Source organism: Struthio camelus, chromosome 2, assembly GCF_040807025.1.
Source record: "Struthio camelus isolate bStrCam1 chromosome 2, bStrCam1.hap1, whole genome shotgun sequence".
In the NCBI taxonomy this organism is placed as follows: domain Eukaryota; kingdom Metazoa; phylum Chordata; class Aves; order Struthioniformes; family Struthionidae; genus Struthio; species Struthio camelus.
In genome coordinates, this window is record NC_090943.1 from 137,510,403 (window position 1) to 137,582,491 (window position 72,089).

General features: G+C 41.8%; 3 protein-coding genes across 3 annotated transcripts; all 3 read right to left on the bottom strand.

Moving 5' to 3' along the window:
* Window positions 1-30,303: 30,303 nt before the first annotated feature.
* Window positions 30,304-32,318, bottom strand: SOX17 (SRY-box transcription factor 17). Its single transcript, XM_068932705.1, has 2 exons — window positions 32,021-32,318; window positions 30,304-31,884 (listed from the first exon to the last, which is right to left on the bottom strand). Exons 1-2 carry the CDS (start codon window positions 32,316-32,318, stop codon window positions 30,950-30,952), a joined length of 1,233 nt encoding a protein of 410 aa, XP_068788806.1. The 3' UTR covers window positions 30,304-30,949.
* Window positions 32,319-38,955: 6,637 nt separating this feature from the next.
* LOC138066212 (transcription factor SOX-17-like) lies at window positions 38,956-42,403 on the bottom strand. Its single transcript, XM_068933837.1, has 2 exons — window positions 42,070-42,403; window positions 38,956-41,933 (listed from the first exon to the last, which is right to left on the bottom strand). The coding sequence occupies exons 1-2, from the start codon at window positions 42,365-42,367 to the stop codon at window positions 40,999-41,001; spliced, it is 1,233 nt and encodes a 410-aa protein (XP_068789938.1). The 5' UTR covers window positions 42,368-42,403; the 3' UTR covers window positions 38,956-40,998.
* A 6,595-nt stretch (window positions 42,404-48,998) lies between these two features.
* LOC138066213 (transcription factor SOX-17-like) lies at window positions 48,999-52,441 on the bottom strand. The gene is made up of 2 exons (XM_068933838.1): window positions 52,112-52,441; window positions 48,999-51,975 (listed from the first exon to the last, which is right to left on the bottom strand). The coding sequence occupies exons 1-2, from the start codon at window positions 52,407-52,409 to the stop codon at window positions 51,041-51,043; spliced, it is 1,233 nt and encodes a 410-aa protein (XP_068789939.1). The 5' UTR covers window positions 52,410-52,441; the 3' UTR covers window positions 48,999-51,040.
* Window positions 52,442-72,089: the final 19,648 nt, after the last annotated feature.

Sequence of the window (72,089 nt, forward strand, 5' to 3'; positions counted from 1 at the left end):
TGACCAGAACTAGCTGTAATGATTCTTTATTGCATGCTTCCAGTGAAGCATTCAAGTTCTTCCTGTGCTGATATGAAAAGCAGTCAAGCCTCCTATAAATAACTGGCCAATGCCTGTCTGCTGTACTCAGGGTGTGGATTTTCTTGTGTACTAAAAGCAAGGAAACACTGAAATAAATTCCACAGGAAAGGTCTCCCTTGCTGGAGGCTTTAAAGAGCAGATCACAGGGTAATTCAGCTTAGAAAGGATCTCAGGATGTCATCTAGTCCAACCTCCTGCTCAAAGCCAGGTCAGGAGACTATGAGATCAGACCAGATTGCTCAGGGCTTTATCTGATCTGACCCTGAAAATCTACAAGCATGGAGACTGCACGGCAAGTCTATGGGCAACCTGTTCCACTGCTTGACTGTTCTCAGGGGGAAAAAGTTTTTTCTTATACCCAGTACGAACCTCTCTTGTTTCAATTTCCATCCACTGCATCTTATCTTCCTGCCACACACCACTGTGAAGAGTGCGGCCCCATCTTCTTGATAACCTCCTTATAGGTACTGGAAGGCTGCTATTAGGTGCCCCACGAAGCCTCTTTTCTCCTGTTCCCTCAGCCTCCCCCCACAGGTCCTCTAAGCCCCTGTCCACCATAATGGCCCTCCACTGAACTCACAGTCATTTATTGATGTTTTTCTTGTGTTGGGGTCCCAAAACTAGGCACACTATTCTAGATACAGATTAGATAAACTATGCTAGCAATAATCCTGCATTGGTGTGAGTAAACTACAGAATCCCCTGAGGTCTTTTTCCATCTTCTGACACCAAATAATGCAGAGTATCATGTACGTACTCTTACGAAAGTGTAGTTTGGAGATGTCTACCCCTGTGTAGGTCTCCGTTCCCAAAGAGCAGTCTATGTTCAGCACCTGTAACAGGGCAATCGCACTGCCTTCTGTCCCCCCACCCCTCCCTCGAAGCTTGCTTCCAGCATGGGATCAAAGAGGCAGTAGTCATTGCAATGCAACTTGTGTAATATAGCACAGTGTGATGGGATGGTTTACTTCTGGAAGTATCTTTTGTGGCCTCCCTAGACGGGCATATGCTTATTACATAATGGACACATCTTAAATCTGTCTTTAGAAAAAGGGATAGTCATAATAAGTGAATAAAACAGAAGTAAAATAGAAATAAGCAAGAGAAAAAAAGGTAGAAAATGTGCTATGCTGCCAGAAATCCAATGACCCCACCCCATTATCTTCACTATAAGATGCAATAAAGTAAAAGTTGACATAACATAATGAAAAAAAGCATGCAGGTAAAACAGTGATTCAATCAAATAAGTAAAATTGGGTGTTAGGGTAAAAGACAAGTTATTTAGATAAATTTACTGATGCACCAGGGCAATTTACTATGCCAAGGAAGAATTCCTATTTAGCCAAACAGGAACTGAGAGGAGCTGTGCAGTACCCATTTCACTTCAAAGAGTGTACAGAAGTGAGGGCAGCGCATGTACAAACCCTGAGTACTAACACGTCAAAAAAAAAATTAGGCTTAAAATCTGTAAAGGAAAAATGCACAGTATATAAATATTCCATTGGACCTTTTTCTTCAAACTTCTAAACCTATGCCTTGCAAAAAGGATGATTAAGACATTAATAGCTGATGCCTCAGATCACAGTCAACTGATATCAGAAACACATTTACTGTTATTCTATTTATTATTTGCAAGTAAAGAAAAGATTTTCAAGCATGGTTACACCCGTTTCAGCTTGTCAAAAACTCTGAGATGTACTGAAATAGGAGTAGACATAGATTCCCAATTCTCTACCAAGCTTCAACCTTCAAACACTTGCCATTTAGCAACTGAAATAGTAAGTCATCCCATCGATTACTCTGCAGTCTAGTAAGTACTACAAACAGCAGTACCTGTTTGCTGGAGTAAATTTTAAAATGATGGAGGATTAAAAAAGTTGGTGGCATTTTTTACACCTTTCAAATATCTTGCAATTAGGCCCAATAAAGCCATGACTTTCCTCCAGAAGAAAGTTGTGTTTTATCAGTATATTACCAAAAACGTAATGAATTATTGATGAACGCTATGTTCTTCCAAATTCCAAAACTGCCAGATGGTTTTGGAGATGATTTCTAAACCTAATTCTTCCCAAGCCCTTTGTAGCATCGTCTACCCTGAAAACTATGACAGTATGAGATTTTAAAAATATGAAGAATGAGGTATGGTTAAGCTATTCCTTGCCAGGGCCTGGAGGCCCTACCAGGCCTTCCTGGCCCTGCCCAGTCTCCTCCAGGACTTCCCTCCAACCCCCAGCCCCAGCCCCATCTCAGCGGGGTGCCGGCTCCAGCCTGGCCACGGGCACCCCAACCCCAGGCCCGGCCCCCCGGCGGTGCCCGACGCCCCCCACCCAGGGCTGGGGCTGCCCCGGCTGCCCCCAGGGTCCTGCACCCTCAGGCCGGGGCCCTGGCGGCCAGCACCGGCCCTGCCCTGCGGGCAGCCCCTGCGGCCCCCCACCCCCAGGAAGCTCCCAGCCCATGTGGTGCCCTGACATTCATAAGCAAGCAAGCAGACAATCTTTTCAAACTTCAAAGCTATCTAGAGTAGTATGTATCCACTTAAAATCAATGAATGGCCTAATTTTCTGAATTGCGACTTCTGCAGTTCCCGTAAAAGTCAACACTTAAGTACATAAATATGTAGATATGTCTCAAATCTCTGTCACTGAGAATATTTCAAATGTAAAATAAGGGCACAGTGACATGCGAAGGAAGGCTATTTATGATATAAAGACATTTAATCTTGTACATATATTCTGTTAAACTGTACAGTTGTTTTTTGTTTATTTAAAAAAGTTTTTTGGCTCACTTTGCAGTGTAGGCAGCTATATAAGACAGACTGCTTCTACAATCCTGTAAAAGTAGATCACCAAAAATAAATGTGTTAATTATGTTCTGAAGGTTCTACTACATCACAATGAAAGTATAAAGAAAAGAAAAATTAAGACAAACCCATGAGGTACAGACTTTTAGAACTGTGTGAGAAATCTACTTCTGAAAGAGGATTACACCTGAATCAAAAATATTTAAATTCATGATTTTAAGTTACATAAAACTAGGCAAGCTGTGCATGGATTTTGAACATCTCTCCTTTGTCACTACAAAATTATGGTAGATTTATAAAAACTTCTAAATTAAGATTAGCATCACCACCATATTATGATGAGTTTCTATGCTCTGAGCAAAAAAGACCACCACCTTTACATATCACCACTTTTTGACTCAGTAGTGACATCAATAACGTGCCATATGAAACCTGCAGTTCTAAGTACACGGCCAATGGCAAAATCAGCGTAAGCAGCACATATTAAAACAATTCATCCCATTTCTCTTCTAAAAAGGCAAACTATTCCTTTTCTCTCTTTTGTTGATGAGTAAAATATGAGCAGCAGAGCGTACTCGAGTTTTTGAAGAACAGCTAAGACCGAAGGGAAGAGAGAGAATTGAAACAAATTTGCCTCCAGGCGCTTTGCTATTCCCAAAATAGGTCAAATAGTCTGGGAAGACAGTAAGCTCCGTAACGTACTTGACTCAGCACCACAGTGGAACTTGCTGCCTCAGGTCAACACAAAATTCCTCATGGATCTGTGAATGCCTCTCCTCAAACTAACCAATGGCTGGAGCACAGAGCAAGCATAGAGAAAGCACCTGCCGTAATTACCAGAGGAGTCACACACTACCACCTTACCACTGTTTTAAGGGGGCTCCTCTCTATTGTCAGAAGAAGTGTTTCCCCTTCATAAATCACTCTTTGCTTCTGAAGAAATATGTACATGGACAAAAATGCCAATCTGAATGCTTTTTTCTTTCTCTTTAGCTGAAATCTATATCATAGATACCAGTCATACATCCTTAGAGCTTAACACCGAGACAAGCAAGGGAAAATATGTTCCCATTCTAGAATCCCATTAATTGATTCTCATGAGTCTGGCATGAGACTAGGCTTATTCATCTAAGATACGGCGGAGCTGGGATCCCAGCTTATGGCCATTGAATAGAAAACTTTCCTCTGAAATATAAAGATCATCTTCCACACATGTACAGTAGTCCACAAAACTTCCACAGCCAAGTACCACAAAGACTTCATTCTTCCCTTGTACAGCATCTTACAGCTCACTGAAGAGTTCAGCTGTGATGAAGTGAAATGAAATAGCAATTAGTTTCTCTGTTATTTTGTTAGTAAAACAAACACATCACTTCTGTACAGTCAGCTGCAAAAGTTGTATACTCCTCCATGTATACAAACATGCTATAAATCATCTGAATCATACTTGAATAGCTTCCATAAGTTATAGCAAGCAGAAAGTGAAAGTTTCTTCTACGAATGCCAGTCCTAACAGGCTGTTTTAATTCTCCTTTTTTGCAACAAAACTAGCAGCAGCAATACTCCTCCCAGTGTGAGTCATTCAGCCTTTTTCTGCGCTCAATCTCACGGTTATGAGATCCTGCTAGCAGTGGGCCTGTTCAAGTGCAACAGCTCGCTCAGCCATAATACAAGGTCAGACTCCAAATAGCAACTAATAAAGAGCAAGTCTTTTAAAGTCAGAGACTATGATTAAAAAATAAACAGTTATTCATGTGAATGAATAACATTATGTATGTACTACAGATCTAATATTTACACTATACATTCTAATAACTGCTAGGAGCTCCTCTTTTGTAATTTACTTGCTTATTTTCCTATTACACACACAGTTTCACCATTTTTTGCTACCCCACAATAGCAAAACCTAAGGATCAAAATCATAATTTTTATGAGGGAGCAAACAGTAGTACAGGAAGCACTGAAAACAGAGATAATAGTTTCAGATATGCAGCAACTGAAAATTGAGACCAGACTTCTGTATAACAAGCTGAAAAGCCATCCTGCTTGCTGCCATGACATTCAGTGGGGCAACATCAACTTCTGAGCTTCCTCAAAAGTAATGTCTGCCAACTTTGATAAAAAAACATTCTAGCTTGGTAAACAAGCATATTTTCTTAAGTTATGACAAAATTTCACACCTTGACCATTCCCAGACCTAGTCCCGTGATTTGATCCAAGCTCATCACTATAATGGAAAAATACACCTTTGCCATTCTCCTTCTCCAAAAGGGCCTTTAAAGACATTCCCATGCAGTTGTAACCCCAAAACCCACTCCTCTGTAATATTTGTTAGCCTACTTGAAATCAACCCTACCATCCTGATCTCCCAGATAACCCTACCTTAAATATGGCATGAGAAAGATGTTGCTATCTGTCATTATTTATAGGTCAAGTACCCAAGTTACTGAGATCTGGAAGAGCACTGGGCTCTGAAACTAGACAAAGATCATAACTTTTAGCATATTTCTGGGACTCCAAAGTATACATATATCACTACTATGTTCATTACCTTAATTATTTCTTGGTTCTCATTATAGTGCCCCGTACAACACTAACAACTTCCCTGGGATGACCAATGGCCCAATGTCTGGCCAAGTGAAAGAAAGTAAGAAAGATTTGCTTTTCAACAGGCAGTGGCATGAAGTGAGCAGTTATTTAGGGTTGTGGAATTTAAAAAAATAAATTAACACTGCTCGGAAATAATAGACGAATGTAAGCAGGAGGACTGAAGTTCTACAATGACAGTGTGAAGGTTGAAAAAATGACTGTGTCATTGTCCTTCAGTACAGAAATTTACTATATTTCATTTTTAGCGTTACCATGCTAAAGCTTAATTTGTCAAATGAACTGTGCATCAAGAGCTTTAACATCACTATATCTATAAAATATTCCTTTGCAATCTTTCACTTTCGCTCATACCAATCACAAAAATATTTGTCAGGTGTGTAGAAAAAAAACACGTCATCCAGAAATGTCAGAAATTAATATTGCATTAATAGAACTTATTTCACCTCTCCATGCACTCCTTCACCTTTACGTGCATGCTATATATTAAAAATGATTTAAAGTTACTCATACATACTTCATACAAATAAATTTCTTCCCACAGCTCAATGATTTATTAATGGCAATTATTAACATCCCTTTCTGCCTACATCCAACACTGCTGTCATCCATCAGTGTTTTCAACATGCAGTTAGAAAGCTGATGCTTAGAGCATTTTTAAGGTGAGCAACATGCCACAACAGATTGTTCAGTAAAAGTCACAGGTTCAGAACTTTTCTGCTCAGTTGCACATTGGTCACAGTAAGTCCTATAACACTCTCTACTTGCCCTGGACGGAGATCTCTCTAATGTTTGCAAAGACGTTTTCTCAGATGAAAAAAGTAAACATTAATATTAACACTACTGTCCAGCTGAACTTAAGTCTTTCTAACTCTCCCAAATGCAGTGCTTTGGGGAAGGGTATGCCTTGAATTCAAGGGGCGCTACTTAGTACAGCTGTAATGATACTATGAATACAGAACAAAACCCAGCAGGGCTAGTATAGCTATTTATAGTGCTGGGATTTACCCTAGTCACATCTCCCAGATTCAGTCACTAAGGTTTTAAATTTTCTAGTGCAGAGGTAGCCTTTCTTCACTTTTACTTCTAATATTATATTTCCTACACTAACAAATTCTTTGCAAACAAAGTATTAATTAAAAACTGACTTTAATAGCATCTGTTTGCCAGGAAAGCTTGGATTCTTCTAAAAATATTTATACATAGACTGGCTGCTGAGCTATACGTACTGCAGCAAGTCTTCCACCTGCTGGACAAAAGGCAGCACTAAGCTTCCTTCACAGGAAACAGATGCAGCAAATATCTGTTATCTACACAATGACTAGAAAAAAAAAGTCAACATCAAGGTTCCCTTGTTCTTGTCTAAGTGAGCTAAGTAAATAAATAAAGGTGAAAATGCAGCCATCTGATTAATAGGATACAAGGAGGTCAAGCATTTGTTACAGAGGAGGATCTGTCCTACTTTCCCAATATTTCCCTTTTAATCAACATATTCCAACAAGGTCTCTTTGTTTGTGTTTTTACAAAGGACTTGCACTATTCAACACTGCAATATTAAGGGTCAGCTCCCTTTTTTTGCTGCTCTGGATTAATAACTGCCTTAACAAGGCAAATAGAAGTACTTCCTTCTTTGCCCTCCTTTTTTAGCGTAGGTGGATAGCTAAGGCAGAATATCATGTATGCTGTGATCCTAAACCAGCTGAGCAATTGCCAAATCCCCATGCCCTCAAGCAGTTTCGGATTGGATGCCAGGCTAAGCATTGCAGCTTTTACTCCCAAAGCTGCCCAGAGGGAGGACTGTCCCACGATCACTCCCAAGAAGATGAGCCATTCAGCTGTAACTGGTGGCAGCGGGACACTGTGTGCATCTGCGCATGCATCTGCATGTGCATCTGCGTCTCAGGAAGACACGGAGAAGCAGTGGATAGCCCTGTACAAAGCTACACGGTGCTATCTGCTGGTTCGAAGAAACAGGAATACGCTCTTCGCTAAAGTTCGCTTAGTTCTTTCTAAGGGGAAATAATGTTCTTATTAAGCAGCTTCCTTTCAGAGTGCCGGCAGCATTCTTTACTGAGGTGCTGCCTAAGCCTTTGGCAAATCAAGAATGCAAACGAAAAGGCTACAGCCCTTCTGCAGTGTTACCCACTCTTCTTAAAAGTCTCCTCGTCCTCAAGGGGGAGGAAGGTTGTGAAATGCAATTGCTCCTGGAGTTGGGAAAAGATGGGTTACGTAATGTGGGAGTGTTCAGAAATCTTAAATGTGATTAGGAGGCATTACCGATGGCAGCTGAGCCATAATATGGGCTTTGTTATTCTTAGATCTTGAAAACAAAAGTTTGAGAATTTTTGGCATAGAAAAGTTATACTCATAACACTGCCTTTAGCAAAACAAATATAAATAGTACTCAATGTTATGACATTTATGCTCAGAAATTATAGACTAAACAAAAGGTACAGATGAAGCTGATCAGAGATTTCAAATTTTATGTTGCCAAAGGCACCATAAAACAGTCACCAAATGCACATAAATATACATACACACACATACATATGCATATAGAGATGCACATATGTCTCTGCTACTTTGAAGGGTCAGTATAATTCAGCAAAGTATAATTCAGTGAAACTAGTTGGAAGAAACTATTTAAACAAAAAGCATAAGAGTGATGAAGGGAGCCAGTTGCTCAAAAAGCCACAGTCTGAGAAAAATACCATTTGAAAAGTTTTTTAAAATTCTTAGAAGGAAACTAATGACAGCCATACAAACTAGCAATAAAAAAAACGTAGAATATTGATGAGAAACGCAAGAATGATTTTAAGTAACCTAAGAATAAAAGTCACGTAATGGTGTTACTATAAATCATCAATAATAACGCAGACACAACAGAAATGTTCAGTGAATATTTCATTGCACTGTTTCATATATGGAAAATCATATGTAGTCATATTGTAAGGTTGCTGAGATTCTATTTTATTTCAGTGGCAACTAAGGAGGCTGCTAAAAAGAGCTTACTAAAGTTGGATACTTGTTGATCAACTGGTTGGAAACAGGAGTGTGAAAACAAGGGGCAGAGGAACTCTGGTGAATGCTTAACAATTTTCATAAGATCAGCGAATCCTGTGAAAGTGTCAGGACACTGGAAGAAAGTCAGTTTGTGCCACTATTAAAAAGTATAAATGAAATCACTTCAATATGATAGAGCCTGTCAACCTAATATAAATTGTGGATAAAAGACTTCCTGCCTACAGCGGGACGTAATCAATAAAAATCTTGAGAGCAGTAGTCATATGCTAATTTCCATGTGTTCGCATACAATACATCATCACAACGAGCTCAATAAATTGTTTGATGGTACTGCGAGTCTGGCTAATAAAAACAGTGTCAATGCAACATACAGATGTCACATTTACATCAACGGATGAAGGCACTTGCATACCCACTTCATCCATACTCCTTGCTGGCCAGCCAAAGGTTAGCTTGGCTGTGTAATTCCAGTCCAAAAGCTGCGACACGTGCTAATAAGCCCCACGCGTGCAGCTTGCCACTCAGCACTGGACTAAGAGTCTCATAGTATACGGACATCAGCTGACAAGAATTCATGTGTTTTTAGTGGGATTTCATAGAATCAGTTCTTATCTCCTCCTACTTAACACTGCTTTAAAAAAACAAAGTCATTGCAGATGATGTGAAGGCTAGGGAAAAGGTAAATAACAGAGAGGGTAGAGTTCACTGATACAGAGCAATCCAGATCACATGGTAGCATGGACACAAGTGATCACAATGTATTTCAAGATAAGTAAACGTAAAGTCATGCACAGGAACAAAGATAATGACCTCTACTCTGGTAACCAGAACCACTGAAAAGGGTAATCAGCTGAACACGGCTTCTTCGAGAATTCTGTGGCCAGAAGGGCTAAGGTGATTCTGGGATGTTTAGAAAGGGCAATACGAAGCAGGATCAGAAAATGGGAGCACAGAAGTTCCATTATCTCTGTGTTTGGCAGTGCTTTTAGAAAAGCATAATGAGTTTTCAAGTTAATATGTTAGGAGAACTTTGATAAACTACAAGGACTTCAGAGATGAGTAAAGGAATGATTAGGGGATTTGGTGGTGCAGGACTCCAGAGATTCGATCTTCTCAGCTTAACAGAGAAAAGCTGAAGCAATGATTTGATCACATTCTTTAAGTACCTAGATGGAGAACACTGGCAGCATAGCATTTTTCAGTCTAGCAGCAGAGTTATAACAACACTCAAGGGCTGGACATCAAAGCCAGAATTTCAGAAAATATATTATATATATGTTAATAATGACAACACTTACCTAACAGTAAAACAGTTAAAATCAATTTTTTTCCAAAACTGAATAGTAAATATCTAAAACTGTAAGGTTATTCAGAACATTAAACATAAATGAAAAAAGGTCCATTTGTATAAAAAGCGCAGCTTGTCCTTGCATCACGTACTATTCAATTATGTATTAATATAACTTTCCTAACAGAATACAATTTTAAATTTCCTGTAGATTAGATTAACAGTATCAGATTGTATTATATCTAACAGTATCAGATTGTATTATATCTAATCATCAATTATATAAAATTGGCCTCTTTTATTAAAATAGACAAATACATTAATAATATTTGTAAAAATAAATAGATTCAAGATGTAAATGCTTAGGTAAGATATCTGTCAAGGTGCAGCTCAATTTTTGACCAAAAAGCGCTAACAGCTAGACAGTTAATATTTTTTTATTTTGTTTGTTCTGCTTGGATTTCCAAAACAGACCATCCTCAGCCAGAGACAGGATCTGGAAAATAATACTTCCAGCAGATATAGTTTGACAAAGTAAGGGGGAAAAGTCCTTAGAATAAAATTTTGTTGGAAAGCTTAGAAACAGATTTTGCTGTAAGATTCATTAAAAGAGAAAACATATTGAGAAGACAATGAGTAGCACAAGTAGGCAAATATCCTGATTTACACACCTCAGGTAGCTACAGCTCTCAGTATTTCATCTGCAGAATGAAAACCAAAGATCTAAAATATTTCATATCTCTTCATTTATAAACACGTGTGCTCTGAATGCACTACAATACTAACTACTGACAATGATTCGTATCACTTTGTAAATTCTTCATTAAAGTCAAAACAAAAAGGTTAAAATTAAAATATCATTCCTGTCCTCAAAGATCAATTGTTTTGCCTTTTTTTAAACTTCCTGTTTTGCTATATAGGAACTCTTCTTTATCACACTTGATTCATGGAACATGCTATTATTGTTTTGCTTTGCTTTACTCCCCATCAGCAAAAAACTACTGCACCTGAACAAGATACTAAACCCCTTTTCCATGCATGTTTTCTCACAGAATAAACTGACATCAGTGGATTGTTTGCTTTTAACCCTGACACCCCCCCCAATCTATTTTTGAAACAAATTTTATTTTAGGATGTCCTGACTCCGATACTAAATTGGAAACCCTGGTGTGAATTTTATAGAACACTATTTCCTTTTATAGAGGATGTTCACAGCTAATCTGTCATCTACAGGGCAGACAGAGGCCAGAAGGCTAGGAAACCAGGACAGGTGGTCTAACAGAAGCCTGAAACCTAAACTCTCTTGGTTAGTGCAAAATTAAATTGCATGAGTCTCAATAGCTAATAAAAACTTACCTTCTTTTCACATATTTAAAATTGCTTCATTTTAATTTCAGCTGAATGAGTACAGGGAATGATCTTTTTACTTTTTTTTCCCAGAAAAAAAAACTTTTGTGCCTCTCCATATTAATGGGAGATACACAAACTCAAATATTAGAATTAAAGCAAAACCCCCTAGCATCTACAAACATAAATTACAGCCATTGCAATAAGCTTTGATAATATAATCTGATACCTTATAGATGTGAGTAAGAAACGTAAACAACTTCAGAACCAAAAGGTTCCAAGTCCTGTCGTGACCCTGGAGCCACCAAATACAGCTGCACCCGCGTTCAAGTAAGTAGTACTGCCTCTGCAGTGAAAAGCAGTTTCCTTCTCAAACTCTATTTTCTTAGTGTTTCTTGTTTTATTAATACTACAAAAAACAGCCCCATAACAGGACAGCCAAACACTGATCAGAAAAACTTTTTTGCAGAACTAACAGCTCTTCCCCCAGCTGAAGGCAGGCAGTGAGTTTTCCCGCTCTTCGTCACAGCTCTTCTCCCAAGAAGTTACGCAGGGAAATGAACTATCCAGGTTTGTTTAGACTTCCGCCCACCCCAACCCTGCAAACACCCACTCATGCTGACACGGTTTTAATATATTTTAAAACGGTATAAAACAGCATCACCTGGTGACTCTCCCTCATTCTATGAAATTATTATTAATATAACAAAATTGAATGTAATTATTAAATTATTACTCTATTAAATATCACTCTTTTTAATCATTAACAATTTGTTAATGATTAGTTCTGTACATTGCTATCTGACTCAACGTAAGCGCAGTGCACAGCAGTCTTGTTACCAAAGCAGCGAGCAAGAAATGAAAGATTGTTGACACCTCCTTTTCCACAGCTTGTGGAGATAGAGAAGATACATGGTATTTACATCTCCAGCAGGTACATGGTATTTAATAGCTCACTCCTTACACCCTGGTAAGACAGGGAGATGCTGAGAACAAAGCGCAGTTTGCCCATTCTGCACAAGACAGGATGCCGATATGTGACCCAGCTCTGAAGGAGCTGTCATGTGCCTAGAAGAGTAGCAGAGAGTATGGAGCACCTAGACTGTGTCTAAATGCCTGCACTTAGGCAGTAATTAAGAAGGATATTTCTTCTGTGCCACACAGTGTGTAATATAGGTATGTCCCCAATTATATAGAGGAAGCCTTCTCTTGTTCCTAACTTTTACTAGAATATGCAAAGCAGCATCTTGTACTAGGTTGGAGTTACAGTGACCTGTGTAAATGCTATATCCTAGCAGCCACTGGGCAGTACAGCTAGCGACTTCTAGCACTTGCATATCTACTGAATCCATGGCTTGCTGCACTGCCCGAACAGCAGTTCAGTAAGGTGCAGGAGGTTTCCCCAAAACCCACCAGAACAATGCGAAACATCAAGGTAGCCTCCAACAGCATGTTTGCTGCTTCTCTTTCACGTCAGCTTTCCATTACATTGAAGGTCTTTATTTCGGCTCCACATCTGACTTTAAAGGCATCAGTTTGCAGGTCTACACCGCAAAGTTCCTCCTGAAGGCAAATTTGAAGCAGTGCAGTAAGGTAAAGCACTTTGGTCAGTGTGTTACAGACTTAGACAGCAGGCTTTACCTGGCTTAAACACTGTGATGAACTGAAAGCTAAAGGAAGAAATACTGCTAAAGGTATTACCCATGGTAGTTAATTTATCAAAAAGTTTCCAATTTTTAACACAGTAATACTGTTTGCTATCATTACCCTCTTAAAGGCAGGCACCAATCTAGCAAGTAGCAAAACCTGGAGGAAGAGAAGGCTTGCAAAGCACAGAGAGCAAATATATATGTCTGTGTTTCTGTGTATGTCTGCAAACAGGATGGAAGTACCCATGTCAATAAAAATAATTGCCGTTACACAAAATAAAAGTTCATCTCCATCACAACATTTCCATTTAATACCTGCAATATATACACTATTTTACTACAAATGATATACACTGAAGACAAGGCACAGAAGAAAGAGATGGTAAGCACATTTTGAGAAACTTCCTGGCTTTCCATTCCTGGCAACAATTCTATCTTCTCACATACATGTGAGATAAACCTAGCTAGACTGACTTGACCTTTTTTATGGTTTATAGCCTATAGGCCCTAAATCTGCCACATAGTTGCATGTACAGAGAAAAGATATCAAGAATGAATCAGAAAAAAAAAAACATTTTCCCTGCTGCACTTTTCTACACTACCCCACTTGTAAGCAGTTTCTTACAGGAATATATTTTGTTCTTACAGCTATTTTATTTAACTCTTCATTTTGGTCTTCTGCTAATAACGTCAAATGAGACATTTTGTATATCTAAAATGCATCTCTGAAAATGTGTCTTCTCAGTCATTAGTTTTCCAATACTGAGGTAATTTTGGCTTTGAACTTGGGAGGTTTTTGAATATTAGAACAGGATGGCTGGCAGAGATAGAAGATAAACTTTATGAAGCCAAGCGCCGTGATACTTGATCCATAAGTACTGGACTAATGCGTTTTTTTACTGGGTCTCTTCTCCCAGTGGCCCTACTCTCATAATCTGCATCAACTTCCTCTCTTTTTGAACGTAAAGCTATCCATTGTACTAAGTCAAAGGCTTTGTAGTGATTCCAGATTTACTATTTGATGTATTGATGTTGTCCTATTTTATATGTTATATATGTTATATTGAAACATGTTTTTAAACCAGCTAAGTATAATTTGTCAGCAGTTATACCCTAATTTTGGTTTAGCATATCCTTTATTAATTAGAATAGTCCTCTAGTACAATCTTGCCAAGTATTTTAGCTCTGGAGCCTGTGAGCCCCTAAGCTATCATCAGCTCCAAGAGTTTCTTAATTTACACTTGCTAAGATAGCATCAGCAGATGCAAGTTTGGTTAAATGAAGATTTCTGTTTGGATTAGACACCGAAGCTGCCTACACATGGGGGTACACATCAGGATAAACAACCACCATAGGTGGCCACTGTCCTCAGGGAAAAACACTAAAGAACATTGGTTGTACAGATAAAAGAAAATAAATTGTTGTATACTACAAGGTAAGCATTTGCCTTTAGTGTGTTCCAAATAATACAAAACTAATTTTGTTAAATTCAGAGTTGTTCTACTACAAGCATTATAGGGGTTCTTAAACATAAGGTTCTGTAATGAAGTGTGTGTGTCTATTTGAGAGCAGTCACACACAGGCCAAAGGTTTCAAAACTGACTAGCAATTGTTAGCCTAATTGAATTAATGTAATGCCTTACTTTCAAAATATCAAGTGTTCATTTCTGAAAAACATTAATCAGGCACACACATTTCTGCATATATATGGCATAAATGCAACCAAGAGTATTTAAAAATTTATAGGACCTTTATTTTCAGCTTTCTTATTAATAGGCTTTAACTTGAAGCTTAGTTTTCAATGAATCTTTCCAGTAAAATAATCAAAATGTAATACCCATATTATGGAAAATTTTAAAAACTGCTATTTCCAGAAAATACCTTAATGCTGTTTAAAAAAAAAAAAGCTTCATAAGAAAAAAAGGAAATAGTTTTAGTTCGACTTGTTTTAAATGGAAGAAGGAAACAATTATTATAAAGCCAGGTTTCCAGGTTTCCAGCTGAAGAAACCTGCATTACATTACAAACTTTACTTGATGCATCACTTTTTTTGTGAACACATCTGTGATGAAAACCACTAAATTAATCCAACCTAAAATATTTGGATTACTCTTAAGAAAGTGTACTCCTGCCACAAACACTGTCTCCAGACTTACATATTCCATTACAACTGCCTGTGCCAGATAATAGATTGCTTTGTAGGTTTTTCTAGGATGAATCAACTATCTTGTTTGATTTAGAGATTTGCTCACTACTGCAGTGTACTTAAGTAAAACTGGCAACTAGGAACATAACATGATAACCTGACGATGTGAAAGGTTAAAATCAACAAAAATAGAGCTTTTCGTTGTGAAAACAACCGGTAAGTCTTGAGGCAAGCCAATAATGTTCTCTTTTATTTTCTCACCAATTAAGTAAGATCCTCTTTCCCAGTCTGAGGTGCATGTAGGTTATCAGGTGTGTGTGTACCTTTACGATTAGCCGTGTTCATGGCAATACAATTATCTTGATGACCTGGGAAGAGTTTGCACAGTCCCAGTCCAGCTTTTCCATATTGTTTCTCATATCTCAAAATACTACACAGCTACAATTCTTTAAACTTGTGGACGACCCTGTGGTTTCAGAGCTATATTTCTGAAGGCAGGAATGCTTCATTTCAAATAAGCATATGCTATATGAAAAAAAACAACAGGCACACATATATTCTGCTGTTGAGTATAAAGCATTGTAAATGTCTGCCAGAACAGATAGGTCAAATATGCTATTTGATTTCCGCTCATTGCTGCCAGTGTACTCACCTACAGCAATAACTATGATTATCAAATAAGGTAAGTGTCTGTGGCTCTGACATACACTACCTTGAAAGATTTATAATAAATGGCTCAGTTTCTTGATCTGTTCACTAGATATGACCACTGAAAGTTTTCCAGACACATGTGGGTACACGAGGGAAAAAAAACATCCACTATAGGCAGGCACTATCAGCAGTAGAAAATGGTTCTAGGACCTTCATATATTTCCCCTTAGTTCACTAATTTATTTTTTATATAAGTAATGCAAAGAGCTGTTACTGCAGTGGTCATATAACCACAGAGGACATGCCCTCTTCTGTTCAATATCTTGCACCTTACTAATAAGGAACTTATTAGTAAGTCTATAAAGACTTGTTAGTATTAGCCTATAGCTGTACAAGAGACTGACAGCTAACAGAGGTATCAAGTAGTTCATTCAGTAGGAATTAAACTATGGAACATAATTACCTGATACATTTTCCAGGCAGGCTGCAGACGGAAAAAATACAAAAGATGATTGTTTTTTCTTTTTATGTGTACACATACGCATTCCCTTCCACTATAATGCACACAGAAAATGGCACTCCTGTGACTTTTAGTTTTGCTCCCTAAATGATTCCAAGTTATCATAACCACTCCTGACTAGTTATGTATTGAGTATTACTCTCCCTTCACCTCAACCTCTGACTTTGGTTCACAGGCTTATTCCAGTCATCTGTTATGGCTGGTCTCTTAATTGCAATCTTTTTGAGGGAGGGACTGTTATATTGTGTTTGATTATACAATACTTCATGTGGGGTTGTCATCTGGTTGTCCTCTATCACAATGCAGATGATAATCTTGAGTCAATTAGTCACCTTCTATGAGTGAAATATAAAAGCCAAGCCAATTTTGTTCAGACAATTTCCCTTGGCTGTACAGGGTCATATGAATAAATTAGTCTAAAGTCAGAGTCTGATCTTTGCTTTAGACAATCGTCACTTTAAATCTGTAGAAACAACAATATAGTAGATGGCCGTAGCTTTCTGACCTCATGTTATAGAGACGGGTGAGTTCAGTTCCTCTAAGGACAATATTAGGCCTTGAATGAATGAGGTTTTACCACATTAATGGAAATATTAATATAAAATATTAATATAAAATGAAAATATTAATATAAAATTGAGACATATGGAGAGTATGTTGCAGGAAGGGATGATGGTGATCCAGCAGCATGTGGATCTCTGTGAGAAATCCTATGCACACTATTTAATAAACTAATTTCCATGAAATTATACATCATGCCATGACCTATGCAATACATTCTCAAACACCATCAAGGACGGTTACCCACCCCTGTATAGCTATTCTTAGGATAGAGAAGAGTGTGTGAGGTTACTGAAGCAGAAGGATGGATGAAACGTGGGAGACGTCTGAAAGGGTTGAGTAGTGGGATTAATATAGCAGGAGGGGATGAAAAGGAGGTGGAGTTGTATGCTGCACTGCTGGGTGAGGGGAAGTGTCTGGGAGGAGCTGAAAGGGAAGTGCCCCAGTGGGTGTTTAGATGCAATAGCTAGTTCCATTCTGGTTTTGCACAGAGTCTCTTGCTAACTGATCCCTCACTACTGAGATCCAGCAGAGGAAACAAGTTTAACAGAAACAGAGCAGCTCTACCTGTCATGCACCGACGTTAACACATTGCAAGAACTTCATGCAGTTTTGCTAATAAAGAAATATATCAATGTGTAATACAACAATCTCTGAAATACTATCTGTTCACACTCACCGTATTTTGTATTGTGAAAGCAATTACGTACGTTAGTACAATTCCATTAGCATTGAAATACACTGCTAAATCACTTTTTATTTTTATGATACTTTATTCATGTTTGAGGGGGAAATAAACTGAGACAAATCATTTTACCTTGTGGCCAAGGAGAACAATTGACCATCATCTTTTCTTTAACATTTTACATTTTTAAATTGGTATCATGACTCAATTTCCTCTTTTCTAGAGAAATAAATTTAACTCCTTCAATATCTACTCACAGATCATACTTCCAAACCTCTGGACATCCACTACTTTTTCTATACTTTTTGTCAAGTGTGGTGGGTAAACACAGACACAGTACTCACCTGAGGTTTCACAGCTGCTTTGTATAGCCAGAAAATTAACTCTTGAGTCTCATATCTAGTCTTCTTTCGGAGTGTCAAAATGACCTTTGTTTTTTCACAGCAACTTTTTTGACCTAGATTAGTCAGAATGTGAAGAGCAAGGAAAGAGATTAAGCTATTGCATTTTACTTTATACTACAGTGGACTAGAAAGGTATCTGCAGCCAGTCATCATGCCTCACCTGAGGTGTAGTAACTCCCCACTAAGGAACGGCAACTGCTCCAATTGTTCTGACTTAATCATTTATAATCCATAATATTGTTAAATAAATGACCTAGTTCACACTGCAGTGCAGCTTTAAGACCCTCCCCCTCCTCTTTTTTAACAGTATTCATAGAGTTAGTTACTCATTTCTTTGTATTTGTGCATTTATTAAATGGTATTTGTGCTTTTCTTAATTAAATTTCATATTGTTCATCTCAGGCTATTTCTCCAATTTACTAGGATCATTTTTACTTCTAATTTTGTTCTTTATAATGCTTGCAATCCTTTCCATTTTGATAAAATTTAGAAATTTTATAAATATAATCCCTATTGCATCATTTAATTCATTATTAAAATACAAAATAAAGGAATGAGCCTGAATAAGGATTCCATCTAAAATATGTTTGCAATTTATAAGCAAAGGGACTGGTAACTATTCTTGGACTCTTAGCGGTAATTTAATCTGGACCATATTTCCCTACTTTAAGAGACATTACCATATAACAGCACCAAAAGCTCTACTGTTATCAAGAGATATCTACTGCTTCTCCCTAGAACACTCAACCACTTACTCTGCTAAAGCAGAAAATCAAGTGGATTTGACAAAATTTGTTGTTTAAAAATCTATCTGTTTTCTTTTAATTTTTTTATCTCCTCACTCTTTGTAATGCACTGTTAATTGTTTGTTTTAATATCTTTCTGGTTAGGAATATTAGGCCAAATGATTTGTGGTTCTCCAGACCACCTTTTCAAGCTTTTCTTACAAAAAATACCATGTGTGTCCTTTTCCAGTCCTTTGGGATTACCATTTTCCTTGGGATTGTGAAATAAAATTTCATGATTACTTTCACTAAGTTACCTCTAATTTTTTAGATTTTCCAGTAGTTCCAACCTTACGATTTTTAGAAAACTGCAGATTACATAACCAGCATTTTGGAAAATCTAACTACACTTGCAAATATTAAACTAGTGATTTAAAGACATAATACAGACAAAAAATAATTACTTTCCTACTTGAATCATTTTTCCCTCAGTTGTTGACTACTGTTATTTTTTGTATTAGCTGTCCTTCTGTTAACCTTCTTCAGTGCTTTGTGATTAAGAACTTAGAAATACAGCTCACTGTTTCAGAAGATGGTCTCCTTGCTTTTGCTGCAAGAGGAGGGAAAATTTGACAAATGACCTTTCAAAGTTGTGGCAATCATCATTAAAACTGACACTGTTTGCCTTCCTGCTATCAAGGATAACAAAATTAAATTTTGGAAATCAGTAAATTTGTCTTACTTTAGAGTGAATCATGTGAACTCATATAGGTTATAGGTACTGGAAAAGAAAATGAGAATTGCTGGATATTACTGAAGGTGTAATTTAGGAAATAAGAAGAGTCAAGCTAATATGGTATGTTTATTTGGGACATCATAACGCTGTTATTGTTATTCATCACTTGGCACAAAGAGAAGCTTGGAGTATTTCCAGACAACCTACAAACTGGAGTAATTCACATAACAGCCTTGAGACAGCTGAAGAAGTAGAAGCAGCAATGTGCTTTTATTAAACTTAAATGCTGAGATTCACTTACAGGTGTAACTCAAGAACACTTCAGGGCTATTTATACTCCATGAGCAACACCAGAAGATGCAGTGCTACCCTAGCTATATTACATCTTGGTCTTAGCACATCCCCGGCATGACTTTTCTATATTCCAAGGAAGTGAACAGCCCACTGATCTATGCATTCAGGTTTAGGATCTATACATTCTGGATATGTCCAGTTACTCCATTGGGACAGCTTTCCACCCTTTCCTAGAGGTACAGGAAGCTGGAGTGAAGTGAATATTGCTCAGGAACTAGGCAAAACGATCAACTAATATAATGGTATGTGTTTTATGGGACATATAAAATCATATTTAAAAACTTGTAGGGGCTGATTTGTTCTTTTAAAAGCATTGCTTTTGACCCATCCTTAGTTCAGCTTTTGAGGCTCAGGAGATAACGGTGCAAGCAGCAATAAGACCACAGACAAGCAAAATTTCAGCAAGGATTTTGTAATTTTCACTGCAATTAACTGAAACATTTATTTAATGTCACTAATTTTGCTGACTGGGACTGTACAAACCTGTAGCAATTCTCTGTACCAAAAACAACCTCAACCAAGACGCAGCTGCTGCTTCAGAAGACACAGGCCTTCAGCGGCTTGCATACCATTATCTGCTAGCTCTGTGTTATCGTCTTGAATACCCTAGTATGCCTCAAATGGTATTAAACCCTTAATCTTAGGCAATCATAGTATTATTTGGAAGGTATTAGAGTCATGCAATGTACTGATAAAGAACACATTGAAAATCTTGGAAGAATATTTCTCAGGCTGCATATGAGAACGTAGCACAAGAGCAATTACTAATTTTGAAAAAACATATATACACTATGGCCATATTACTGAGGTAAATTAAAAGACAAAATTAAAGACAAGGAGACTAGCCTCCTAGTTAAAAAATGTTTAAAAACCTTGTTCCTCTTTTGTATCGTCATTTGACTGAGCAAAAGATTTTCTAAACCATGAATAAAAATGGATTGATTAGGCCAAAATTCTAACAATATCTGAAAGGATTAGTACATACCACTATACATCTCTGCCTATTAAGTCAGTTTGTTATGCTTGCCTATACGGAACAGGAATGTAGTGTTATATGTGATAGAAGATCAGATTGAAAGGTCTATTGGCTTTTATTTTAGATTTCTAACCTCAGTAAAACATAAAAATATTCAAATTAACAGAGAAGGATCTAGTAAGTTTAAAAAGTTTCTCTGCTAACTTAATGAAAATGCCTTTTTTTATGGTTACAGATCATCAGAATCACAGAGTCACAGAACGGTTGAGGTTGGAAGGGACCTCTAGAGATCATCTAGTCCAACCTCCCTGCTCAAGCAAGGTCCTCTAGAGCGCATTGCCCAGGATCACGTCCAGGTGGGTTTTGAATATCTCCAATGAAGGAGACTCCACCACCTCTCTGGGCAACCTGCTCCAGTGCTCAGGCACCCTCACAACAAAGAAGTTTTTCCTCATGTACAGACGGAACTTCTTGTCTTCCAGTTTATGCCTGTTGCCTCTCGTCCTGTCACTGGGCACCACGGAGAAGAGATTGGCCTCATCCTCTTGATGCCCTCCCTTCAGATACTTGTACATATTGATCAGATCCCCTCTCAGTCTTCTCTTCTCCAGGCTGAACAGGCCCAGCTCCCTCAGCCTTTCTTCAGAGGAGAGATGCTCCAGTCCCCTCATCACCTTCGTAGCCCTCTGCTGGACTCTCTCCAGTAGCGCCATGTCTCTCTTGTACTGGGGAGCCCAGGGCTGGACACAGTGCTCCAGGTGAGGCCTCCCCAGGGCTGAGGAGAGGGGCAGGGTCACCTCCCTCCACCTGCTGGCAACACTCTGCCTCATGCACCCCAGGAGACCATTGGCCTTCTTGGCCACAAGGGCACATTGCTGCCTCATGCTTAACTTGCTGTCCACCAGCACTCCTAGGTCTTTCTCTACAGAGCTGCTTTCCAGCAGGTCAACCCCCAGCCTTTTCTGGTGCATGGGGTTATTCCTCCCTAGGTGCAGGACCCTGCACTTGCCTTTACTGAACTTCAGGAGGTTCCTCTCTGCCCAGCTCTCCAGCCTGTCCAGGTCCCTCGGAATGGCAGCACAGCCTTCTGGTGTGTCAGCACCTCCCCCCAGTTTTGTATCATCAGCAAACTTGCTGAGGGTGCACTCTGTCCCTTCATCCAAGTCATTGATGAATACATTGAACAAGACTGGAGCCAGGACTGACCCCTGGGGGACACCGCTAGCTACAGGCCTCCAACTTGACTCTGCGCCATTCACCACAACCCTCGGAGCTCAGCCATCCAGCCAGTTCTCAATCCACCTCACCGTCCACTCATCCAACCCACACTTCCTGAGTTTACCTAGGAGGATGTGATGGGAGACAGTGTCCAAAGCCTTGCTGAAGTCCAGGGAGACAACATCCACTGCTCTCCCCTCATCTACCCAGCCAGTCATTCCATCAGAGAAGGCTGTCAGATTGGTCAAACATGATTTCCCCGTTGGTGAATCTGTGCTGACTACTCCTGATCACCTTCTTGTCCTCCGTATGCTTATTAGCATCATGTTTCAGACGCTAACCCAAAAAAAGGAGTGCTAGTAGTGGCAGCACCACTGTTACAGAGATGAGCAATATTCTTGTTATGACAGTTAAAAATCCTAACCAAAATGAAATATTGCTCATCGCTGGCAACAGCAACTGGCAACATTTTCAGAAGGTATTGGATGGCTAAGTTAGTGATGCAGGAAGCAGAGACAAGTGATGGACTCATCAGTCTTTCCCCAAAGAAAGAGAGACTGAAGTGGCTGCTCAGTTCCCATGCTGCTCAGAAGGAGAGCTGGGAAACAGTGTAGGTTTCAATGCAGAAGGAAGCTAGGGAATCTCCAGTATTTCATTTAAGGGAAAAAATCTAATCTTAAACACTCACACTTGCTATCAGCAGTTCATAACCAAAGGAGACTAAAAGTAACCAATACATTACTTGTATGCTTAAAATAATTTCTTAGCAGTAGTATTACAGTGTTATGTAAAGTGAAAAGCTACAGTATTATGTAAATCCAAATTAAAGCACAGTGAGTGAATTGACTTCTGGATTAGGAAGGGCTGCTAGGTGCTAAACAAGCTGCCCTCCTAATGTTTAGGAACTGTGTTGTTATTTCTGCAATATTCAGGTCGTGCACACACAGCAAATTATTTGAAGGCCATTTGGGAACAGTAAAATGGAAGTTCTTGCCCAAGGATATATACTCTAGTCAGGAATTGTTATACAAACAGAGGAAACAGTACAATGATGTCAAGGTTGTCAGCCAGCAGAACAAGCCTGAACATGCTACATTGTGTTAATGCAGTAGTCAGCTTCGCTACAGCACTAAGTCCATATTGACTAAACTATTAACAGGGAATAGATTTTGGTAACAAGAGGTAATCACTCTGAGTTTCCTGAGGTGTATTGAATCAATGCAAATAGCTCATTCTGACTGGCAGAAGCATTAAAGTTGTTAGGAATGCAAGAATATTCATGTTCGATTTACTCCTAAAGGGTTTTAGTTGCCTGTCAAAAGAAATAATATTCAATGTGTCACACTGGATCTTTCATATTCTACTAAAACTTACAGAATTATCTATATGTACAGGGAAGTGATTTGCTCGCTGCTTCTGAACATAGATTACATACAAAACATTGCAAATTTTTGATTAATTATAGAAATGAAGATTATGCTACTAAAACTAGTTATCAAATGCTATTTATACTTTCTGAGCCATCTAGTGGTCATGTTCCATGGTAAGACTTCCCCTGAACACAGCATAGCTATTTGCATAAAGATAACTATATTTTTTCTGTGATGCAGGAGCAGGAGCAGGAGTTATTCAGGCTCTATTTCACATACTTGATTTTTCGTATTATGTTTGTTCTGAAAAAGATACGATAGATGAGTTGTGAACTCTGCTCCATGTTTTTAAGAGGAGCAAACTTTGAAGTCAAATGTGCAAAAGTAATTATTGCTCCAGGAACAGTTACAAAAAGCTACAGTTCTACTGCATTGGCATTATACCCAGAGGGAAGCGCAGCTTAGACCCAGACCCTCTGGGTCCCATAGTACTTAGCCTCTTCTCTACCTGTTTAGTCAGCACTGGCATGCTGAAAGCCACCACCCAGATGCCACCTGAAGGTTTAGGCACTTACATGTCTACCACTAGCCACAAACAAAGCTCTCAGTGCTAACATAAACTCATAGCAGACAATTCTCTCTAATTATGCTTCCAAGAGCACTATTCTCAGAGCAAAGCTGGATTAAAAACAAAATACATAATTTAACATAGATAATGTTGGTTTTGTCATCATGAAAAATGTTCACAGAACTACTACCTCAGATTTGTCACTCAAGTGAAAGTCCTGACACAGGAACTGAGCGTTTCCTTCTCTGCCTTACAAGCGGAGCCTAATTTTGTAGTGGCGCTCTGAGACTGATGCAGTTGATGCCTAAGTTTTTGTTGTTTATATCTCTTTGCATATATCTTTCCAAGGCTCTCAAATTTCTAAAGAAAGTGTTTCACTGAGTGGCAGGTTGTCTGGAAAACTGTCTGGCCTGGAAATCAGAATAAACTGGATGAACAATCTGGAGGAAATGTGAGTTTTGAAAGACAAAGCCCTTTTTCTACCAAAACACACTGCAAGTGACTACAAAAAAAGAGTATATACAACAGACTATAAATGACTACATAAGCTTACTTACACAAATACACCAATCTATTCAACTACTAGACTGAGGTAGCTATCTCTCGCTCTAACAACACAGGCTGTAGGTGATGCTACAATTGTTAGCAAGTTAGTAAGGAATACTTTATGTGCTGCAACTGGAAATTAAATTCCAAAAGAACTCATCTAATGAGGTTGAAACTCACCTATCCCTCTGAGAATCCTTGCAGAACACTAAGCAAAAGCTGAAGAGTAGAAGATCTCTTGTAGGCACTTCAATTTATGGCTGTAGAATAACAGCCTGGTTATTTTCCCTTCTCCTGTGGAGATTTTCAGACTATAAGTGAGTATACATAAAACAGCAGCTTATTCCCCCAGGCACTGCTCTGACCTGTTTGGGAAGAACAGAACAGAACTTCTCTTTTTTACCTCATCTTTGCATGTGGGCTTCTCATTCTGCTTTCCAAGAATATATGTAGTAAAACAACCAAGAAATTTCAGCTGAGTGCAGAAGCGATAGCGCTTGTCTCTTGACAATTTCTAGCTTGTTTTCCATGCATTAGGTAGCTCTCTACAGCTTTAACTGGATGACTTTCAATATTGTACTCCACTCATCAAGAATGGGTGTTGAGAGAGAACAGCTGCTGTTTTCCAAATCAATGGTGAATTAAGTCCATTCTTTTTAAAGTGTGTCCAGGACATTGTGAATCAAAGTTCTTAAGTCAATATTAGTATTTTTGCAGTGTTACACTTTCAGGCACAGTGAACTGCATATCCAATTCAAAGGTATCAAAATTTGATATGTTGCAATCATCTGAGGCCACATCTGCTTTGCCTTGCTCAATGGAAACGCTCACTGATTTTACTGTTGATTTTACATAAGAAAAATTATCAAAAACTAACATCTTGAAAGAAAAAATATGTTTGTAATCAAGGAAACACATGTAGTCTAGCTCATAGTAACTTTTACAGAAGAGCTATTCTTCATTAAAGCATTCGAAGCATGAAACAAAATCATGACTACATAACCTGACTAAGCCTTAGACTGCTTCCCAGTAAGTAGTACTAATCTGTGCATTTTGAAAGCAGAGTTTGTATTGTACCAATCAATCCAAGTTCATGAATTCACAAATATTGCTTTACCTTTCCACTTAATTGAGATACAACCTTTAGCTGGAAAAACATATTTTAATATTCTTTATCTTTGTTCAACAGAGGAGAAAATTTTGTTTTACACAGGATGTGTGCAGGATAAATTTCATTTCTAAACTGCAATAACAAGAAGCTTTAAAGTAAATCAGACACTGTAAAGTAATTCCACAATGCCTTGGAAAGAACCCAAGACTGCCAGTACCTAAATATATTCTCTGTGGGTTAATGGAGCTGCCACCCTCTATGTGAACAATAACTACATTCCCCTGACAACTCCACGGAATACTCCGTGAAGCAAGTTTTCTCTCTGATAAGCAAAGGGATGGAAATTGATTTTCTCTGGAACTGTTGCCTATTAAAAAATGCAGAGGATGCTAGAGTTCTGCTTTAAACAACTACCTGGTGAAATTTTATTTCAACCATAACAACTTTGTTTCTGAAATCTTATTTCATCATTTTTCTATGTCTGCTATAAGAAATTATTTTGTATCACAGTGAAGCCATGGTATATAAATGTGTTATTCAATACTGAAAGGAGAGATCCATAACCACAGAGCCGCAACAGCTCAAACATTTTTACTCTGCTTTTTATTGATACTGTAGGTGAAATATATTCCTATAATAAGTGTTCTGAAATAATCCGAAAACAGAAACTTATAACTGATTTTATTGTGAAATCCACAAAGACATAACAAGTTCCAGGATAACCAGAGCTTTAATGTTAGGAACATCTCAAACAACATTTCTACATGTGCATTAAAATTTTCTATATTTTTTCCTGGTGCTATTCATTTTGAGATTCTTTTTACTAAGGGATCCATGATATCTGGATTAATTTCTCAGTTTTATGTGTCTCAGGAGACATAGACCACAATCTTTTGTTGTTTTAGTTTCTTTTTCTCCAAAGCCTACTTTGAAACTTATCTCATTTATGTTCCAAGGGCTGTGGCACCTTCATATGGAAGACATTATATAAATAATATACAGTAATGTACATTAATGCTTTAATTACCTCAAAATGGAGAGCTTAGACCTGAATTTAATCTCAAACTCTCAGCAGCACACCAAAATATAATGCAAATTTAATGTTTAAAATCTCAAAAAACAGAAATAAGGAGTGTATATTACTATATACTATCTGTTTTTCAGTAGGAAGGCCTTCCATGAGCAGCAATACATCCGGTCAGAAATCCCCTTTATCTACGCAATCACAAACTCATTTAATTAAATATATGTTTTTAAATCACTAGGGTGAGCCAAGGTGCTTATTCATAATTTATCCTGACAAGAAGTATAAATTAGCCATTATTTAGGACTATGTTGCCATAATTAAACTGTTTCCACTACATTAACTAGCTCAGGCTTCTCTACTTTGTAGTGCAATCTGTAATCCAGACATACTCTTAAACCTCTTTTAAAAGGTATATATAAATTTATATTAATTTAGAAATCATTCCATATACATCCATAAATACATTAGTTCCTAAAACACTTAACATATTTATCTTGTCTGACTTTCTATACTCATTTAAGAATGACTGAGATTTCAGTAAGTAAATCAGTATTTTTAAGAGCATCTGTAATGGGGGTAAAACCAGTTTCACTATGATAATGCGGCAACTAATTTAATCAAAACAGTGTCACTGCCCTAGGATCTAAGGAAGAGAAATAAAACAAAATAAGGTAAAACAACAAAAAAAAACAAAATAAAATAAAATAGGTAATCGAAATAAAATAATTTGATGCATATTGTTAACACATTTGCGAGCATCCACACTGAGCTTTCCAACTTACCATACCAGATTGAAGATACGGTGGATTGAATATATGACGATCCTTGTTTTACCATGATAGAAGAAAAAAACTGTCCCTTTAAGAGTTCCAGAAAGCTGCTCTGATAACCTGAGTTAATTGGGACAGTGAGAACCACCAGAGATTGACATGGCCAACACATATCTGCACATGAGCTCATCCTGCAGCAAGAAGGGAAACCAACAACGAACCAGGCTGAGGAACTGTATGTCAGCCCCCACCACCCCCGCTTGGACTTAGATGTCAAAGCAAGTGCTGCATATGCCAGCCCCAGCCACTCAATAAGGAGCCAGGCTATTTAAGCAACGAGAGCATATATGGGAAATGCTTAACCAGACTACATGTTACTGAGAATGTACTCAGTGTAATCTGTAAAAGACAAACTAGATGTTCTTTACATAAGAATTTTTGAAAAGCAAATGCCTTATGCCTGAACCAATATAGTAGCTAAATCATGTTAATAGTACTTAAATCAGTGCTAGTCTCCGGTAGACAGCCTAAATGCACACGTACTATATTCAGCTGACGCTGACCGTAACACAGACAGTGTTGCCTGCAATTAGCGTCATCTTAAACTTTCCATTTCAAGAACTGGAAGCAAATTTCCTATAACTTTAGTGATGTTTTTCGACCAGAAATTTTCCATGCTAGGCAGCTGGCTCTATCTGGCTCTAAACAGAAGGTTCAGCTAAAACTAGTTAGACATTTCTGAAATTCAGGCTAGAGAAAGTAGGTTCTTTCAAACATACTAACTCAATATTAGAATCCTTTTGTTGAGCCCTGTATTTTGCAGTATGGTTTTAATATTTAGCTTGGGATAGGCATCACCTCAAGAGACATGACTTCCATTGTCCCCTGATAAAAGTTGCCCAAATTCTAAACTTTTTTGAAAGAAAAGTTGTGCTACAGTTATGTTAAACCTGGCAGCAAATACTCTGAGGAGACCTCATAAGCATGCTTTGTCCCAGGTACACAGGCACTGAAAAGAATAGCTTTCCCTGCTATTGTTACTCCTGAGTTCTACCAACTGCTCTGATATCTACTACACTATGAGAACAAAGCACATAAAAATTTTCTTTGCCAGGCTGTAGATATAGCTCTCACTCATCCACCAGCAGAACTCAGTTAGGGGGGGTGCTTTAAGAGTGATGAGGAGCACTGGGCCAGGAAATGTGAAGTAGGATGACAAGAGAAGAAGCTCATGATGCTGGACCTCGCTCATGGGCTAACAGCAGGCACCAGCAGTGGGAAGACATGGAAAAGGAGGAAACATAAGATGAGGGGACATAATGAGGTAGGAAAAAGGACATGGTTGGGGCAGGAAAAGAATCATGGGATATTGAGGAGTAGGGATAGGGATAAAGAGTGCGAGAAACTAAAAGCAGGAACTAAAAAGAGGTTAAAAAAAAGAATTAAGGAAATGGACCAAATATGGATAGGATTCAGACAAAGGGAAGACACCTGGTGGTTTGAGAATGGAAAGAGGACGAACAAACAGCATAGGAATGTTTAGGGTGTTAAGTACATGGAAAACTGCTAACGTTTCAAAAAGGAATATAAACATACGATTTAAAAATCATATAACTTAATCCAGTTATGTACTGGTAGTATAACACCTCCATAGGATAGAAAAAATGAGTCTTGGGATATCTGTAACAAACTGATACAAGAAAAAAAAGTAATACAAACAAAATTAATATTATTTCAATATAACTACATGTCTATTCAGAGTGTAAACATCTAGTATCTGCGTCTTTGCTACTCTTTCTTTAAACTAACGACATTTTTACACGGGCATGAGCAACAGCAACTCCTATAGTTTTAGCAGTCCGTTCCTGAAAGAGAATGACTACCATGATTGCCATCACTGGGGCTAGCTGTCTAGGAGGGACGACACTGCACTAATCTGACCCTTTCAACTACAAGGTTCTCACTGTTGTTAAATTTGTATCTGCCTGTAACTGTAACTTATTCAAAGTTTCTTCTCAGACATATACATCATATTAAAGTAAGGATATCTATATTGTTCTAAAAACATTTACATATACCAGGTACTATTTCCCATCTTCCACCTAAGTCCCTAATATTTAAAACCTGACTCTGGCATTTGCACTTTTCCCATTGTAAACTTCAGAAAAATTACCTGACAATAATTTGAGACGATTATGACTTGAAGTGAATTACGCCAATATCACATGCACACACAGTTAAATTTCACTGAAATCAATGAAAATCCAACTCTGTTTAAGTTCTGGACACAATCAGGATTTACCTTGACCCAAATAAAATTACACTTTTTGAATTAATAGATGAAACACAATCTGGCCAAGTATGCTTCTAGTGGAATGTTTGTTTGAAAATAATTCAGCTGGCTCTGTGTATGTAACATGTTCAGAAAATGGTTGTTCTGACAGGCTACAGTTACATTAACTTCAATGAAAAGAGAGCATGGACTATGCAACTGGAATTTTTGCTGGGTTTCTTCATCCACAGCTCAGTAGTCTAAGATGCCAGTGCAAGATAAAAGCAGTTTTATAGATAAATATTTGCATTATGAATGTCATTTATATCACCTGTGAATTGTCATTTGCTAATTAAAATATTTAAAATTCTCTGCAATCCAAATGGCAGATACTCATCAGAAGTGTAACTTAGCTTTATGCGTTATGATGAGAATGAGATTACGCTTTCTAGCACTGGTGAAAGTGTCACAGCAATATAGCTGCACATTAAAAAGGCTTCTGTTTTAACATCTAATTGTTACTGGCAGTTTATTGAGAGCAACTGAGATGAGCACTTGAGCAACATATTTTTTTTTGTTTTGCTCTCCTTATTAATAGAAGCCTGAACCCCATGAGACAGATTGTCTTAAATCTGCATGAAGGTAGATGAATTTGTAAATTCCAGTACCAATATTATTTGTGAGTCATTGCAAACTGTTTCATTCAAATAGAAATTGGCAGGTAAAGAGAAGTTATGTTCAGGCCTACCAGTATCCAAATCTGATGGGCTTCCAGACACACATTAAAAGCACAATCTCAAAAGTATCTAGATTTTCCTCTTAGAGATGTCATAGTTTCAAGGGAGGAGGTTTCTCCCCAGGGTACTAATGACACCTACAAACAAGAAAGAAAAATACACCAAGAACACAGTTAAGAAGAGCCATGTCTTTTCCGCTCGAAGAGACAGTGGCACAGGTCTAGCCATTCAGCAATGCAATAGGAACTCAGTTGTATCAGGGAAACAAACTTATTCGCCCTTGGAAACTCTTTTATTCCTTTATAATGAATGTTATGGAAAGGAAAGTGTCATACATGATCTGTGTTCACCTTACTGCAACTAAACCATGATGGATTTTATCTTATTCTCTTGAAAAAGGACCATATGGCCAAAAAAAGACAGAAACAGCTATATATCAATTTATTTACCCAAAGTACAAAAAAGGATGTATACTGTATAGTTAAAAACCAGCTTGTAAAAACGTGTTCAGGGCAGGCAAGCAATGGTGTTGATTTGTAAGCACGATGATAGTTTTTGGCATGGATGAAAAAAAGTGTAAACTTCTTGGCACATCAGGTGAAGAACATTTGAAATATATGCCTTTAATCTGAACGATACTGACATGTTTCTGCCCATAACGGCATGGAGAAACTCTCCAGAGAGGATTCAAATAAATTACATAAATAGGAGCGGGGCCGAGCGCTTCGCTGGCAGTCCGTGCCGTGCCGTGCCGCGCCGCGCCGCGCGCCGAGGCCTCACACGTCGGGGTAGCCGCAGTAGTAGACGGCGCTGCTGGCGTCCGACACGGCCGACGACACGGGCCCCGCGCCCTCGGCCGCCGGCAGCCCCGCGGCGTCGTGGCCCGCGAAGGGCAGCCCCAGCTCGGGCTTGCAGGCGAAGTGCAGGTACTGCTCGAACTCGGTGCGGTCCACCTCGCCCAGCAGCTCGTCCTGCGGCAAGTGCTCCAGCTGCTCCCGGCACTGCGCCGCCTCGGGCGGCGGCGACGGCTGCCCGCCCGCCACCGCCGCCGGCGGGCGCCCCGCGCCCGGCGGCTGGCACATCTGCCCGTAGTAGGCGTGCAGCGGCGCCTGGCAGCCCAGCAGCCCCGGCAGCGAGCCGCCCGGCCCCAGGGGCTCGCCGGGCGGCAGGTGCCGCCGCAGCGCGGCGCCCGCCGGGCTCTCGGCCGCCGCCGCCGCCGCCGGCGCGTACTCGGCCGCCGGGTGCGGCGGGTAGCTGTAGGGCACCAGCGCGCACTCCTCCTGCAGCCCCGCCGCGAAGAAGGGCGCCTCGCTCTCCGCCGCGTCCAGCGGCGACGGGTCCGGCGTCGGCAGGCTGTAGCCGTCGAAGGCGGCGCCCAGCGGCGGACAGTCCCGGTAGTGGCCCACGGCCGGCGGCAGCGCGCCCGGCCCCGCCGCGTAGCCCTGCTCGGCGTAGGGCAGGCCCAGGCTCTCCACGCACATCCTGCCGCCGCCGCCGCCGCTGCCCTCGCTGCCCAGCCCGGGCCCCGCCGCCTCCGCCAGGCCGTGCTGCAGGAAGCCGCTCTCCACGCGCTTCAGGCGCTTCACCTGCTTCCGCCGCCGCGGCCGGTACTTGTAGTTGGGGTGGTCCTGCATGTGCTGCACCCGCAGCCGCTCCGCCTCCTCCACGAACGGCCGCTTCTCCGCCAGCGACAGCGCCTTCCACGATTTACCTGCGCCCACACGCACCGTCAGACCGGCCGGCTCCGACCGACCCGCCCGCCTCGCCCCGGCCCGGCCCGGCCCGGCGCGGCGCCCCCCGCTCCCGCCCCGCGCCGCCCCCGGCCCTCCGCGCCCGCCCGCGCTCACCCAGCATCTTGCTGAGCTCGGCGTTGTGCAGGTCCGGGTTCTGCTGCGCCAGCCGCTTGCGCTCGTCCTTCGCCCACACCATGAAGGCGTTCATGGGCCGGCGGATCCGCGACTCGCTCTTGCTCCGGCCGCCCGCCGCCCCCGACGGCGCCGCCTCGCTCTTCGCCTTCGCCTCGCCCAGGGGGCTCAGCGACTCTGCCCAGGGGCACGGGCCCATGGCCGGCATCATGATGGGCAGCGAGCACCGCCCCTGCGCCTGGTCGTCGCTGCTGGCATAGCCCGCATCGGGGCTGCTCATCTCGGGACGGCCGCGCCGCCGCCGCCGCCCCCGACGGCGCCGCCGCCGCCGCCACTCGCCCGCCCGCCGCGCCGAGAGCTCCGCACGGGGCCGCGGGACGGGCTCGGCGCTCGGGCCCCGCTCACTGCGGCCGCTGTCCGGGCCGAGCCCTATTTGAGCAGCGGCGCGGCCAATGGGGCCGCGGGGGCGGGCGCGCCGCGGGAAGGTGGCGGCGGCGGCGGCGGCTCCCGGCGCGGCGCGGGGCGGCCCCTCCCGGCGCGGCCGGCACCTGAGCAGGTCGCGGCGCCGGCGCGGGCGCTGCTGCTGCCGCCCCGCGCTCAGCGGCTCGGACCTGTGTCCGCTTAACCAGTGGCCCCGTGGTGACAGCGCGGTGATGCTTGGATGCAGCCTCGCCGGTGCCGAGTTGCCAGCCGCCACTACGTAATACGGTTGAGAAGGGAAGATTTCTTTCCGTGTGAAAAGAGTCTCCGTGTTTTGTGAATAATTTTTGCTACTATCCGGCTGCCATGATTGTCAGGGTTGTCCTGATAAATGGAGCCCTCTCCACTGGGTTATAATTCTCCCTTTTTGAGCTTTCTAGTATTTGATTGTATTTCCAGTCGTATCAATAGCCCTGTTTTTCATTACCTCGGAAGGTATTCTATTACTGTAACATTTCATGCTGGATGAATGCACATAAAAAAGTGCATCCTAATGAATCAAAAGTGTGTTTTGCTCATAAAAGAGCAACGAGCAATCTGCAACCTTCGGCTTGGCTTGAAGTGCATTTGTTGCACCATTTTGTCACGTAGCATAACCATACAACCTGAAAATATCCATGCATTCATGACATGACATTCTTATTTATATAAAAACAGTGGGCAGCTACCCAAAAAAAAAAAAAAAGAAGAAGAAGAAGAAGAAGAATTAGCCTTTAGCTAATTAAGTTAGCCAAACAGTTAAGGATTACGTCTTTTTTCCACAATAAAATGTTATTTTCTTTGTCGGCTTTTTTGTGCCTGGCACCTCGGACGACAGAGCTCTCTAGACACTTGCCACCATGTGCACTGTCTGTATGTATCTATATGTACCATGATGTATGCATGACTTGGCTGGAGCCCCAAAATCCTCCGGTCAGGTACCTGTGATGGGAATATTTCCCGAAAATACTCGTGCCGTTAGGGAACCTATTTTCTTTTCTCGACAGACAAATACGGGGATTACTTAAGCCGTCTTATAACTTTTTACTCTGTGCGTCTGCGTTTGTGTTTCATTTCAAGCCCAAGATTAAATAATTTTGTGTAATTCTTAACAAAGAGTGACATTTAAATAAGATACTTAGTCCTTAATCTTCCACATGAAGTATGTAGCTATGAACCCGAAAAAAAACTATAAATGTTTGCTGGAGGGGAAAGGGTCTGGGGTTGCAATACACACCCGAGGAATGATCAAGGCTAGTGGTCATTTAATGATAATGGTGCTGATCTGAGTTTGACAGATGTTATCGAAATCCGTTCACACAGAAATTAATTGAACGTAGTTATATTAAAAGCCCTTGAACTGTAGGAAAGAAGTATTTTTTCGGGAAAGAAGTGTATTCTTTAGACACATACTTTAAATTTCCCCAAAATACAAAGACGCGGCCGCTCCCTTCTCTGTTCTGCAGGAGAGTAGGTCCTTAAAGAAAATGTCTACATCCTCAAAGATAAGGGGGGGTGGGTTGTCTGTCTTACAACTTTGCAGGCTTTTAGTGGGATAACTTGCGTATGGAGGTGGATTACGCTGCTCTTCTCCTGTGCTCGCACTGCGATCCCGTCCTCTCATTTTCCGCTTTGATTTGACCGTGCTCCTGCACCTTCCGTGCCCGGTTTTCTCGCTGCCGCGACAACTCCAGTACGGGAGAAACGGCAGGGGAAAGTGGACGTTTTGGCAGAGGCACAGAGAGGCCGCGGCGGACTCTTGTCGCCGGGACGACAGCAGGCGAGAGCTGGCAGCCGCGACGGGCAGTGGATCGCCGCGATCCGCCGCCGGGGCCGGCGAATTCCGCACCCCAAGGCTGTGCCCGCTGAATCAACCGCAGTTAAACCTCAAATGAGAGTCAGCTGCCCCTTTCGGGAGCGCCTGCATGCTGCAGAGATGGGTGCAAAATATTTGGGTAGGAGCTCACCGTCTCATGAACGCGCTGCTCATTTTCCTCAGCAGACAGAAACGAGCAATATGTCAAACGAGTCAAACCATAGTTGGAAATACAGAAAGCAAGCACCTTTCGCGAGCTGGGGTCATATCATGTAATTCATTCACAACACGCAGCTTGTAAAAACTTGACCAGTATTATTTTATAGGGCATTACAGCAGCTGTTTATAGGGCTTTAAAGCAGCTGTACATCGATAACATGGTGATGACAGAACATTATCACCATGTGCAGCGTCCCCGACTATTATTGATTTCCAAACGCGAAAACAGATATTAAGCAACAAAAAATAAAAGATTTTGGGAGCGGGGGTAAATACATCACAAACCATCTCCTCAAAAAAAAAAAAGTGACTTTAAAATAAGTTTTTGAAGTTCTACACTATAAACATAGGATTACACATGGTCGCCAGTCTTGGGTCGCCATAAGTGCTTATAGAGTACCACGACTCTTGAAGTGAGATCCTGAGTGAGAACATGTCATCAATTACTGTTGACAGCAATGGGAGCAGATGTCTGTACATAGTTCTTTAACCTCCTGAAGTTCAACAAAGGCAAGTGCAGGGTCCTGCACCTAGGGAGGAATAACCCCACTCAGCAGTACAGGCTGGGGGTTGACCTGCTGGAAAGCAGCTCTGCAGAAAAGGACCTGGGGGTCCTGGTGGACAACAACTTGACCATGAGGCAGCAATGTGCCCTTGTGGCCAAGAAAGCCAATGGTCTCCTGGGCTGCATTAGGCAGAGTGTTGCCAGCAGGTGGAGGGAGGTGATCCTGCCCCTCTACTCAGCCCTGGGGAGGCCTCACCTGGAGCACTGTGTCCAGCCCTGGGCTCCCCAGTACAAGAGAGACATGGCACTACTGGAGAGAGTCCAGCGGAGGGCTACCAAGATGATGAAGGAGCTGGAGCATCTCTCCTATGAGGAAAGGCAGAGAGAGCTGGGCCTGTTGAGCCTGCAGAAGAGAAGACTGAGAGGGGAATCTCATCAATGTGTACAAGTATCTGAAGAGAGGGTGTCGAGAAGATGGAGGTATACTCTTCTCTTTGGTGCCCAGTGACAGCACAAGAGGCAACGGGGAAAAACTGGAACACAAGAAGTTCTATCTGAACATGAGGAAAAACTTCTTTGCTGTGAGGGTGATGAACATTGGGACAGGTTGCCCAGAGGGGTGGTGGAGTCTCCTTCATTGGAGATATTCAAAACCCACCTGGACGTGATCCTGGGAAATGCAAGGTCTAGAGGACCTTGCTTGAGCAGGGAGGTTGGACTAGATGATCTCTAGAGGTCCCTTCCAACCTCAACCGTTCTGTGATTCTGTGACGAGACAGATGAAACAAATTATTTCTCTTTTTCTTACATGAGTGTCATAGCCTGTCATTTCACAATCTAGGAACTGTTTGTTGCCGCAAACAATCATTTTCCTTTTTCGGAAGGTTTGCAGTTTGAGTTTTTTGTGCGTTGTTTTTTTTTTTCCCAAGTCAATGAATAACACCAAAAATAGATTCAGCAGCATCCAAATGAAGAGAAGTCATGCAATCAGCACTAGAAATGAGCAGAAATATATGGATGGTTTTGCTCTGGGCCAAGATTCAGAAGATTTTAATTGAATTCTTGGTAATGCCATGGGCCTCCTGTGAGTTCCCGAGTAAATCGTTCAGGCAAAAAGTACACAAACACAAGTGACCAAAAAGTAGCAGTCTCCTAGGTCCCTGATTGATCAGTGCACTAACTCTGTTAGGTATGAAGACAGTTACTTTATGTAAGAGCCTCGGTTCAAACATACAGAAAGTTCAAACATACAGAAGGTAAGAGGCAACCATCCTCATTTTATAGACAGAAAGCTGAAGTAGGGTGATTTTAGGTCCAATCTTGTAAGCATGTAATTATTTAACACAATAACGTTGTGTTATTTACGTCTCTGTTTAACGTTAAGCATATATAGGCATGTAAGTAGTGGATTCTAAAGTCCTGTTCATAATTAAAAGTCCATGGTCAGGCCCTCGAGCTCATTAACACCTAAGTAAAAATGTGAGGAAGTATCTGCACCGAATGGCTGGACAATTACAACTAAATTTGACAGAAGGTTTCAACGAAAATTGAAGTCCCTAAGCTTTCCGTGGAACTGAAGCTTTTAGACTCTCTGTTAGGCCTCTCTTCCACAGTACAGGCTAGAAAGAGCAGGTCTTGCGGGGTGCAAGTAGAGCCACAGGAGACATGAGAAGAGAGCCGCAGGGGAGGCAGGACAGTAATCATCAACAGGTTATTGTAACCCCGGGGACCCTGCACAGGCCTCCCGGGTCCCACCAGCCATTTCAGCACCATGCTGCTTTAATTTAGACTTGTCGCAAGGTTGCAAACGACCTGTCGGTGTCACCTACGCTAGCTCTTACCGTGCTGTTTACACTAGCGCAGGGTAACTGTGTATACAAATTTGCTAGGGGGTCGCTTTGGCCTGTGGATATAATTATTCCTTCCTGTGTGGCTTGTTGTACTTCTCAGTACACTTTCCGGTGTGGACATGCTAAAAGTGGGATTTTTATACATCTTTTCACAGGCAATGCAAACTGCGGGACAAAGGAGGAACATATTTATTCCAAAATAAGAATGCAGACGCCATGTAAACAAATAAAACTTTTCTACAGGCAGAAAATCTGCAGCAGCACTCCATGCTAACTTTTCTGTGCATTACTATTTTCCTGTGCTAGGAGCTTGCCCAATTTGAAAAACACAGCTATCAGAAACGGAGAAAAACCCGATGAGTTAATGCTGTTATTTCAGAGCACAAGACTGCTGTTTCCTGATATTTCCAGTCCCAGTTACTCTCGAATAGCGAGTGCTTTTATTTTCCACTGGTGATTCTTTTCTCATCATCTGCCCTGTAAAGACAAACCTTAAGGGGTATATATATATATATATATATACAGATATTTGGTCTAGACTAGGCCTACTTACTTTTTCTACTACAGATTTACTTAAATAGCTGTAGGAACAGAGAACACAAAAAGAAGGAAGCTCCTACGACTCCGGTGCGACCACTATGTAAGGGCGTTGACTGGGTTAGTAATGACCAGGATCTAAGGACCTCTTGAAATACGATAAATTAGCTTACTGGTAAGGGAGGTGGCGGGAGAGCTGAATACCTTTTGGGCGAAAGTAGCCTCAGGAAGCTGTACAGAGTATTCACCGTCACTGTGACAGCTATCCTGAAGGACCTGGCTTGCTAATGCTATTGTTTAACTGGCGATTGGCTTTTTGGGCAAGGTTAGAGAGCAGCGGCACATCCGCTTATATGGCTGCCCTATACTGTGGCAGATAAAAATATAAAGATTTGACATTGCAAAATCTCTCTTTTTCCAAGATCCTAGACTTTCTTTTTTTTTCTTTTTATGATGTTTAACCATTAAAAATGTGACATTGCCCTGTGACTTTTGTAAAGAGTAAACCATAACCACTAAGAAAAGAGTAGAAAAGATTTTCAAGAAGACATTTAATATATGTAACCTGTCAGGAACATGACGGCAGTAGCAGATCCCGAGTCTGACAGGACACCAGAGTGAAGATGCATTAAGGCACCTTGATCTGTTGGAAACATTTTACAGCCGTCTCCACAGCCTCCACAGCAGGTAGTAACTATTTGCATGGCTCGACCGCCAGAACCACTCTAGATTTTTCGGACAATCACTGCGAAAGAAAATGAACTCCGTTTTGGGGTCCCTTTTTAATAGTCGACTTTCACAGGTACTCATGAGATGTGAAGACAGTTTGAAGTTTTCAAAAGGCCTACGGGTCAGTTTTGGGGGTATAACAATAACAATCTGAGAAGTTTTCTCGAAAATTGGACTCGAACAGGGCTTTAGAAAATTCTTCTCTGAGTATATTGGCCGTGCATAAGCCCAGCCAATTTTAGAGAAGGTTCAGATAACGCTCATTCACGGGGCGGGGGGGGGGGGGGGGGGGAAGCGACACTCTTACTCGAGACACACCCAAGGAAAACAATATTCCTTAGATTTCAGTATTCAAAAACTCTAGATGATGGTTAGAGATGGTGAGATCTTGTATATCACGGGTTAATGAGAAAGATAATCGGACTTTTAAAATGTAGACACATTAGTACCGTACACCGCCTGGCACAGGACTGCTTCGCTGGTTAACGCTTCTTCCAAAACCTTTAAATATATTTAACATGATTCATTGACAACGACTCCAGGCATTATTATAAATATCGAGTAGAACTCCTTCAAGCGTCGTCAGGAACTCGCCTACAGTTTCAAAGTTCGCTTAAGCTTTCCATTCCCTTCGAGTCTGGAGCAGTGGGAGTGGGGGAAAGGAGAGAGGATGGGAACAAAACCTGCACATATTGAAAAATAACAAGAGATTGTGATCACACTTGCCAAAAGTATAATAATGTCTTATTCCCCTCTCCCCAAAAGAAGTGATTTTCCTCTAGAAAGTCATGAACGTGCGAGAAAAAGGTAAAATGAATTTAATTTAATCCTGTATGTTAAAACCGTATAATAAAAGGAAACTCAACCGGTATACAACCATTACTTCTCAGGCACAATTTAGTCGGTATATCTATGCTTAGAAATGTTATGAAATTACTATTAACCGTCCATAACACTAACGGGACTTTCTCAATGAGGCTCCAGATATTTTTCTGTATATACTGTACTGTGGGACAGACCTCAGCAAATTCATATCATAAACAGAATATATATAAAAATTGTTCCACATTACAGTATCACAAAGATATCTAGTGTCTTTGTTCTGAGGTATGTCATTACCGAATATATCATTTATCCCGTGCACAGAGAGAACAAGAGTGAAGAGAATGGTGGAATGGATGTTCTAAGTACATATGGAAGCTTGAAGACTATTTGAAAACTAAACTGGGAGGATCAAGAAACTAGAGGGTAGACTATTTTACAGAACAAGAAGGTTTTAAGTGTATTTTAACTCAAGACTCACTAATAGTATACAGTTACATATTCAATTTTTGCTAACATATCTTGTTTAGGCTATGATTGAAACACATTGATTACGTCAGCTTGTATCTGGGTCTGTGTATGCTATTTTATCTTCCACCGATAAAAACAAAAGCCTATTTAAATGTAATTTAAAAATGCAACGGATTTGATTTCCCTTTCTGAGGAAAGACAGGTTAATCATTGGGCAAGTCTGCCACTTCTACCTCAGCTCCCTCCCCCCAGGATTCTGTTTCGCCGCTTTTATCTTAGCAAGTAAACGACCTACATGACTATTCCCCTCTGATTCAACACAATGAATTTATCAATTCCACTCCACAGCTTGAATCAGTCCTACCATTTAAATGAAACCCCTTTTCCACTACAGATGCTTAAGGGCAAAAGACATGCTTCTCAGTCACAAAGGTATTTCGATCGATAGTCAAAATGTGATAGGACAATATCAAAACTCAAAAAGAATTTCTTCGGAAAAAAAGACCCTGAAAATGTAAGCTTTAATGTATTACTGTGATTTGGTGTTAGCGCAATCTAGTGATGGTAGGCCTCCGGCCTTTAGACGTGCATAACTAAATTCTACATCAACTTTGAACCCCAAGTTACTGGTATTATTTTCCACAGAAGAGATCTGGTATACCTTTACACCCCTGCAATGAAGGCAGGTATTTGAACATGAAACTCCCTCCAGGGAATTAGATTTGCTTTAGTTAGCACTTACTCTGACATTTGAGCAAGGTACTGTTCTTAATGGCATCCAATGGTACCACGATTATCCTAAAAAGCATACTCAAATTCTAATGTAATTCAGTCAGGGCTTTCTTAGCTTCCTTCTGCACTTCGAAAAAAAAAAAAAAATAGATTGCTCCATTCTTTTAAATTCAGTCCTATCAATCAATCACCTAAAAAGTCACCTACTAAAGTTTGGAAAATCATCTTTCCAGTAGTCGGGAGTAAACAGTTTCCGGTCACTAGAAGTTTTGTTCATAAATTGAGCAGGACAGATGGAAGGAGAAAGGGATTATGGCCACAGAAATACTCTTCGGTGTGACAGCTTGTCCTTGGTACAAGGGACTCCAGGAAAATAACTTTAAACAGCAGTAGATATACAATGGACGATATCTCTGTGCGGGGATATCAACGACCAGTTTTATTATTTTCCCTTTATTTGTAAAAGTGCAAAATTATTCTGTACAAACCTAACATATAAAAACCCAGCATTCTGTACAAGATTACAAAAGCATAAGGATCTGTAACAAGATCTCAGAAATTAGATTCCAAGTATGCAACTAGGATCAACGTTTCAAGATTCCACAGCAGGAACAGTTTTACATGTCACTGTAGGACAGAGATGGCTCGACCTGCACCACCTGGAAAACAAGACGGTGGGTCGCCTCTTCAAACCTCGAGTAGTTCACTGATACCCTGTCAGTTCTCAAGATTCAAATAAATTACATAAATAGGAGCGGGGCCGAGCGCTTCGCTGGCAGTCCGTGCCGTGCCGTGCCGCGCCGCGCCGCGCGCCGAGGCCTCACACGTCGGGGTAGCCGCAGTAGTAGACGGCGCTGCTGGCGTCCGACACGGCCGACGACACGGGCCCCGCGCCCTCGGCCGCCGGCAGCCCCGCGGCGTCGTGGCCCGCGAAGGGCAGCCCCAGCTCGGGCTTGCAGGCGAAGTGCAGGTACTGCTCGAACTCGGTGCGGTCCACCTCGCCCAGCAGCTCGTCCTGCGGCAAGTGCTCCAGCTGCTCCCGGCACTGCGCCGCCTCGGGCGGCGGCGACGGCTGCCCGCCCGCCACCGCCGGCGGCGGGCGCCCCGCGCCCGGCGGCTGGCACATCTGCCCGTAGTAGGCGTGCAGCGGCGCCTGGCAGCCCAGCAGCCCCGGCAGCGAGCCGCCCGGCCCCAGGGGCTCGCCGGGCGGCAGGTGCCGCCGCAGCGCGGCGCCCGCCGGGCTCTCGGCCGCCGCCGCCGCCGCCGGCGCGTACTCGGCCGCCGGGTGCGGCGGGTAGCTGTAGGGCACCAGCGCGCACTCCTCCTGCAGCCCCGCCGCGAAGAAGGGCGCCTCGCTCTCCGCCGCGTCCAGCGGCGACGGGTCCGGCGTCGGCAGGCTGTAGCCGTCGAAGGCGGCGCCCAGCGGCGGACAGTCCCGGTAGTGGCCCACGGCCGGCGGCAGCGCGCCCGGCCCCGCCGCGTAGCCCTGCTCGGCGTAGGGCAGGCCCAGGCTCTCCACGCACATCCTGCCGCCGCCGCCGCCGCTGCCCTCGCTGCCCAGCCCGGGCCCCGCCGCCTCCGCCAGGCCGTGCTGCAGGAAGCCGCTCTCCACGCGCTTCAGGCGCTTCACCTGCTTCCGCCGCCGCGGCCGGTACTTGTAGTTGGGGTGGTCCTGCATGTGCTGCACCCGCAGCCGCTCCGCCTCCTCCACGAACGGCCGCTTCTCCGCCAGCGACAGCGCCTTCCACGATTTACCTGCGCCCACACGCACCGTCAGACCGGCCGGCTCCGACCGACCCGCCCGCCTCGCCCCGGCCCGGCCCGGCCCGGCGCGGCGCCCCCCGCTCCCGCCCCGCGCCGCCCCCGGCCCTCCGCGCCCGCCCGCGCTCACCCAGCATCTTGCTGAGCTCGGCGTTGTGCAGGTCCGGGTTCTGCTGCGCCAGCCGCTTGCGCTCGTCCTTCGCCCACACCATGAAGGCGTTCATGGGCCGGCGGATCCGCGACTCGCTCTTGCTCCGGCCGCCCGCCGCCCCCGACGGCGCCGCCTCGCTCTTCGCCTTCGCCTCGCCCAGGGGGCTCAGCGACTCTGCCCAGGGGCACGGGCCCATGGCCGGCATCATGATGGGCAGCGAGCACCGCCCCTGCGCCTGGTCGTCGCTGCTGGCATAGCCCGCATCGGGGCTGCTCATCTCGGGACGGCCGCGCCGCCGCCCCCGACGGCGCCGCCGCCGCCGCCACTCGCCCGCCCGCCGCGCCGAGAGCTCCGCACGGGGCCGCGGGACGGGCTCGGCGCTCGGGCCCCGCTCACTGCGGCCGCTGTCCGGGCCGAGCCCTATTTGAGCAGCGGCGCGGCCAATGGGGCCGCGGGGGCGGGCGCGCCGCGGGAAGGTGGCGGCGGCGGCGGCGGCTCCCGGCGCGGCGCGGGGCGGCCCCTCCCGGCGCGGCCGGCACCTGAGCAGGTCGCGGCGCCGGCGCGGGCGCTGCTGCTGCCGCCCCGCGCTCAGCGGCTCGGACCTGTGTCCGCTTAACCAGTGGCCCCGTGGTGACAGCGCGGTGATGCTTGGATGCAGCCTCGCCGGTGCCGAGTTGCCAGCCGCCACTACGTAATACGGTTGAGAAGGGAAGATTTCTTTCCGTGTGAAAAGAGTCTCCGTGTTTTGTGAATAATTTTTGCTACTATCCGGCTGCCATGATTGTCAGGGTTGTCCTGATAAATGGAGCCCTCTCCACTGGGTTATAATTCTCCCTTTTTGAGCTTTCTAGTATTTGATTGTATTTCCAGTCGTATCAATAGCCCTGTTTTTCATTACCTCGGAAGGTATTCTATTACTGTAACATTTCATGCTGGATGAATGCACATAAAAAAGTGCATCCTAATGAATCAAAAGTGTGTTTTGCTCATAAAAGAGCAACGAGCAATCTGCAACCTTCGGCTTGGCTTGAAGTGCATTTGTTGCACCATTTTGTCACGTAGCATAACCATACAACCTGAAAATATCCATGCATTCATGACATGACATTCTTATTTATATAAAAACAGTGGGCAGCTACCCAAAAAAAAAAAAAAAGAAGAAGAAGAAGAAGAAGAATTAGCCTTTAGCTAATTAAGTTAGCCAAACAGTTAAGGATTACGTCTTTTTTCCACAATAAAATGTTATTTTCTTTGTCGGCTTTTTTGTGCCTGGCACCTCGGACGACAGAGCTCTCTAGACACTTGCCACCATGTGCACTGTCTGTATGTATCTATATGTACCATGATGTATGCATGACTTGGCTGGAGCCCCAAAATCCTCCGGTCAGGTACCTGTGATGGGAATATTTCCCGAAAATACTCGTGCCGTTAGGGAACCTATTTTCTTTTCTCGACAGACAAATACGGGGATTACTTAAGCCGTCTTATAACTTTTTACTCTGTGCGTCTGCGTTTGTGTTTCATTTCAAGCCCAAGATTAAATAATTTTGTGTAATTCTTAACAAAGAGTGACATTTAAATAAGATACTTAGTCCTTAATCTTCCACATGAAGTATGTAGCTATGAACCCGAAAAAAAACTATAAATGTTTGCTGGAGGGGAAAGGGTCTGGGGTTGCAATACACACCCGAGGAATGATCAAGGCTAGTGGTCATTTAATGATAATGGTGCTGATCTGAGTTTGACAGATGTTATCGAAATCCGTTCACACAGAAATTAATTGAACGTAGTTATATTAAAAGCCCTTGAACTGTAGGAAAGAAGTATTTTTTCGGGAAAGAAGTGTATTCTTTAGACACATACTTTAAATTTCCCCAAAATACAAAGACGCGGCCGCTCCCTTCTCTGTTCTGCAGGAGAGTAGGTCCTTAAAGAAAATGTCTACATCCTCAAAGATAAGGGGGGGTGGGTTGTCTGTCTTACAACTTTGCAGGCTTTTAGTGGGATAACTTGCGTATGGAGGTGGATTACGCTGCTCTTCTCCTGTGCTCGCACTGCGATCCCGTCCTCTCATTTTCCGCTTTGATTTGACCGTGCTCCTGCACCTTCCGTGCCCGGTTTTCTCGCTGCCGCGACAACTCCAGTACGGGAGAAACGGCAGGGGAAAGTGGACGTTTTGGCAGAGGCACAGAGAGGCCGCGGCGGACTCTTGTCGCCGGGACGACAGCAGGCGAGAGCTGGCAGCCGCGACGGGCAGTGGATCGCCGCGATCCGCCGCCGGGGCCGGCGAATTCCGCACCCCAAGGCTGTGCCCGCTGAATCAACCGCAGTTAAACCTCAAATGAGAGTCAGCTGCCCCTTTCGGGAGCGCCTGCATGCTGCAGAGATGGGTGCAAAATATTTGGGTAGGAGCTCACCGTCTCATGAACGCGCTGCTCATTTTCCTCAGCAGACAGAAACGAGCAATATGTCAAACGAGTCAAACCATAGTTGGAAATACAGAAAGCAAGCACCTTTCGCGAGCTGGGGTCATATCATGTAATTCATTCACAACACGCAGCTTGTAAAAACTTGACCAGTATTATTTTATAGGGCATTACAGCAGCTGTTTATAGGGCTTTAAAGCAGCTGTACATCGATAACATGGTGATGACAGAACATTATCACCATGTGCAGCGTCCCCGACTATTATTGATTTCCAAACGCGAAAACAGATATTAAGCAACAAAAAATAAAAGATTTTGGGAGCGGGGGTAAATACATCACAAACCATCTCCTCAAAAAAAAAAAAGTGACTTTAAAATAAGTTTTTGAAGTTCTACACTATAAACATAGGATTACACATGGTCGCCAGTCTTGGGTCGCCATAAGTGCTTATAGAGTACCACGACTCTTGAAGTGAGATCCTGAGTGAGAACATGTCATCAATTACTGTTGACAGCAATGGGAGCAGATGTCTGTACATAGTTCTTTAACCTCCTGAAGTTCAACAAAGGCAAGTGCAGGGTCCTGCACCTAGGGAGGAATAACCCCACTCAGCAGTACAGGCTGGGGGTTGACCTGCTGGAAAGCAGCTCTGCAGAAAAGGACCTGGGGGTCCTGGTGGACAACAACTTGACCATGAGGCAGCAATGTGCCCTTGTGGCCAAGAAAGCCAATGGTCTCCTGGGCTGCATTAGGCAGAGTGTTGCCAGCAGGTGGAGGGAGGTGATCCTGCCCCTCTACTCAGCCCTGGGGAGGCCTCACCTGGAGCACTGTGTCCAGCCCTGGGCTCCCCAGTACAAGAGAGACATGGCACTACTGGAGAGAGTCCAGCGGAGGGCTACCAAGATGATGAAGGAGCTGGAGCATCTCTCCTATGAGGAAAGGCAGAGAGAGCTGGGCCTGTTGAGCCTGCAGAAGAGAAGACTGAGAGGGGAATCTCATCAATGTGTACAAGTATCTGAAGAGAGGGTGTCGAGAAGATGGAGGTATACTCTTCTCTTTGGTGCCCAGTGACAGCACAAGAGGCAACGGGGAAAAACTGGAACACAAGAAGTTCTATCTGAACATGAGGAAAAACTTCTTTGCTGTGAGGGTGATGAACATTGGGACAGGTTGCCCAGAGGGGTGGTGGAGTCTCCTTCATTGGAGATATTCAAAACCCACCTGGACGTGATCCTGGGAAATGCAAGGTCTAGAGGACCTTGCTTGAGCAGGGAGGTTGGACTAGATGATCTCTAGAGGTCCCTTCCAACCTCAACCGTTCTGTGATTCTGTGACGAGACAGATGAAACAAATTATTTCTCTTTTTCTTACATGAGTGTCATAGCCTGTCATTTCACAATCTAGGAACTGTTTGTTGCCGCAAACAATCATTTTCCTTTTTCGGAAGGTTTGCAGTTTGAGTTTTTTGTGCGTTGTTTTTTTTTTTCCCAAGTCAATGAATAACACCAAAAATAGATTCAGCAGCATCCAAATGAAGAGAAGTCATGCAATCAGCACTAGAAATGAGCAGAAATATATGGATGGTTTTGCTCTGGGCCAAGATTCAGAAGATTTTAATTGAATTCTTGGTAATGCCATGGGCCTCCTGTGAGTTCCCGAGTAAATCGTTCAGGCAAAAAGTACACAAACACAAGTGACCAAAAAGTAGCAGTCTCCTAGGTCCCTGATTGATCAGTGCACTAACTCTGTTAGGTATGAAGACAGTTACTTTATGTAAGAGCCTCGGTTCAAACATACAGAAAGTTCAAACATACAGAAGGTAAGAGGCAACCATCCTCATTTTATAGACAGAAAGCTGAAGTAGGGTGATTTTAGGTCCAATCTTGTAAGCATGTAATTATTTAACACAATAACGTTGTGTTATTTACGTCTCTGTTTAACGTTAAGCATATATAGGCATGTAAGTAGTGGATTCTAAAGTCCTGTTCATAATTAAAAGTCCATGGTCAGGCCCTCGAGCTCATTAACACCTAAGTAAAAATGTGAGGAAGTATCTGCACCGAATGGCTGGACAATTACAACTAAATTTGACAGAAGGTTTCAACGAAAATTGAAGTCCCTAAGCTTTCCGTGGAACTGAAGCTTTTAGACTCTCTGTTAGGCCTCTCTTCCACAGTACAGGCTAGAAAGAGCAGGTCTTGCGGGGTGCAAGTAGAGCCACAGGAGACATGAGAAGAGAGCCGCAGGGGAGGCAGGACAGTAATCATCAACAGGTTATTGTAACCCCGGGGACCCTGCACAGGCCTCCCGGGTCCCACCAGCCATTTCAGCACCATGCTGCTTTAATTTAGACTTGTCGCAAGGTTGCAAACGACCTGTCGGTGTCACCTACGCTAGCTCTTACCGTGCTGTTTACACTAGCGCAGGGTAACTGTGTATACAAATTTGCTAGGGGGTCGCTTTGGCCTGTGGATATAATTATTCCTTCCTGTGTGGCTTGTTGTACTTCTCAGTACACTTTCCGGTGTGGACATGCTAAAAGTGGGATTTTTATACATCTTTTCACAGGCAATGCAAACTGCGGGACAAAGGAGGAACATATTTATTCCAAAATAAGAATGCAGACGCCATGTAAACAAATAAAACTTTTCTACAGGCAGAAAATCTGCAGCAGCACTCCATGCTAACTTTTCTGTGCATTACTATTTTCCTGTGCTAGGAGCTTGCCCAATTTGAAAAACACAGCTATCAGAAACGGAGAAAAACCCGATGAGTTAATGCTGTTATTTCAGAGCACAAGACTGCTGTTTCCTGATATTTCCAGTCCCAGTTACTCTCGAATAGCGAGTGCTTTTATTTTCCACTGGTGATTCTTTTCTCATCATCTGCCCTGTAAAGACAAACCTTAAGGGGTATATATATATATATATATATACAGATATTTGGTCTAGACTAGGCCTACTTACTTTTTCTACTACAGATTTACTTAAATAGCTGTAGGAACAGAGAACACAAAAAGAAGGAAGCTCCTACGACTCCGGTGCGACCACTATGTAAGGGCGTTGACTGGGTTAGTAATGACCAGGATCTAAGGACCTCTTGAAATACGATAAATTAGCTTACTGGTAAGGGAGGTGGCGGGAGAGCTGAATACCTTTTGGGCGAAAGTAGCCTCAGGAAGCTGTACAGAGTATTCACCGTCACTGTGACAGCTATCCTGAAGGACCTGGCTTGCTAATGCTATTGTTTAACTGGCGATTGGCTTTTTGGGCAAGGTTAGAGAGCAGCGGCACATCCGCTTATATGGCTGCCCTATACTGTGGCAGATAAAAATATAAAGATTTGACATTGCAAAATCTCTCTTTTTCCAAGATCCTAGACTTTCTTTTTTTTTCTTTTTATGATGTTTAACCATTAAAAATGTGACATTGCCCTGTGACTTTTGTAAAGAGTAAACCATAACCACTAAGAAAAGAGTAGAAAAGATTTTCAAGAAGACATTTAATATATGTAACCTGTCAGGAACATGACGGCAGTAGCAGATCCCGAGTCTGACAGGACACCAGAGTGAAGATGCATTAAGGCACCTTGATCTGTTGGAAACATTTTACAGCCGTCTCCACAGCCTCCACAGCAGGTAGTAACTATTTGCATGGCTCGACCGCCAGAACCACTCTAGATTTTTCGGACAATCACTGCGAAAGAAAATGAACTCCGTTTTGGGGTCCCTTTTTAATAGTCGACTTTCACAGGTACTCATGAGATGTGAAGACAGTTTGAAGTTTTCAAAAGGCCTACGGGTCAGTTTTGGGGGTATAACAATAACAATCTGAGAAGTTTTCTCGAAAATTGGACTCGAACAGGGCTTTAGAAAATTCTTCTCTGAGTATATTGGCCGTGCATAAGCCCAGCCAATTTTAGAGAAGGTTCAGATAACGCTCATTCACGGGGCGGGGGGGGGGGGGGGGGGGAAGCGACACTCTTACTCGAGACACACCCAAGGAAAACAATATTCCTTAGATTTCAGTATTCAAAAACTCTAGATGATGGTTAGAGATGGTGAGATCTTGTATATCACGGGTTAATGAGAAAGATAATCGGACTTTTAAAATGTAGACACATTAGTACCGTACACCGCCTGGCACAGGACTGCTTCGCTGGTTAACGCTTCTTCCAAAACCTTTAAATATATTTAACATGATTCATTGACAACGACTCCAGGCATTATTATAAATATCGAGTAGAACTCCTTCAAGCGTCGTCAGGAACTCGCCTACAGTTTCAAAGTTCGCTTAAGCTTTCCATTCCCTTCGAGTCTGGAGCAGTGGGAGTGGGGGAAAGGAGAGAGGATGGGAACAAAACCTGCACATATTGAAAAATAACAAGAGATTGTGATCACACTTGCCAAAAGTATAATAATGTCTTATTCCCCTCTCCCCAAAAGAAGTGATTTTCCTCTAGAAAGTCATGAACGTGCGAGAAAAAGGTAAAATGAATTTAATTTAATCCTGTATGTTAAAACCGTATAATAAAAGGAAACTCAACCGGTATACAACCATTACTTCTCAGGCACAATTTAGTCGGTATATCTATGCTTAGAAATGTTATGAAATTACTATTAACCGTCCATAACACTAACGGGACTTTCTCAATGAGGCTCCAGATATTTTTCTGTATATACTGTACTGTGGGACAGACCTCAGCAAATTCATATCATAAACAGAATATATATAAAAATTGTTCCACATTACAGTATCACAAAGATATCTAGTGTCTTTGTTCTGAGGTATGTCATTACCGAATATATCATTTATCCCGTGCACAGAGAGAACAAGAGTGAAGAGAATGGTGGAATGGATGTTCTAAGTACATATGGAAGCTTGAAGACTATTTGAAAACTAAACTGGGAGGATCAAGAAACTAGAGGGTAGACTATTTTACAGAACAAGAAGGTTTTAAGTGTATTTTAACTCAAGACTCACTAATAGTATACAGTTACATATTCAATTTTTGCTAACATATCTTGTTTAGGCTATGATTGAAACACATTGATTACGTCAGCTTGTATCTGGGTCTGTGTATGCTATTTTATCTTCCACCGATAAAAACAAAAGCCTATTTAAATGTAATTTAAAAATGCAACGGATTTGATTTCCCTTTCTGAGGAAAGACAGGTTAATCATTGGGCAAGTCTGCCACTTCTACCTCAGCTCCCTCCCCCCAGGATTCTGTTTCGCCGCTTTTATCTTAGCAAGTAAACGACCTACATGACTATTCCCCTCTGATTCAACACAATGAATTTATCAATTCCACTCCACAGCTTGAATCAGTCCTACCATTTAAATGAAACCCCTTTTCCACTACAGATGCTTAAGGGCAAAAGACATGCTTCTCAGTCACAAAGGTATTTCGATCGATAGTCAAAATGTGATAGGACAATATCAAAACTCAAAAAGAATTTCTTCGGAAAAAAAGACCCTGAAAATGTAAGCTTTAATGTATTACTGTGATTTGGTGTTAGCGCAATCTAGTGATGGTAGGCCTCCGGCCTTTAGACGTGCATAACTAAATTCTACATCAACTTTGAACCCCAAGTTACTGGTATTATTTTCCACAGAAGAGATCTGGTATACCTTTACACCCCTGCAATGAAGGCAGGTATTTGAACATGAAACTCCCTCCAGGGAATTAGATTTGCTTTAGTTAGCACTTACTCTGACATTTGAGCAAGGTACTGTTCTTAATGGCATCCAATGGTACCACGATTATCCTAAAAAGCATACTCAAATTCTAATGTAATTCAGTCAGGGCTTTCTTAGCTTCCTTCTGCACTTCGAAAAAAAAAAAAAATAGATTGCTCCATTCTTTTAAATTCAGTCCTATCAATCAATCACCTAAAAAGTCACCTACTAAAGTTTGGAAAATCATCTTTCCAGTAGTCGGGAGTAAACAGTTTCCGGTCACTAGAAGTTTTGTTCATAAATTGAGCAGGACAGATGGAAGGAGAAAGGGATTATGGCCACAGAAATACTCTTCGGTGTGACAGCTTGTCCTTGGTACAAGGGACTCCAGGAAAATAACTTTAAACAGCAGTAGATATACAATGGACGATATCTCTGTGCGGGGATATCAACGACCAGTTTTATTATTTTCCCTTTATTTGTAAAAGTGCAAAATTATTCTGTACAAACCTAACATATAAAAACCCAGCATTCTGTACAAGATTACAAAAGCATAAGGATCTGTAACAAGATCTCAGAAATTAGATTCCAAGTATGCAACTAGGATCAACGTTTCAAGATTCCACAGCAGGAACAGTTTTACATGTCACTGTAGGACAGAGATGGCTCGACCTGCACCACCTGGAAAACAAGACGGTGGGTCGCCTCTTCAAACCTCGAGTAGTTCACTGATACCCTGTCAGTTCTCAAGATTCAAATAAATTACATAAATAGGAGCGGGGCCGAGCGCTTCGCTGGCAGTCCGTGCCGTGCCGTGCCGCGCCGCGCCGCGCGCCGAGGCCTCACACGTCGGGGTAGCCGCAGTAGTAGACGGCGCTGCTGGCGTCCGACACGGCCGACGACACGGGCCCCGCGCCCTCGGCCGCCGGCAGCCCCGCGGCGTCGTGGCCCGCGAAGGGCAGCCCCAGCTCGGGCTTGCAGGCGAAGTGCAGGTACTGCTCGAACTCGGTGCGGTCCACCTCGCCCAGCAGCTCGTCCTGCGGCAAGTGCTCCAGCTGCTCCCGGCACTGCGCCGCCTCGGGCGGCGGCGACGGCTGCCCGCCCGCCACCGCCGGCGGCGGGCGCCCCGCGCCCGGCGGCTGGCACATCTGCCCGTAGTAGGCGTGCAGCGGCGCCTGGCAGCCCAGCAGCCCCGGCAGCGAGCCGCCCGGCCCCAGGGGCTCGCCGGGCGGCAGGTGCCGCCGCAGCGCGGCGCCCGCCGGGCTCTCGGCCGCCGCCGCCGCCGCCGGCGCGTACTCGGCCGCCGGGTGCGGCGGGTAGCTGTAGGGCACCAGCGCGCACTCCTCCTGCAGCCCCGCCGCGAAGAAGGGCGCCTCGCTCTCCGCCGCGTCCAGCGGCGACGGGTCCGGCGTCGGCAGGCTGTAGCCGTCGAAGGCGGCGCCCAGCGGCGGACAGTCCCGGTAGTGGCCCACGGCCGGCGGCAGCGCGCCCGGCCCCGCCGCGTAGCCCTGCTCGGCGTAGGGCAGGCCCAGGCTCTCCACGCACATCCTGCCGCCGCCGCCGCCGCTGCCCTCGCTGCCCAGCCCGGGCCCCGCCGCCTCCGCCAGGCCGTGCTGCAGGAAGCCGCTCTCCACGCGCTTCAGGCGCTTCACCTGCTTCCGCCGCCGCGGCCGGTACTTGTAGTTGGGGTGGTCCTGCATGTGCTGCACCCGCAGCCGCTCCGCCTCCTCCACGAACGGCCGCTTCTCCGCCAGCGACAGCGCCTTCCACGATTTACCTGCGCCCACACGCACCGTCAGACCGGCCGGCTCCGACCGACCCGCCCGCCTCGCCCCGGCCCGGCCCGGCCCGGCGCGGCGCCCCCCGCTCCCGCCCCGCGCCGCCCCCGGCCCTCCGCGCCCGCCCGCGCTCACCCAGCATCTTGCTGAGCTCGGCGTTGTGCAGGTCCGGGTTCTGCTGCGCCAGCCGCTTGCGCTCGTCCTTCGCCCACACCATGAAGGCGTTCATGGGCCGGCGGATCCGCGACTCGCTCTTGCTCCGGCCGCCCGCCGCCCCCGACGGCGCCGCCTCGCTCTTCGCCTTCGCCTCGCCCAGGGGGCTCAGCGACTCTGCCCAGGGGCACGGGCCCATGGCCGGCATCATGATGGGCAGCGAGCACCGCCCCTGCGCCTGGTCGTCGCTGCTGGCATAGCCCGCATCGGGGCTGCTCATCTCGGGACGGCCGCGCCGCCGCCCCCGACGGCGCCGCCGCCGCCGCCGCCACTCGCCCGCCCGCCGCGCCGAGAGCTCCGCACGGGGCCGCGGGACGGGCTCGGCGCTCGGGCCCCGCTCACTGCGGCCGCTGTCCGGGCCGAGCCCTATTTGAGCAGCGGCGCGGCCAATGGGGCCGCGGGGGCGGGCGCGCCGCGGGAAGGTGGCGGCGGCGGCGGCGGCTCCCGGCGCGGCGCGGGGCGGCCCCTCCCGGCGCGGCCGGCACCTGAGCAGGTCGCGGCGCCGGCGCGGGCGGCGCTGCTGCTACCGCCGCCCCGCGGGACAGCGGGTTCCCTCTGCGGAGCCGGGAGAGCGTTTGTAACCTGCCCTCCACCCCCAGCCCCGCTCTCGCTTAATGGTAGCAGGCATAGGCCCGGAGCAAGTCCCGCGCTACCGTCCCATCGGGCGGTATATACCTATCCGTTACCGACCCAGGTAGACTGAGACAACCCTGTCCAGAAGAGACTCAAAGGATATGGAAGAGGCAGATTATGACCAACTGTACCTAAATACCGCATATCACCTCGAGAGTAACAAAAGGTTTCTATTGTAGGCAGACGTGCAAAGTACCTTCCAAAGAATAAGCCAAGTCTTAAGCTATGTAGCACATTTGCCTTTCCTACCTTTTACTACAACCTTAGTGTACCTTACCTTACAAATCCAATAAACATACAAATTTCGTGGGAAAGTAGTACCGCAAATCCATGTAAAGTTTATTAAATGTATTCTAATTCTTTTGCATACTTCGTAACAAAGTTCTTCAATATACGCCAAACGTACAAATGCATGGAACGTAAGTTCACTTATTGATTATTTAAATTGAACATTGTGGTAAATATTTCTAGTTTAGTTTGGCTTTATATTCATTGCGCGCACAGAATATGTTCTGGATTTCTCTGATTTCATGAAGTGGAGAACTGCTGCCTGAATAAATAAACTGTATCTATAAATAGATGTTTGTAAAAAGTCTGTCACTTATAATAAACACAAAATCTACCTTGATACCATTTATGTTCCTTTTGGCATACAAACTAATATAAAATACGGCGTTTTCACAAGCGCTCTGATTAATATTTGCATTGTTATGCGGTGCTATTAAATGCATCAATGCTTATTTGAGAAACTGCTGAGCTTTAAACTGAAGATCAAAGAGGTTTATTTGGTCAAGGACACCTTTGTTTGGACAACCACTTCGATCAAATAAACCAATATTGTAAGAATTCTCGCTGAAATGAAAGGAATTAAGCCGGGATCACCATTAACGTATTCTAACATTGTATTTCCTCTTTCATACAACATAAAAACCTGTTCCTTTAAACTTGTAGGTATTGTAAAAAGAAGAACGAGGTGATGAACTGTTCTTGCAGGCTAACAAGAACAGTTAGTGCAGGGCTAACACTGAGGATTATTATTCTCGGGAGCGTTCTCGAGAGAATTCTGCATTCATGCTTTTTTCGCATTCGTCCGTTGCATTATAATCAAGTGAGATATTTCCTGACTTAAGATATCTGCCATTTATCCCTGTGCAAGGACTCGAAACCATTACCAAAGGACTAGTAACAGCCTAAAACCAAGCAAAGAATACGTTTATTTTTTTACCGTCTAAACACACGCTTAAGTCCAACACAGCGAGAGACAGTAATTCAAACAGCGGTACTTTTTTTGTTATGGCAGATTTTGTAACAATCAGTGGAGGTGAAAATCATGTTTATATAAGTATGTAACCATCTTAATTGCATACTATTCCATAATAATAACCTTTCTACAAAGCTGTAATGCATTTGAAATTGAACGTAAAAGAAATCCCGCGGTACAGATTTCGATTGCAAAGCCAAACTGTCATCATAGAATCGCTTACAACAACGAGGAACGCCTGCTAGGAATTAAGTGCCTTTTCAACCGTTTTTAATTTCACTTCGTTGGGATACTACCTTAGGGCGTACATTTTTAAGGTTGATGTGCCAAATTTTTTAACTCTTGTTTATCTTTTTTTATTTTACTGCTGAGACTTGTGACAGTTCCCGACTCGCCGCCTGAGGACGTGGAACCCTTAATCCTAGGCCAATTGCCCCGGGATGGGTCACATGCCAATGAATGAACGATACCCAGAGAGAATTCTGCAGTAAGCGAAATCCCAATCTTATCGGAAGTATAATCACGCAACAGGAAAATATATGTATCTTTTTTACTGCACAGAATAGACTACTCAGTTGAGCAGAGAAAGCAAGATAACTTACAAGCAAAACCAAAAGAAGTCAACAACGCACGGCCCTAACGAAGGCGATTGATTGCCACCCACTTCCAAACAGTTCCCAGGTACCCTGGGCTTACTCCGTATTACTCTGGCTCAGGCAAAAACTGACCATCTAGGAGTTTAACACGACGTGCAGAGTATTACCTTTTATACGAGCTGATCTTGTTGAACTGTCAACCCGTCCCTTTTATTCTATTAAGTAGAAGCATTTTCGTGAGCCAACGGAGCAAATCCTGTAAGAGCTAGCACTGAAAAAGTTCTGCAAATTGAGGAAATGCTTACAAATACACGTTATAGCAATTTTAGGGCTGTCACTTCCAGTAGAAAAGAAAATGTTTTTCTATATAATGAACATGAGGTAATAAACTAAGCAAACTGCCGTTGACTTTGTTTGGGAAATTTGTGCAAACTGTTTCTACAGCTCATTGATCTGGGATCAAAGAAAGAAAGGTGTGTTTTGAATCTAAGCCGAGAAAGTAAAAGCTCCCTGGTTTGTACAGAAAATGCTGGCAGTTTGTGACCCTTTCAGTGCCTCTGCTGTCATAGATTATCTAACTTCTTCTCTCGCATGCTGTTTGACTGTTTAGATACTTCTGAACTGTAACTTCAAAATACTTATACCATACAACACTGACCCTGAGTCAAGTTTTGCTCTTTACTTACAACCTCGCTTCCCTGAAGCGTTTAGCAAAGAGTGTCTTATGGTACTCCTGTGTATATGAAACCTTCATGGTCGCACGAATCCTGGGGTCATTCGTTAACTTTCCCAACCTAACAATGCTGCTGAGAGTTCATCCTTCTGATTTATTGACCTTTTAAACCCGTCAGTATAAAGCGTGGGGGCGCGGAGCGGGGATCCTCCGGCAAGAGATGTGTTTCTATTTCAGGTCCATTACAGAATGCGTTGTTGGAAGTGGTGCTCCCAGCGTTATCAGAGCCGACCACAAATGCCACATGAAAAGCAGCAAACATCCGGAGGGTTTCCTGCAAATTGAGCAGTTTCTCAAGACAAGAGGTTTTTTCTTTTTTTTTTTTTTAACATGTATTTAAAGGCAACACGCTTTGCCTCTTTAAAGAGGCTTAGGACCATTAAATGAAAACAGCGCTGCCCCAAGACACTGCATAATGCAAGAATCCCCCCAGTGAAGATTTTTCTGGACTGCCTCGTTAGGAAAGTGCGTGGATGACCGAGGCGGTGGTCAGGAATAAGACACTGTTGAAATGAATACACACACACACACATACACATGTATATATATATTCACTTTCAGAAACTAACTACAGCTATCGAAGAAGTATTAAATACCTCACAGCAAAGTAATAGTCGCCAATATTTAAAAAGTCACTGGTTCGCTTGCATCAGTTTAAATTGCAAACTCCTGTCTAGTAAAGGTACTCAGTACACACACCAACCTGCAGAAAGCTTTCTGCTCATAAACTGTACACGGCATCCAGAGCGGAGCCGCTTCAGTGGAAACACGTCCCATAGCCCTGGGCTTGGCAGCTCTAGTGAATAGACAATAGCCCTGGGATTAGCACGCTCCCGAACAATAAGCTGCCTGCATATGCGAGCGGGTGGTTTGAGGTGTGTTAAGCAACGATGCCCCCACGTTTTAGGACTGAAGTGCGTCCGGCAGGGGGGAGAGGGACGTGCGCGACTCCCACTCCGAGGTAAGAGCACTTCAGCCTCGCCGCGGACAAAGTCGGGTTCCCCCCGCCGAGCCGCCACCGTCTTTACCAGCAGGGCGAGTGCGCCGCGCCCCCCTGCAGCCGCCGCCACACCCGACCGCGGCCGCGGGGCTCCGGGCCGGGCCGGGCGCGGAACCCGCTGCCGCTTGGGCAGGGCCGGCCGGCCCGGCCAGGAGGAAGCGCGCGGCCCGCCGCCCCCGCGGCTGCCCGCGCCGCTGCGCGCTCTTCGCCCCTTCCCGGCCCGGCCCAGCCCGGGGGTCCTCGCCCCGCTGCGGCCCCACCGCTCCCTCCGGCGCTGCTCGCCGCGCCGCTCCGCGCCGGCCGAGCGGCCCTCCGCGGCGGGCAGCCCGCTCTCCTCCAGCCGCTGCCTGCCGCGCCGAGGGCACCGATCCGCATCCCGGCACCGATCGGACTCTGAACTGAAGTCTGAACTGAAGCACCCAGTTCAGGGTGCTTCACGGGGGCCCTAGGCTCACCCTCAACGTCCGGGGCAAACACAGGGATAGCAACCCCGTCCCTCTTCGCCAAAGGCTGCCTCAGCCCCTGGCTCTGCTGAGCGCCTGGGAGGAAGGAGAGTCCCGCATAACCCTGGCATTTTGCTCATCCCTTCTTCTCAGAGCTAGGAAAAATATAGTCTATACATACACAAACATATATATCTCGTCATCTGCCATGCTTTGCAGTATAGAGTACCATGAACCATGCCTGTGCCACTACCTCATGGCGAGTCAGACCAATTTCTCTCTGAAGGAAAAGGCTTTTCACTGAAGTTATTTAACATCTGAATTAATGCTGAATTTAAGTTTTGCACATTTTGGAGGATCTCAGGTGCAACTGACAGCCTCCATCTTGCTTCCCTCCAGCAAGGAGTTAACTCTACCCCTCAAGGGACTGCTTGGGCTTGGTTTGAATGTGGCTGTTATATCTTCCTCTAGCTCACTCTGAAGAAATGACAACAGTCTGAGTGCATAAGGACTTCCCAATATTGTTACGGTTTTTGTGCCCTTCAGTTTGGGACTAAGGTATACAGGACCAAACAACAGTACAGTATCTGGGGCCCAGGCAGAACACCCCTCCATGTGAACTTCCAAGAACAGAAATCCTGTTAGTTTTCATTCTTCAGTACCTACAAGCAATTAAAAAAATGCCTTATACAATGCTGGAGCCACTCCAAAAGTTCAGGCATCTGAACTGAACTGAACACTTGGGGCTAGCCTCTGTGTTTATATACGTATAACTCATATCAAAGGAGCTACTGCAAACTTATTTTAATATAAGATTTATTCTGACATATTAGATGCTAAATTCATAGCTTAGGGAAGTACACCTCATGCGACTGTATGATTAAAAAGCTGATCCCAATCACACTGGAGTGAAATAAATTTCCTCTTTAATAGCACTCAGCTTCTGGAGCATACTTTACTAAAGTCAGCAGAAGGAATGTAATAAATATTCTCTACAGGGTGGGCTATAGTACATATATACACTATACATACAGTATATATATATACAGTATATACATACATAGTACTACGCTACTGTATGAAAGTTTTGTAGTGTTAATTTATATACAGCTTTGTTTAGCAGGTAGCAATATTTCACAGTAGGTGTAAAGACCTTTGTCTTCGTGGGGAATTAAACTGTTGCATTATACAGATGAAAAAGTAGCCGGGCCTGGAGGTGGTCAGCTGCTATCATGCCAATTATTTATCATCGCAGCAGAGATGATCTGGGACTTTAGCGTATGTAAATAATCCTACTGCAGACAGTTCAGCAGAAGTATGTTAGTATGTTGGCAAAATTATTAAATGGTAATGACTGCGTTTAAACGTCAGTGGGTTGCCACTGACAAGTAAGATCAGAAAGGCAAGTAATACCAGAAAGAATTTAAAAATGGATTTAAACCTTCAGTAACACAAACGCTTCAGTTTTAACCTGGAAAGCCTTTTTCCAAGTTGGACAATATATTCTTTTTTCAAGAAAAATGTACTGTTGTCCATGTTTCAGAGGTGATAAAATGTTTTAAAAAAGACTTTCTGCCATATTTCCTGCCTAGAAATAATTAGTCGTAATGTTGTCAAAAAATATCTGTTCTTACATGATAAAAAGGGCATTCTTTATAACGGAGACATCTGAATACAAAGTTTGGGATCTTTTTGCAAATCAAAACATCAAATCGTTTAGGGTTATAATTTTAAAATTAGCACCATGAACACGCTCTGCATTTCCATTTTATCTTTGTAAATACATTCAGTAATTCAGTGCACTACAGCTTCTGAGGTCTGGCATATATCTCAATTATTGAATTATGAAAATAAAAAAATAAGGGACAGAAGATTTGGGAAAATAACTGAGTTTTATTTCTTGACAGCTGCAAGTGTTTAGACTTATGATGTCTATGTTCCTTGGCTATTCTTGATACATAAAGAGAGTTTTAATTTTAGCTTGTTAATTAACATTCCACTAGTAGTTCCATTGAAATATGTTTTGAAGTTGTATATCATAAGAAAAACATAGGCACACACCTTCCAAACTGGTTGATCTGATTATGTTTCCAATGAATACTATTTCCCAAACACGTAGCAATTTCATTGGCAAACGTCTGCTCACTTTATGGGATGCACAGCTAAATAAATAATATTCACTGTTCTGAACACCTTTGACTTCCGCTGAGCAATGAGAGAGAAGGGAACTCCACCCCTCATAGGATCATGCCTAATACCTCCAGCAACTTAAAAAAACTAAGAACAAACAAACAAACAAACCCCAAACCAACTAAACTGCAAAAATCTCCAGACTAACTTAAGCAATAAAGATATTTTGATCTAGTCATTATTACTTGGACTTGAGGTATGTTTACAATTATCCAGCTGCAGCTCAGTATTCACATCTATTTTACTTCTTCGGTCCGTTTCTGTTTGAATAAAAGCTAGGAACTGAAAGTCCCCTTTCCCCCTTTTTTGTCCCCTTAACATCACTTTTTTATCTTCACAACACCCTTTGAAGGGTATTTACTGAAAAGATGAGAGGGTAGTTATCACACCCAGCTCCCCTCCCCCCCCCCCAAAAGAAGAGGAATTTCAGTAAACTTACTTAGTAGCTAGATCAAGAACTAGAGATCCTCACTCCTACCGCAAACAACCTGAGAGATCTAAGGCAATTTCTACCCACTTATCTCCAACCAGTTTACTAATTCTAATAAGATAGGATGCCTATTTAACCTGGCTCTGGATGTAACTGTCGTGGAAACATTCAATTTTGAATCTTTGCTTCAATGATAAATGTAGCGACCTTTTCAGCTGTTACAAATCCAGTCAAATCTTCTTTAGGAGAGAGTTTGTTCAGTACCTAGCTGTACTGTGGTAATAATCCTCTACCATTAAAGGTTAGAGAGGTTTCAATTAATGAAGTAAAGTAAGGTGGATAACTACTGAGCTTTAATTTCTGCATTTACACATGTACAAAATGTGTTTCTTACAAGAATAAAGCAAATTTGTGCCTTTCACTTCAAAAGCATCCTACAAAATATAAAGGTAACAAATCTCTCAGCACACGCTATATTGAAAAACACCTAAGAAATATTAACCAACTACACACACCAGTTATGAAGGTCAGGGTTAGAACTGAAACACACCAAAATTATCTCATGCCACAGTTATATCTAAATTTCCACAGGCATCTATTTCCAATGGCCGGTCTCCTAGCCTTCTCTCCATTTGGAGAAGAATGTGACTACCATTGCAAGATCTATGCCACTTCAGGAAATAAAGACAACTCTTGTTGTCAATTGCTATTGACAATTCATATGCTAGTGAATATGAGTGCTCACATACTGTAGCCATGTTACCATTTAAAAATAAAATACAAAGTAAGACAACCCAAAACACCTATATAGTTGACAACTATTCAACCACTCACCAGAGGGAGATCATTTACCCCTAAACACAACCTTTGTAATACAACCAACCTACTACCTGCTGAGGCCTCAGAACAACCCATGTAAAAACCCATGTTGGTGAAGAGCAGCTGCCAACTAAGGGAGCCACACAGATGTCCTATGTCGAGGAAATAACAGAGCTGTAAAGGATTATGTAGCTCTTTGATTAATACTTTTTGCAAAACAAAGAGTAATTTAATGAATAAGTGCCACATTTGTCTTTCCAACTGAAGATTTCTGAAGGAAACCATTGATATATCTGCAGCATGCCACTGACAGAAGTAATCATTTTATATTGTCCTAGGTAGTCTATTCATTACTATATGTTATCTCATATATGTGGCATATTTCCACTTAATACTTTAAGATATGATCTTGTAAGAAAAATATTACAGTTTACTTATGTAAAACCTTGTTTTTTCAATAGAAAAATAAAAACATTTCAAATAAGGACAATTCTCACTTTATCTTTCTTGCAGGGGAAGAAGCAACCTTCCAATGCATTAGTAGTTCTCATATATTCTTAGAAGTCAAACTGAAAAACTTGAATATAACTTACATGCCAAGTAAGCACAGAAAAAAAATCTGAGCTTGTCGCTAACATGAGAACACTTTCTGTTCAGGAAGGACCTGCTGCTCCTTCCAGGGCCAGATTGTGTGTGCACAATGTTTGGAACAGGGCAAAATACAGTTGTTTCTTGGCAGCTTTCAGAACCCTATGGAGCTACAGAAGGGATTTTTTTTTTTTTAATCTTAGGCCAGCTAAACACAAGATCCATTTAGCAGCAAAACTACACTGCTGCCTATCTAAACAGGAAAACCTTGTTAGTGAAGATGTAGTTACATCAGCATGCACACGTTTCTGGCACTGAAGGATTACTACCTATGGTTGCACACCTCCTGGTATCTGTCCTTTTTTTCTTTCAATATCATAATATACTATTAAATTACTATTTTTGCTTTTAGTCTCTTTTTTGTTCTGCACATATTTGCTTCTTAATTACTAATTAACATATTTTCTTAGCTTTTTTTTATTCTTATTCAGATACTCCTAGCCAGTAGCCAGTAGATGCCCCAGCACAGACCTGAGGTGTTGACCAGTAAAATCAAGCTGCATTAAGTTTATCTGTTTTCCATAAAAAGCAAATCTATCACTGTAATCAATTTTTGTTGGTAGTACTTTCTTTAATTCTCCCCTTCAGGTTTGCAATAGTGCAGCTACATGTTTTTTTGCTGCTTGTTAGCTTAAGTTAGTAGTAAAGTCCAAGTAACAGAAAACTTGATCTTCAGATTGGTGAGTAACAGTCGTACGAATGGTTTCAAGCTACTTCTTAGGGTTTTCTGTGCAGATTGTAGCTTCAGTAACATTCTGAAATACAGCCAACTCATTCTTTCCTTAAATATTTGATAACAGAACTAAAACTGGACACATTACCTCTCTTTGGAAGGGTTCCATATTACTGAGGAGCATTGTGGTTTACACTTATTTTCCCACTAGCTGATGCATCAACTTTCTCTAACGAGATATTGGACCCTACGATAGTATGGGCTAGATGCTAACCTATCAGAACTCCACCTCACAGGAGCACCAAATTCATTTGAAATTAAACCATGACGATAAGATAAAGTTATTTAGTTACTAAGCTAAATACAGACATGAGTATGGAATGCGGAGAATCCCTTTGGCAGATGTCTACATGGATTATGCTTGTGTATAATGAGAGCTCTTACTGTTGAGCATGTACAATTGTGAAATATTCAATAGGTTTTTTTTCACTGAACAGCTAAATTACAAAACATTTAGTGGTTATGCTTATTAATTTTATGTATGTGTTTTTAAATCATAGAATTTAATGCCAATGACTCAGGCTGAAATTTCAAATTTCATATATTTATTCTAAACAAATCAAAATTTCCTTAAAGTAAAAGCTGCCACTGCTGCTTATAGTTACCTATAAGTGATTAGTAAACATAAGTCACCATTTTCTCATTCAGACAAGAAAAATAAGTGAAATTATTGTCTCCTTTTGCAAGAGATTTTTAATAAAACAGAAATTAAAAAAACCTTTATCTGAAAACTAGTAGATTATTATATTCACTTGGACACGCTAATAAACAAAAGTGGGTGATTATTTGCACAGCCCTGGCAGAAATATGTGCCCAGCTTGCTACTCGTGTACCTGACTTAGGTTGAGTTTATTGGATTAGATTCACAATCACGAGAAGAGGTCTATAACACTCATTTCCTCATACAATACTACAATTAAAAACTAATAGGGTTGCACCATTGAGTGATTAGATAGCTGTAATTGCACTACTTACAAAACTTTTGAATAATACCTAATATTGAAGTATGTAGTTACCTAAGCTCTACACTTTCATTAGGATAAAAAACATTGTTATAAAGATCAGGAACATATTCTGCAGATTACTGCCTGCAAAGCATAAATTATTATTCATTCTTAACCAACAAGAAAACTGTATAAGCCTACATATATTTAATGTGGTTCCATCCACAGAACTGGCATAGTTTAAGGTCATTATTTATATAGGAGGAGATCAAAATCTATCTATCCTACCCTACTGAAATAAGAGGTGAGAATGAAGATATATTCGTTTGACAGAATTTGCTGTCAAATATAATGAACAAGTTACTTTTTTAGCTCTGTAAACTTCAGTGAAATACTTTCAGTGAACAACTTGCTCAGTTAAAGGTATTCTTACAGAAACAGTTTAACTGTAAAAATGTAAATTGCATACAATACATACCACCAGAAATAATTATGACACATCACTGTGAAGATTATAGTGTTCTAAGTTATGTTTTAAATTTCCAGATAGAATCAATAAATTTATCCTAGTAACTTTAAATCATGATACATTAGCCAGAGAAAGTTTTCTTCCAAGAACCAAGTCTTATACACTAGTCTGTTAAAAAGAAAAAAAAATTGTTCAGGTCTGCTTGTATCTTAGAATAACTGTTGTATGCAACATTATTAGTGTTAAAAAAATTTCCAGAAAGTAATGAATCCAAAATGAATCTTATAATTTGCACAGCAATAAATTTTTAAAACCTAGAGTTCTCAATCTCAAATTTTTAAGTACCTTACTTGCTAAATTTAAAAAGAGCTCTGACCAGACCCCAACTCTGTGGGATAACTGCATGTCTAAACAGCAGACTGGCTGGAAGAAGGTAAGAACTACCATTGGAGAGGACTCTGAAGGGTATACAACTGAGACAGCACACCAGAATCACACTACCTGAAACTTCACCCCTTTGTCACAAGCTAAACTGCACATTTTTGGGGAATATTATCACGAACTAGAGCAAGGCATTAGAGGATATAGCACATATAGACTCGAGTCTCTATGAGATTTCAACCCTTGATGATTAAGTGGGCCACATAGGACTAAGATTTTCCTAAGATGCCTCTTCCTAATGGAACTGTCAATGAAACAGGCATGTTTATTAGGCCTTTATCAACTGCTCTTCCCTTGTAATTGAGGCCATGCTGAAAAAAAAGGTTCATACTTCTTCCAAACACAGCTGTTGTACATAGTCTCTCTATAAAGGGCATTTATATGGTATTTTTAATCCAACAAACGTTTTACAAAAATATGTTAATATTATTAACACTGTTCTGCACCTCTCAGAACTCAAGAACAAAAAGCTGTTCTGACTAAAGCTCCCGATGTAACCAAATTTACAGCACACCAATAAAAGGACACGGATCATGTGTCTCTCCCCTTTCCCCCACCAGTTTTAAGTGCAATTTCACACTGAACGTAACGGTGTTGGTCTCAGCTCTCCTTTTGCCCATCTTCCTGTTAAAACTCCATGGGAATCACAGCATCATTAGGAATTTTTAGTAAATTCTGCCCAATAACACAGACTTTTTCCTTTGGTAGGACGACTAGTCAGAGATTAGCAGTAATAGATGGAATACAGTTAATTGGAAAAGGGGTGGATTATCAATCCAAAAAATAAATAGAAGTGAGGAAGTTAAACCAAATTCCAAGCCTTTACTTTTACTATGCATTCTGTGAGGTAATTTTGTAACTACCTCTTAACCCTCTTTTCTTCTAACTTTGATTACCTTTTTCCATATTGACCCTAGAAAATTGTGAAGTGGCAGATCATATACATAAAATAAAAATGGCTAGAAATTCAGTTCCCATTTAAATATTAGTAGACAAAATTACAAATTATGTAATTACAGCCATCCTATATGGAAATTAATGCTCCTTAAGTGAAAAAACAAAAAAATTTAAAATAGTGTTTCTTTTATAGTTTGACTCATACATTTTTGCAGTTTCGCTTATTTATGTCTACCTTTAGGAATTTACACTTTCAGAGGAGTAAATAAACATTTTAAACTCTTCAAATTCAAAAGTGAGGCTAGAGTATTTCAAATGTCATTTGCATATTCTTTTATCTTCCTTTTTTAGAGCAGCACATTTACCTATACCTGCAGTGTTACATTAATTTGAGTAATTAATGAAATATTTGCATGTAAACCAGTGCACTGAAGTAGTAATCATCTGTATTTACGGTATGGTACATATGACTCTTTAATACTATTTTACTTGGGTTTTTTTTTTCATTATTTTAATGTACAAAAAGCACAGCAGCAGGGTGAACATTCATTAAATGAGAACCAACCTCTCTGACCACAAGAAAGACAAACTAGCAAATAGTGAATTATTCACCTGTGACTTTTTATAGTTATTCAGGTAATAAATGAGTGACTGGATCAGATAAAAATATTTCTTTTATAAATTGTTTGCTGCTGAAGCTATACAAGACGTAAAGCTGTTATGAAAAGTAAATTAAGAAATATTGAAAAATACTTTTATACATGTAAGTACTCACATTTGGATAATAATAAAGATCTTTGCCATTTGATAAGAAAACATTGTTACCTATTTGTAAAACTAGGAGTCCTAGTACTGCTTACTTAATATGGGTCAAATTCCAGTTTGGATAATTGCTTTTGATTCGTTACAGTTTTATTTACACAATGATTTCATACTCCCTAATTTTAGGCTCCTGGTGTATTTTTTTTATTTTGCCTTTTTAAATGCTGGGTAGTGTTGTTTGTGCGTTATTAAGCCACAACTGTACTCCATCCAAGCAACAACTGAATTTTTACGGTAAGTAGTCCCTTACACATAATTTGCATAGAGATTTGAGATTTTTCAGGATGAGGTCTCCCATAGATATGAATAGCCATTAGAAATACCCAGGCTGCTTGCAATAAGTTTCAAAGATCATCCTTTTTCTTGCATTAAAACTTACACTGAGAAGAATTTCCATAATAATGTCTTCATAAACATTTCCTTTGCAGAATGATAATCAAAGATTGGTTATCAATGATTCACTACCAAAATGGAAGGAAAAACAGACTGGAGTTCTGTATGGATCAATACTGAGATCACTACTAAAAGTAAACTTTTTACCACACTGGCTAACAGAAGGGAAAAATATATCTATTAGATTTGTAAACTTACAGCAAGTCAACAGGGGCTTAATGAAGTTTAAGAAAAAAGACTGGAATGCAAAGTGATCATGCAAATTACAAGAATGGGCTAAAAATTATAGTATGAAATTCAACATGGACAAACACAAGATATTTATTGAGGTAGGAAGAATCAGCGTTTAGGATGAGGAACATCAAGCTAAAAAGCAGTAATGAAGAAAAGGATTTTGGGGGTAATCGTAGGTCACAGTTGAAGCACTGGTCTGCATTATGCTGCTGAGAAAAAAGGAAAACATCACACTGGGCTATATGGACACGTGCGCTCTATAAGATCTGTGAAGCAACTTTTCCTTCTCCTTAGAAAAGAGGAGATGCAATAACAAGCTTCACATTCCTAAAAGGCTGATGCAGTACAGAATAATATCCACAGTGGATAGCACAGAAAACCACCACATAAACTGCATTAAGGAAAATTCAGCTTTGACAGTAGGAAAAATAGTTAAGGTAAAGACAACAATGTATTGGACCATGTTGTCTATGAAAAATACAAAAACTTCCAGTTCTTATAATTAGACATTAAATATGTTTTAAAAATAGCCTGATCGACTTCTGTTAGGAATGACACACCTATAGTTGATCTTATCTCAGGTCAGAGGGTAGAATAGCTAGACCTTGAAGTTCCTTCCATCCTTACTTTCCTCTGAACTTGGACATAGAAAAAAGGGTAATTTCTCTGGAAGACTGACGTTAGGGGCTGCCACGGCTAATTTCCAAAAGCCTGAATGGATCCTAGGACATAACAGCAGCCTAGAGACCAAGAAGTGCTTCCATACAACCTGCGCCTCACCTCCTCTTCACAAATAGAAAAAACGCATTGTATTTTCAGTAGAAAATTAATAAACTATTAACTTATATTCCTTTTGTATCCTATCATTGTCATCTGACGTGACTGATTAGTCTGCATCCTTGGCATACTCAGGCTGAGCAGACAATGCTTCAAGAAGTCCAAAGCAAGCGGTAAGGAGCCAAGACTTTTTATTTCCTTATTTTTAAAGGGACTGGCAGCCTGAGAGAGAAATGGCTCCAGGTGCAGAGATTATTCAATCAAAATACTCAAATAGTCCATTTTAAAGTACAAATAGGTTCTACATTAAAATAGAAATATTTAACGCAAAATTATGCTAATATTTTGCCTTGACTTTAAAACTAGCTTACTGAATTTTATTGTTTTTATACAAAATTCTTGACTTACTTAAGTAAAGTCAAATTCATAGCTTGGTTTGGTTGGTGAGGAATTAGGAACTGCTATTCAGAAAGTGCAGAAAATAAAAATCATTTCCTAAGTTACACTGTCCTCAATATTATCATTCAGTAAGCGCCCTCTGTGCACTCCTTAAACAAAATAGTGACTTCTTTGAATTGATCTTAATGCTTCCTGCATAGATTTAATAACAAAAAAACTTCCTAAAACAAGTTAAGTAAATAATTTATCCTAGAAGTATGCAAACAAATAACGTCTCAGTAATGTTCCTCTAGAGAAAAAGTTATGACTATACAATTCTGATTCCATATTGCACATACAGACTATGGTAGCCCTTCACAGCTTACTTTTCACCCTCATGCATTAAGTACACTAGTTCCATTGGTCAGTCTTGTTTTGAAAAGAAGGCAGGTGTCCCACTCATTTTAGACATCAAATAGCTAATGAGCCATTTGGTATTCCTAGTGAACAGGTCAGAATAGGTCTTTTTGGATACACATAAGGTATAGAAAAGTAATCGTATGTGAAAAAGCATATTTTTTAAGAAAGGCGTCATTCTAACTCAAATATTGGAGCTTAAAAATTTAAAATAAAGATTCAAGTTTGAAAACTATCATAAAAAATGACAAAAATATATTTTGAATAAGCATATAGTTTATTTCTACTGTTTAAATAGGTATTAAAATTAAGGGTCATATTTTTCTATTTTTTTCTAGTCCAGGTTACATAAATTCATAATTAGCATTATTAACAATAGTCCAGGATGTTAAAAATCAATGTTATAGGGAATAACATCTCCAGTGCCAGAAATAAAATGTTAAAAGTCATTGAATTTACCAGACGACAGAGTTTCACGGAACTGCACTACACTATAATTACTGTTCACATTCATATTAGCTAGTTTCATAGGTGAGATTTCTTCTGTAAATTAAAAAAAGATCTTTGAAGAACTAAGTTCTCTTTAGAGGTTTTAAATGGAGTATATTCTCATTGTTTACATATCTTCTTTTTTTTTAAGTTAGTGCACTTTTATTCATTAACTCTATTTTCACCTTAAAATAGGCTAACTTTAGTACACGTGGACATAATCCTTCTCTACCCAACAATCAACAGCAAATTAAATCCTGTGGTTTTTTTTTTAAATTCACATAAATTGCCCTGGAGACACAAGTAGTATTTTTTGGATAAGTAGGATGACAGGGATTTAACCAGATACTTGATCAGCTAATGAAAACTCAGCATGAAGAAGAATAAAAAGAGAAAAAAAAATTCAGAATCATATGTGCTTAGTATTGACTTCACAATTTACGTCTAAGTACATGACAGATCACAGGGGAGTAACATCTCTGTGAGCATCTCTATCTTAACACGGTTCTGTTTCAAGAAATTCTGCTACATCTTAGAATACCTTTCCTAAATAAACTCCAGAAGGTAAATACGTTGGACAATATAGCAACTGGGGGGTGAATGAGTGTAAGAACATCAAAGGTTCCCTGAGGGAGCCTTACTACAAGAGAAGCTTTGAACCCAGGTTAAAATGTCACAGGGTGCTACCTGAGCACTGCATTTATCAATTTAATTCCTTTAGAATCAACAAATAAACTCTGTGACAAAGAAAATTCAAACAGCATTTATTTCTTAAAGATATCTTTGAAGCTATCTCCACTAATGTATACTACCACTTTAGACACATATTTTAAAACATTTTAAAAAATTTCTTAGCAAAGTAATGAAAAGATGTAATCACACTGAATCACAAAAATAGATCTCAAACAATTACCATAGAATGGTAGAATGGCAGTAAAAATATGTTATGTATTCTTACAAATTATTTGGAAATAAATACCAACTTTCTACTTAAACAGTTTCCCTTAGCAAGATGAAAAGCAACAGACTTTCAATGGATGACAATTTTCTACAACAAAGTAAAATATTTTACAGAAACTCAATGACAAATTCACACTGTTAAAGACTATGCCCAGATTTATAGGCCAACTTTTTAAAGCAGAAACCTAAATTTGGGTTTGTGAAGTATTGGCAGCTAAAGCTCGGTTTGCATTCAAATCTAGACTTCTTTAAACAAAAAGATTTATTTGCTACCCGTTCTTTACAGAGTAAGCCATAAGTTATGTGTTTCTAAAATTTCCCCTAGCAAAAATCATTCCACTTAATGAGGTATCTAAATTTTGTTTTTCAATTCGTTAGATCTTGGTATGATTCTATTTCACGAAAAATGCTAAGTCTCAAACCCTCCCCCTTCGTATAGTGGGAGGATGGGCAGACAGCCCCAGTTATTGTTTTTTTTTCCACTTTGCTTGACATTGTCTGAACTCCAGTAGATAAGAATACTGGCTTCTAGTGTACAATGACAGAGGGTGAGGAAAGGGAAGGTTGGCTTGCTCATGCTTCCCATAACGAGAAGAGCCAGAGGGAAAAAAAAAAAAACAACTTTGATGTGGCCTGTGAGCATATAATTGTAAATTAGCAAAAATTATTTTTCAGAAGCTGGATGCATTCGAATAAATATAACAGGAGAACATATTAGAGTTCAGCATGCTGTCAGCCACACAGATCTAAATTGGTTGTTCTTAAGAGTTCATGGCCCAAATTTTGAAGAACAACTATTTAGAAAGGGTCCCAACTGGACTTGCTCTAGCGAAATTCCTAGTGAGAATTTTAATCCCCTAAAAACATCAAACAAAACCTCTCCAAACCCTTGGGCTTTTTTCTCTCCAAGACTACTCCCAAGAACTAGTATACACAATCATAAAGACAAAAAAAATCCTGGTAATACTCCAACTTTTAATAACTTAGTGCTATACTTCAACATGTTGACCAGCAGCATCAGCTGCTGATTTTTCCACTTATTTCCGGAATTTCATTTATTTTATACCAGTGTGAGGACACATACTGCATCTTTAAAGGAATCAAGGAAATTCAGCATCTCAGATGATGAGATGTAAGAGATTAAAATAAAATAATGAAATAATAGTTCTTAAAGGGAATAGCTTATTTCTCTCAAATCGCAGGATTTGGGGTACCGTGGTGGCCTGGAGTAGAGCAGAGATGGATAGTTCTATTCTGTAGTGTGTCATACTCAAATGCACCTTCCCTGGAGGAGCTGTGCCTATGATCAAGGGCAATGTAGAACATTTGGTAACGGACTTCAAAAATAGCGTGCAGATGAAATACCAGAAATCCACAGCATTTATTTTCCCATAGGTATTAATAATAGAGAATTTTTTTGAAAATTTATTTTAAATAGTAGAAATTGCATAGGAATACAAACAGGTATATATTTTGGCCAAATACCATGTAACCTAACAAGTTAAAGTCAAGGCTCTTCACAGCAGTCTTTCAGCCTAGTTTCAATAAATACTATACTCTAACACATACACTGTTATGAATATGAGCCTTTAAATCAGAATCCCATGTTCAAATGCTGCCTTCCTGAACACTGACAAGCTTTATTGTTTGGTATGATTTTCTGCTAAAAAAGCTTTTTGTTCCAAGGCTATTTCGGAAGGAGATCACTGAATTTTAATCCAAAGAGTTTATGAACAATGTATGTATATTCTTGTTTGTGAAATACCTAGCAACAATGCTGTATAGGAATTCCAACCAGACTGTCTGTGTAAAAGATAAGCAGATTTAGCTAAACATGCCTTTATCCAGGATTGCAATGCATAAAAAGAATCCTGAAAGCCTTCCAGCTTCAGAAATTAGTTGTTTATTTTGGAGCACATACATCAACAATAGCAAAATACACTGCAAAGGTACTAATGGCTCATCTACCTTACAAAATTATAGAAAAATGTTTTGCATTTAAAACTGAGAAGGAATAAAATAAAAGGAAGTGAAAATGAACTGTCATATGTAGATCCACAGGATAAGTGAACAAAATAATCTAACTTAACAACTAATTTATAGAGCCTTAAATTTGATCACCGCAATTCTGGGATGTTGTTCTGAATGTTCTACTTTCTCATGTCTGAGGAATTAAACCATCTCTGCACTTATGACAGGAAAATTCTGTCAATACCATTCCACTTCTCATATGTCCTAAGCCTATCATCTTAACTTCTTAATGTGACTTTATTTAGTTCATAAAGGTATTAACATCACTGTAAAGTATGTTGCATTTTAAGATGATGCCTCATCCACTAAGCAGGAAAAAGGATGAAGAAAATTATACCTGGTTGGCTTACGGTTATATAGTTGGCAATGGGCTGATGACCTCCCCTAGCACAAGGCTGGCTGTTAGCTCAGAACATTACACACCATAGAGCAGAGATGAAAGCTGAACACTGAAATTAGAACAAGCATTTTCTTTCCAGGTAAGAGATAGTCTTTTGCTAGATGAGTCTGTTTGGGTGCATGTTCCAGTATGTGTTAATGACCCTTTGGCTGATGCTTTCCTATGCCAAGTCGTTTCCTAATCAAATCTATGTGGGTGGACTAATTTACTCTTTTCTGCAGTTCTGTTCATGCTGCTTGTTAGAAATAAGCAGATATATTTCTGATTTTGTTTAAATATACACCCATTCTGTCCTATGCTTTTGAAAACTATTTTCTATTCAATACCTGTAACTCATTTCTCCAGGACAAAATTATGAATCTGTAGAAAAGTTCAATCATGACAAGGAGTACTGCTTGTATTTCCAGCACATTTTAGCTTGAAGGTTTTCATAGGCACAGACTTTTCTACATCTCTGTTCTTTTCCTGTTGTTCTTTCAGTAACTGATTATTATAGTAATACTGTGTCTAAAGGCAGCAATAGATGCATATAAAATCATGCTAACTGTTGTAGTAAACTGCAATTGTGCTTTCAGAGGAAGTGTTTCTCTGTTTAGGATGATTTGCATTTTCCTTTCTTTGATAGAATCTTCAAAATCCATACTACTAACTCACCCATGCCATGCATCTGACTGTAGTGAGCTCCCAATGTAAGTGCATTTCTAATCCCAGCAGAATGCTAGAAACTTGCTTTTCCCAGCTTAGATTGTATGTAATTATTTC

What these genes read in the sequence shown, in the direction of transcription:
- SOX17 (XM_068932705.1), bottom strand. Translation starts at nt 32,318, where the DNA reads ATGAGCAGCCCCGATGCGGGCTATGCCAGCAGCGACGACCAGGCGCAG. An exon ending in CGAGCTCAGCAAGATGCTGG is followed by an intron (nt 31,885 to 32,020) that starts GTGAGCGCGGGC and finishes GTGTGGGCGCAG; the next exon opens with GTAAATCGTGGAAGGCGCTG.
- LOC138066213 (XM_068933838.1), bottom strand. Translation starts at nt 52,409, where the DNA reads ATGAGCAGCCCCGATGCGGGCTATGCCAGCAGCGACGACCAGGCGCAG. An exon ending in CGAGCTCAGCAAGATGCTGG is followed by an intron (nt 51,976 to 52,111) that starts GTGAGCGCGGGC and finishes GTGTGGGCGCAG; the next exon opens with GTAAATCGTGGAAGGCGCTG.
- LOC138066212 (XM_068933837.1), bottom strand. Translation starts at nt 42,367, where the DNA reads ATGAGCAGCCCCGATGCGGGCTATGCCAGCAGCGACGACCAGGCGCAG. An exon ending in CGAGCTCAGCAAGATGCTGG is followed by an intron (nt 41,934 to 42,069) that starts GTGAGCGCGGGC and finishes GTGTGGGCGCAG; the next exon opens with GTAAATCGTGGAAGGCGCTG.